Raw genomic sequence first — 72,089 nt, 5'->3', positions numbered from 1 at the left:
TCTGCTGGATTTATTCCCTTTTGCTTCCAAGGAGGATGTTGCAGGCTGGATACATTGAGATGAGGATTTCTGCCAAATGTGACTCAGGAAAAGAATTTAGGTTTGATGGTCTCAGCCTAGTCCTTAGTGGGATATTTGTCCACATCATAAAACCACCGGACATGGTATGGAAATGCAATTGACATTAAACCAAATGATATAATCCTGCCTAATGATATTATAATGATTCCCAAGTGAACTAAACATGATTGGGCAACTGTTTCAAAGTGTGACTGAAATAGTTTTTATAGAGTAAAGGGTTGTGTTTGCCAGCCAGTGGCCAGACACACAGAATAGGCTTAATAAGTTAGCCAATTTCCACCCCGTAAACCTATGGCCGTTTCTCTGTTAGACATCTTTTTTTAATTACTGCTTTTACTTCTTGAAGAATTCAAAGGAGTTTTTGGAAACAAGGTTTATTTTGAAATAAATCCCTCCTATCTCCAATTACCTGTTTTCTGTTTGTAGTAAAATCCTCTGATGAGTAGAAAAGGGATTGCATTTCTGTAAATGTACAGTTTATGAACTGGTTGGTTGCTAAATGCAATTGGCCTTTGACCTCATGCCTCATTGCACTCAAGGTGTCTGGATAAATCACCCACCATTCATCCAGTCATGCGTTGTTATTTTTACTAACATCACAAAAGGTACATTTCTGGTAATGTTCTACAATCTGATCTCACTGGCACGTGAACATTACTGACCTTCTGCTTGTTTGAACACCTTCCAAGTGCAACTTTCAGCACTTCCTTTCCTCTGGAGAAACAGAAAAAACAGGCTTGCCTAGAACTGAGGCAGAAATTTCATCCCTGCTTTCAGCTGGCTTGGAAGCTTCAAGCAAGGCTACTCCATCCATGCCAAAGATAAAAATCACCTCCCGTCCTGATGTTACTGGTGCCTTGGTTTTGTTTATAGTTCTGTGTTTTAAAATTCTAGTTTGTCATTCATTAGTTGCTCCTGAAATCACTTCTGGATCTCAAAGGCATCATCATGCCTGATCACTGCATTGTATTAAAAATGGTTTGGGACTGATGCTCCATCAACTTGCATCTTGCATTTTCATCCATAAAAGCACAAAATGGGTGTAAAGTGATCATTCAGGTGGGTGTAAACTACAATTTAGCCCTGTCTTACACTGGTGTAAGTGACTATACACTCTGCAAGGCAATAAAGACAAAGGCTTTTCTTCTTTGTTTGTAAGGTTGTGGTACTGCACTAGCTTTTTATTTGTATTATTAATGTTGCTTTATCTGAGTTGTGCTAGAGACTGAGGTTTACCAAGGACACCACCTGATGGACTAGGTAAACCCTTCTGCTAATGTCAAATCTATGTAACAACTTTAAGTGGTGAAACTCTGAAACCTTATTGCAAGTCCCTATCCCCATTAAGTTCAGTGGGAGGTAGGCCACAGAGATGTATCACATGGTGGGGATTGGTGACGAAGAGAGGCGATGGTAGAGAGAAAACTGAAGGAAAGCATCACCATCAGGTTACTCACATGTGCAAGGTAATACTGTTTTCTGATACACTGTTGTTGCATTGCATTGGGACACATTAGGTCAATTCCTAAGTACCCTAAGGATCACAAGGCATAAGTGTGTCATGATTGCCCCTTCAAAAGGGAGCACAAGAGGCATGCGTGCCTCTACAAAAGTAGAAAACGTATTACCTTTATTGCACAGATTTTCATTAGTGCCCTGAAAGCTTCATGATTTCAGTTCAAATAAGATGCCAAAAGAAGCACTCCCTCTTCTTGTCATTCTGGCAGACAGATATTAGCAACATCCTTGATGTGCAAGCTGGGGTGGCTACAAGCCTGGAATTTTGCCTTTGTTACAAAACACTGAGGCCCTTAGGCAGTGCCAGTGGGTAACTCCCGTTTTCAATTTAAAGGGTTAAAATGTAACTAGGGAATTTTCTGTGGGAGGTATAAAAGCATCCTTCCCCCTGCGAGTGCTCCCTTCAGCCTTGTCTCAGCATATGGCTGTTTATTTCAGGAAATCCAAAAGATAATCCTTATCCAACTCATTTGCCCACGTATCAAAATCCTTAGGATCCATTACGGTAATCTATCAGTTAATTCAGTGTAATAAAATGTTATTTCAGCATTTTATGAACTTTGTATTGGTTCCTCTGGTAGCCTGCGCTTCTAACTGTCTCTCTCTATTCTTCAAGACATCTCTCGCTTTGGTGCTATACCTATTGTATACAGGGACAGTTTAACCCTTTAGTAGGCCCTAGGCAAACAAACGTGTGGGCCCTGGGCTAGTCAAGACACCCCCCCACCCCAACCCCAGCACTGCCGCCTGCAGGGAGCAGCAAAGTCAGGGAAGGGGAGGGGAGGGGCGGCAGATGGGACCATTTATGCCTCCACAGAGGGAAGGACCGGGAGCCCCCACAGCTCGGGGCCCTTGGCATGTGTCTAGTTTGGTTATGCATTAATTCAGCCCTGATTGTATGTATCTATGGCAAAAAGGGGGTCAGCAGTTTCATCATTTTATCTCAGTTCCTTAGCAGTTATAGTTGACCAGGGAGGATTAGTGACCTTGTACAAAGGGATTTATAAAGTTATAAGGTAACATTTTCAAAAGTGCCTAAGTCACTTAACAGCCTGCATCCCACTTACTTTGACTGGGATTTAGGATTTGCAGCCATATCTGTAACTCTGAAATGGTTACATAAACGTTGTGGGAAGTTCTTTGTTAAGCATTTCAGTCTCTATTGATTCCTGGTTGAACATTGTCTCTGCTTGTGCAGACAGGGGTGCAGGATTCAGTACTGGCGAGGCTCCTGGAAGACTGTCAACTTGTAGTGTAGCTAACACCTCCAGTTAACCTAAATGAGGCCACGCAGTGTTCACCACACCCTGACATGTGGTCTGTATTCATCGTTTCATAGTAGCTAGGGTCAGGAGGGACCTGAACAGATCATCTAGCCTGACCCCCTGCCACAGGCAGGAATGAATGCCGGGTTCACAAGACCCCAGACAGGTGATCATCCAACCTCCTCTTGAATTTGCCCAAGGTAGGGGCGAGGACCACTTCTCTGGGAAGTTGGTTCCAGATTTTGGCCACCCTAACTGAAAAAAATTGCCTTCTGATCTCTAACCTAAACCTATTCTCCATCAGCTTATTATCATTGTTCCTCATCACCCCAGGTGGTGCTGGGGAGGAAAGGGCTCTACCTATTTGCTGTTGATCTCCCCTGATGAGTTTGTAGGCAGCCACCAGGTCCCCCCTCAGCCTCCTCTTGCTGAGACTGAACAGGTTCAGGTCCTTCAGTCTCTCCTCGTAGGGCCTGTTCTGCTGCCCTCTAACCAAGCAGGTGGCCCTCCTCTGAACCCTCTCCAGGCTGGCCACATCCCTTTTGAAGTGCAGCGCCCAGCACTGGATGCAGTACTCCAACCGCAGCCTGACCAAAGTCGCATAGAGGGGGAGTATCACCTCTCTGGACCAGCTTGAGATGCACCTTTGGATGCATGACAGGTATGGCTGGCCTTGCTGGCTGCGGTCTGGCATTGGCAGCTCATGTTCATCTTGGAGTCAATAATGACTCTGAGATCCCTTTCCGCCTCTGTGCTTTCAAGAGGGGAACTCCCCAGCCTGTACGTATGCTGTGGATTCCTTCTCCCAAGGTGCAGCACCCTGCATTTGTCTACGTTGAACCCCATCCTATATTCATCTGCCCACTTTTGTAGTCTGTCAAAATCTAGTTGCAGCCTCTCTCACCCTTCAAGTGTGTCTACCTCATCCCACATCTTAGTGTCATCAGCAAACTTGGACAGAGTGCTTTCCACCCCCTTGTCCAAGTCGCTGATGAAGATGTTAAACAGTGCAGGCCCAAGGACTGAGCCCTGGGGTACCCCACTGCTCACATCTCACCAGGTTGAGTACAACCTGTCCACCACTACTCTTTGGGTGTTCCCCATCAGCCAATTTTTTACCCATCCAACTGTGCAGGCATCAATGCCACAGTCACTTAATTTATTGATGAGAATGGGGTGGGAGACAGTGTCAAAGGCCTTCTTAAAGTCTAGAAAGACTACGTCCACGGCGATACCATCATCCAAGGATTTCGTTACTTGGTCATAAAAGGCAATCAGGTTGGTCTGGCAGGACCTGCCTTTGATGAACCCATGCTGATTACCCCTGAGCATGATCTCCCCTGCAGGCCCCCCACAGATGTGCTCCTTGATGATCCTCTCCAAGAGCTTACTGAGCACCGAGGTGAGGCTTACAGGCCTATAATTACTTGGGTCCTTCTTCCTCCCCTTCTTAAAAATAGGGACCACATTAGCCAGTTTCCAATCCCCTGGCACCTGGCCAGATGACCAAGAATGCTCATACAGCCGGGCCAAGGGCTCCGCAATGACCCCTGCCAGCTCCCTCAACACTCTTGGGTGGAGGGCATCTGGACCTGCAGACCTGAAAATGTCTAGCCCTTCCAGAAGATCCCTAACTACATCTGCACTGACTGAAGGCTTGGTAGAGCTATTCCCAAGATTGTCCCTACCTCTGGTAGGTGGGATATCCCGGTCCCTGTTCAGGAAAACAGAGGCAAAGAAACTGTTAAAAATATCAGCTTTCTTGTTTGGCATGGCCACCAGATTACCGTTTGAGTCTTGCAGGGTCCCTACATTGCCTGGTGCCCTCTTCTTGCTCCCAATATACTTGAAATAGGACTTTTTGTTGTCCTTAATCCTGGACGCTAGCCTGAGTTCCACCTCTGCCTTGGCCTTCCTAATAGCCCTCCTATTGGCTGAGCTGGGGCCATGGCCAGATCAACCTATTCATCTGCTTGTTTAAAACACTGTGTAACAAAGCAACCTGCCAAAGGACTGGACTCAGTGCCTTTCAGACCTATATTCTTATGTCTCTGGTTTCAGGCCTGTTTCACCTCATTAAGGGTAGATTTTCCAGCTCTCCTTGAAAAATTCACACCCAGTTTTCATTCCAAGCATAGAAACTTAAACACAACATCATAATAGACATGTGGAGCCTACAAAAACCCATGTCCTAATACATATGCAGAGAGCTAGACTGTGTGAAGTGAGTGGCTACATGCTCCTGTATGTGTATGCACAAATGGAGGTCAACAAAGGGACATTTGACTTTTTAACTCCAAGTGACTTGTGCAAGGCTATATACAGACTCAATGGTGCATTTGGGGACAGTACCTATTTCCTGATCAAATCAAATAATATGGCTGTGGTGGAATTCTGTAGCCTCTATTATATGGATAATCGAAGTAGCACTTTTTGGCGTTAAAATCTATTAAGTCTATGGCTTTTTGTTAGCGAGCCCAAGAAAATGTCTTTTTTGTTGGCCATGAGTGAAGTTATTTCTCTTTGATGAGTATATGCAGTGGTTTGAGCTTTTTACCAGAGATTGCAGAACCAGTTAGTTCCTTGCAAGGCAACTTAAAAATAATACATACACCAAGGCTCCTGGAACTCATTTAAATGCTGGTGCGATTCACATGACTCTTTAAACAGAGTACTTCCCCAGAATAGAGAACAGTAAAGATCACCCTGCCCAAAGAGATCTGACTTATCTGGGAAATTAAACTAGACTAACAATGAACAAAATTCACATTGATTTTAAGTAACAGTATCCACAGAGTAGAGATTTTCAGAATAAGCTGTGCCAAGTTTTTTTTTTCTGGTCAGGGATCTTGCAATATGCTCAAATACTTTGGTAATGTGTATGGCATTAAAAACCAAATGGATAGATGGATTTATCCTCCCTGAAAAGGAAATTCATCTTTGCTCAGTTCCCTTGTAAAATGACTATATGCTATTTATGCAATTAAGTGATACAAAGGTCATGTTTGAGCACTACATGCAGAAGTGAATTTTACCTTGAGAATATCCATGTATTGTTCAGATTGTCATAAATATACAGAGCAGTAGTTAGCATATGGGGAAAGTTTCCAGCTGATTTCAGCATGCTTTAGATCAGGCTTTCCATCAGGGCCAAATCCTGAAGTCCCTACACATTCCCACTGAATACAATGATACCTTTCACCAGAGATCTCTGTATAGCTGAAAAGAAACATCCAGGTTGTTAATTTTCTGAATATCAAAACTCTATCACGTTATCCCCATATCCTATCATATGTTATCCCTAGTCAGTCCTTTCATAACTTCATGACTTCATTCCCTTCATAATTTTATTACGGGCCAAATATGGAGACACTTACTCAATCTTATTGGTTTTCATGACTACTGAATGAGATGGGACTTCAGGATTGGCCCTAAAAGCACAAGTTCCGTTTACTTTTGTGAAAGGGTGAGTGTGGCTCAGGAGCACTCCATAGCCCCAAATATGGATGAAAGTATGTTGGTTATACAAGTATACATCACAACATAGAAATGTCTGCCCCTCTAGTGCCCTAAGCTACAGGCTGCCCCTTGGATTTCACCTCTACCTTATGAGTTACTGAGGTTGGACAAGACGAAGAATGAGAGTAACTAATTACCCACATGGAAGCACTCCGCCAAAATGAGGAATCCACACAGTAGATAGAGACTAACTGTATTTGTTCAATATTTACTATATTTTCACCTGCTCTGGAATAGAAACTGGGAGCACTTTGCTAAATGGATTGAAATTGTCTTAACTTTACAGTATGCCTTGTAAGTGCTTCCGTACCATCTCTAGATAGATAGATAGATAGATAGATAGATAGATAGATAGATAGATAGATAGATAGATAGATCAAGGTGAGAGCAAATGCCTGGCAAGCTCTTGAGAAGCAATCCATGAGTTCTTGTAGTAGGTATTTGTCGTGGGCTATAAGGGCAGCATCATCAGCACATTGAAGCTCCCTGATGAGCACCTTTCTAACTTTAGTCTTTGCCTTAAGTCATGACAGACTGAAGAGTTTCCCATCCAATCTTGTGTGAAGGTACACTCCACCTTCCATGTCTTTAAATGCACAGTTCAGGAATACTGAGAAGAAGGTTCAAAAGAATGTAGGGGCAAGAACACATCTTTGCTTCACTCTGCTTTTCATCTTGAAGCTGTCTAAAGTGGACCCATCAAACAGAATAGTTGTTTTCATGTTGTCATGGAAGGAATGTATAAGACTTAGCAGGATTGGTAGGCATCCTATCTTGTCTAGGACTGCAAATAGACCTGATCTGCTAATGGTGTCAAATGCTTTGGTTAGATCCAAGAAGGTGATGTATAATGGTTGGTATTGCTCTCTGCACTTTTCTTGAAGTTGCTGCAGAGAAAGTATCATGTCTATGCTTGATCTTCCAGCCTTGAATCCGCACTGAGATTCAAAACAGTCATGACTCGCCAGCTGTTTTAGGCACATCAAGATGACCCTTGCAAAAGCTTTTCCTGCTGTACTTAGTAGTGAGATACCTCTGTCATTGCTGCAGTCAGCTGCAACATTTTTAGATATCCATGCATTATCTCTTCTTTGACTGGGTTCAAACATTGCATTTTTATATGTGTGCTGTGTGGCAAAGCACATCTGGAATAGCGTGGCTTAGAATGTCTGATTACACCTGCTAATAAAGTATCTTGTGCTATGGAACACAATAATCTGTGTTCTCGATTTTATGTGAACCAGGCAAAATCATTTCTCAGGTGTTCTAGGCCCTGAAACCTGTTCCATTAAAGCCAGTGCACTGATGCTTTGCTCCTGATGCTTTTGAAGTCAATAAAATAGTTCGCACTGATGTCAGCGGCACAAGATGAGAACCTGAGAAATCTAACTGCCGTTACACTCATTTCTTGACTTCTCTGTATGTGGCTGTGGCACGGTGCAGGGTGAGAGATGGGACAACTTTTGTGTTTACTGAACTATAAGTCAATGTGGATAAATGTCTGTCGATTTAATGTTTCTCTTTAACATTATGCGAAGGGAAAATGCCTGAGGCAAATATAGTACTTAGAGCTATGGTATTCCAGTAAATGTGTGGCCAACCAATCAAACACAAAACCAGGGTAGCATTCTGACTAGCAGACTTCCTGAGCTGCTTTTCTTTTCCAAACTGGCCAGAGTTTGATGCAAGTTGTGCTTGTTTATGAAATCAGAATCACTGATGAAGACAAATATATTGGAAAGAGAAACTGGAAGAGTACAGAGATATCATCTGGTCATTCCCCAGAGAGAGTACACCTTCTCTACGACCTTCACACTATATTGATGGTTTCATAATGGACATCCAAGAATACAGAATCAAAGAGAATATCTGAGTATTATTGGTTCTAACCATTCAAGCTTATCCTAGCTTTTAACTTTAAAAGCCTTAGAGAAATGGCTTCTGTTTTGTTTTACATTTCACCCGATAGTGCTTGACATGGTAACCAATTAGCATTTCATGATTGCATGAAATAATAGAGCAAACCCAGGCTATGCTTTCTACATTTCACTGAATAACACATGCTCAGGCTGAATATTCAAAGTGTCACATTGAAGTTTACGCTGCTGGATTTATCATCTTCAAAACAAACTGCACTCGTACCGAAACATAACAAAAGCTTCACGTTGATGTTGATTCAGACCCTTGCCTATCACTTCTTGCTTTTTATTCTTTTTTTTTTCTAATCATTACATTAAAAAATAATATTTTCTGATTTTAAATATTAGATGGAAAATACAGTTCATACCATAAAGACCAGTTTTCTCCAAATTATGGCTCTTCTGAAACTGGGAGCTCAGGTTTTTTCTGTGATGAGAGCCACAGAGAGAAAGAGAAGTTAGTTGGTTTATAGATTAATTTGTCCTACAGTGTTTAATACCACTTTTTGTAGCTATAATCACTATCATCATTCCTTTTACATGCAAGTTATTTTTGCCACCCATCACTTAGTAGGAATCTTATCTTATTTATTGGGCAATGTTAAAAATTCTGCTATTACCGTAATTTGGCAGTTAAATACAAAGCATAGAGACTTATGCCAGACAAAGCAACAGAAGCAACATAAATAAAACAAAGGACTAAAAAGCCTGAATTTGTTTTTCAGTTAACTAATGTCTTTCCCCTTTTATTAATTGCATAGAAACACTCAATAGTGACCACAATCCCCCACCCCCAATCTATGGTGCAAGGTTTACATGAGGAAGTGTCTTTCCCCTGTTGTTTAGCTGCATCGATTTGTCGCTGTCAGCCAGCCTGCAGCATCACTTGTACTCCTAGAGCTCTGGAACCTGTTTACTTCCCATCCACTGCTTGCCCTGCAGCATAGTTGCTAATGTGCCCCAAAAGGCTTTGCTCCTGTCATTCCCAGCAGGAACATGGCTCAAAGGCTTCTGGGTTGTACCAGTATCATTGCAGGTGAGTACACAGTGGAAAATAGAGAGGCTTGAAGGCTCTTCAGACAAAGGTAGGAGGATATTGGAACTCAGGAGTCTGAAAATACAGGACACAAGGGTAACTCTAAATGGGTGCAAAGTGGGTGGTATCATCAATAGAAGAGGCTAATGAATCCAGGCATAGGCTGCCAATTAAGTATTCATTCTTACATATAGTCACAGGCCCAGATTCTGGAACGGCTTACATCTACGTTTAACTTCACGTAATGGAGTTCCATGTGACCTCCTGAACCTACGAGGAAACCCTGAAATCAACAGGAGTCCTTATACTGATTCCTGAAAGTCCATAGCATACATAACTAATTACATTCATAAGTATTTGTAGGCCATTTCTGCATGCCTATTGTCATGGTTTCTTCACAGAAATACACTTAGCAGTATCAAACAATTGTGAACCAGAAATAGGCCTGTAAAAATGAAAGTCCCTTTGCAGACAATTGGGCAGCAGGTAGAAGGGTTAACTCACTGGAATAAATTATTTGCAATGAATAATTCAACTAGCCATAGCCATAACTATATCCCTGTTTAAACATGGTTGTCACTGCACCCTATCAGCTCTTTGTTAAAAATAGCAACAACACAAATACTAGAGTACAGCCAGGCTTATTATTTGCCTACCTATGGTTTATTATAGATGATTACTAAACAGTTTCCATTGGTCAACAACTGTGGAGATATTTCCTTTATATTGAACCTGGCCTATCTCAGTAACAGTCATTGACTGACCTCATTTAAGTTATTTGCAATGAAACAGAAAACCCTAAAACTCTTTATCTGTGGATGTCTTTCAGTGGTGAGGTGCTATAAAATACAAATTATTTTTAAGGCATAGTGCTTAAATTCATCATCATTTGTTTTGCAAAGTAAATGACTTAACCACATAAATGTATTATAGCTCATTGTAGAGTTATAGGGTTAAAATGCAACATATCCCAACTTCATTGACAAATCTGCTACAAGTGTTTGCTAAGAATTTTGGTAAGCTGGTTGGAAATGGCAGAATTTCTTAGACACACTGATATTCCATTAACAAGGGATACAGTTGGGATGTGGGATGGTGCTTGCTGAATGTCTTGCCTGCAGAAAGTACACACAGGAGCAATGCTGGCAGCCTGTGTATATTGATACCCTGGGAAAATGTGGCTGTCTGCTATAACACTCAGTAACTTTTAATTTGATTCAGTTACGCTATTGGGCTATAAAGAAATTTTACTTGGACTTACCCATGTACTCTCTAACTCAAGATACTCAAGAAAAGAAAATGCCAACTACGTGCAGAGACAGATACTCAGGACCATTTCTGCAGGATTCCTGAAAGGCTGTCAAATAATATCTAAAGAGGAACAGCATGTACTTGCATTTAGGACACAGTTCACTGTGTTCTCTGTGGTCAGAATAAGGGTAGGTTCTACTTTTGATTCTGTTACTGACTTACCATGTTCCTTGGTCAAGTCACTTAACTTCCCTGTACCTCAGTTTAACTATCTATTAAAGGAATATAATGCTTACTTACCAGGAATGTTATAGCAATTTAATTGCTATATGGATTTAATTGTTTATCTATGAAGGGAGTGGGCAGCCTACGTGACCATACAACTGGTACTTGGATATGAATGAATCTTTTCAAACCAATTTTTGAATCATTACAAGAACAGCTCTGTGTACTAGAAATGGAAATATTAACAAGGGCCTGATTCTGCTTCCCTCTTTCCTAGCTCATGTTTAGTACCTTACTCTGCAGTTAACCCCACTGAAATACTGAATGGTAACAGTAAAGGTTGACAGATTTGAACCCCAAGTGACTACTGCTGCTGATGATAATGAAAAATAATAACACTATTAGAAGAGGTCATTCCAAACAAGCAAATTATATATGGTAACCCCTCCTCCTTCACCTCACTTATATAGGGCAAGTCTCTTCTTCCAGTAAAGAACATCAAACCCATATCTGTTTCTCTACCTTCTTTTCTGCATTAGACTTCCACTGTTAAACTCAGGTCTCTTTCATCAAGGCAAGGATGGGTAAATCCTCTGCCTCTTACAGGTAAAACTGTAAATGTATCCTTTGCAGTCCCTGTCTTTTAGTAAAACTCCCTGTTGCAGTAAGCAGGATTTTTCAGATTAATTAAAGCCCAGTTTCTTTATTAATACTTTACAGTTCCCCATGACATGGGGTGAAGTGAAAGAGTTTCGAACCCTTTTGAGGTATTCACCAGGAAGAACTGCAAAACTGCAGAAGGTGCAGGGTTCCTTGCAGTATCGATCGCTTAGCTTTGCAGAGGGAACATTTCCAATTTTTTTTTCAAATAATTAAAGTATAATATTTTACAGCCTGATAAAATTTACAGGGACCCTTGGCACGTAATTATAGTGCTTCTTTAAAAGAGACCCCATAAAAGATGCATGATTAGAAAGTTAAGGATCTGGATAGAATTACAACGATGTGACAAATAATTTACAAGCGATAAACCATCCTGGGGAGAAAAAAAAGAAACATTAAAATAACTGGTGATGAAGCCTCACAATTAAAATAATAAATCCCTCCCCCATCCCCCCCTTGTGTTAGTGTTAGTTTTTTTGTTACTACCAGTTTTTGTGCTTTGGTATAGAAAGAGAGTCTCTTATGCTAGGAATGGTCTAGCTTAATGTTAATGCATTTAGGCATTTCTTTTCATCAGAGGTTCCTCTGAGTTTGGTGCAGTAGCCTTCATTTTATTACATGCTTAAAATAAATATTCTGTATAAGCGTTCTGCAGTACTAATGATCCTTAAGATTGTGGAACACTAGCTTGGAGGATTTTATCTGCCTCCAGATGTTGGCTGAACTTATTCGTTACAGAGTGCCTTTATTAGGCTTTGACTGCAAAAAACAAACCTGCCCTCACGCACACAAAATTAGTGGTAGATCCCAGATCAAACCATCCTCAGATTTAGAAAAAGTTTAGGCTCCAGTGTGGAGCTGACCTTTGATCTGGGCCTATATTTAATTAAAATGAAGGCCAAATGAAGTGGAATAAATAATACTAATGAATATAAAGAAAGAAAATGGGATTGTCCTAACCATACCATGTAGTATGATAAAGATAATACAGCTTATATACATTTAATGTCTGTCTAACACTATCTAATATAGGTATATTGGTACAGGGTGTAGACTGTGAACCCTGTTGCCAGGATGCCCAAAGTCGGCATCTAGCCACCAGTTTACCATGAAGATACATAATCTGTTCATAGCGCCAAAGTGCTGAGCTGAGACTCCAAAAAAGGAATGTGTGGGCATCATACCAAATTATGCCTTCATGTAGAAAAATAAAATTAAATAGATGACTACATCATGGGGGCAGAAGGCACATCTACACAAGAGGCTAACTGCACAGTAGCTTAATAATACTGTGTAGTAGTGCATCACAGCACAGACAGTGCTAATATGCTACTGTACAGTATTATTAGGCTACTGTGCAGTAGTGTCACTAAAAAGACATTCGCTGACACTACAGCACAGTAACTCTGGCTACTGTGCTTTTATTTAGTACCTGATTATACAAGTAGTAAATTACATGCACAGTAACCACTGAACATTAATGAACGTGTAAAATATGCACACAAAAGCACCTTGGCATATCTGAAGGACAAGATCCTAGCCACAGTACATGGGGCTATATCCTTGTAATACATTAGGGTATACATTTCCAACCCTGGAGCAGTTCTAAAGACCTTTATGTCAGCCTCAAATAGAACTGCTGCCTACCTCCTGCCCTCCAATACTTGGGATGTGGTAAAAAGGAGGCATGGTGCAGTAAGGCCAGAGCCAACATTTTTCAGGTTTAAAATAAAGTATAGTTTCAATGAATTCATAAGCATATCTCAGCATATGTGAAAAGGTGTCTAATTATCCTCTTATTCACCTTGGTGTAAATTGGAGTTAGCTCTTTTAAAGTTGTTGTAATGCGTTTGGTGGGAAGTATGAGGAGATACAGACCTAGGAGCTTATGTTCCTTAGGAATTCTACTCTTTCATTCACTTTCATTTTATGATTCATTAATCTGATTCTTCTCCTGACTTTTATATCTTATGGGAAAGGCATCTCTCTGTGCTGTGAAACCCCTGACAAGCTCCATTTTTTGTTTTTGTTATCCAGTGTTGGCAAGTGCGCAGAGAATATTTGCAAACCAGTTCAACCCCCCTTGCTTTCCCATCCATTTGACAATTCCTCTTTAAACCTATTAATGGGTTTTAATTTACTTGCATATAACAATACATTAATAAGAAATCAGAATAACTTTGATTCTTGCAAATACAAGAATGCTACCTCTTTTCTGGCACTAACAAAACTCTATGGGCTTAGCATGTCCCGAAGATGAACTGTGGGAATGATTTAAAGGCTTTAGTTGTCACTTGCAATATCAATCAGACTTTGCCTTCCCTATGGTCTGGGTGTAGTACAGTAGATGAATACAATCAGGGACAGAGATGCTACAGGAAAGTACAAAGATTTTCCAAAGAAACACCTTTCTGCTTCCTTCCTTCTAGCCCTAGGATTCAGTGTTGTAACCCTGCTGCCATATTCTTACGGTTTGTTAAGTGGAAAATGCACATGTGTTCAAACAGCTGTATTGTTAGAGGCTCAATCCTAAATGCAGTGAAACATCTGTAGGACAAGGGAGAGGTGTCAACTGAAGTGTATAAACCTCAAGCTAATGATATGGTGCTGTGTTGACAAAGCCTTCTGTTGAAGTGAAAATTTTCCTCTGAGGAGGAGGGTAGGCTATTCAGTGTTTTCTGCACTTTTAAAGGCACATGTTCACCAAGGCATATTGTTTCACCACTGTTTTGCATCTTGACATTTGGACAAGATAGTCACATAGGCTAAATTACTATGGGCACACTGACTTCAAGATCTGGCCTTTTTTGTTGTGTTTTGTAACGCTTCCCTCCTCTGAAAAGGTTTTAAACAGCATCCCTTTATATTTGGTGAGTTGCCCTTTCTTCACAAGAGTATAAGGACGGAGGAATCATTATCATCATCTCATTTGACTTCCTGCACAACAGAGGTAAGAGAAACCAATACAGCAATTAAGACACCACACTCAAAATTTCTGATTGAAAGGAGCCATAAGTTCATTGCTGTTCAGGATTGGATCCAGGGTGTGATGAAATGGCATGGTCACAGCCCCCCTTCTACAGTGGAGGTTGTGCTAGCAGCTCCAGTTCCATCTCCCCCGCCCCCCTGCGCCCAAGAGGCCTGGGTTCCCTGCAGAGTCCAAGGGGTGGCTGAAGCCATGAGCTGGCATGGGGCACCTGAAGGGGTCAATTAGGAAGCAAGTGAGAACGTGATTTAAAACAAACAACATCTCTGGACCCAGAGGCCAGAGTCATACCTAAGTTACACAGCCACTTGTGTTTTCAGCATGCATACATTTATTAAGCTCTTTTTCTATTTAACAAACATTTTTTTGTCCTTGATTTTTTTTCATTAGCAGGACATTCTTGCAGAACTAAGAAGAGATGGAATTGTTAACTGTTCATTCACAGAACAGTTAACAGAAAAAGTGGAAACGGGGAGAGATCACCAAAGATGAATATACCTCCTCTGCTCATGCTTGTAGGGAGGCAGTTAGACGGGCCAAAGCTACCATGGAGCTGAGGATGGCAACCCAAGTAAAAGACAACAAGAAATTGTTTTTTAGATATATAGGAAGTAAAAGGAAGACCCAGGGAGGAATAGGACCCCTGCTAAATGGGCAGAAACAATTGGTGACAGACAGGGGGGACAAGGCTGAACTCCTCAACGAGTTCTTTGCCTCAGTGTTCCTAAGCGAGGGACACGACAAGTCTCTCACTGGGGTTGTAGAGAGGCAGCAGCAAGGTGCCAGACTTCCATACGTAGACCCTGAGATGGTGCAGAGTCACTTGGAAGAACTGGATGCCTTTAAGTCGGCAGGCCCGGATGAGCTCCATCCGAGGGTGCTGAAGGCACTGGCCGACATCATTGCAGAGCCACTGGTGGGAATATTCGAACGCTTGTGGCGCACAGGCCAAGTCCCGGAGGACTGGAAAAGGGCCAACGTGGTCCCCATTTTCAAAAAGGGGAGGAAGGAGGACCTGGGCAACTATAGGCCGGTCAGTCTCACCTTCATCCTTGGCAAAGTCTTTGAAAAAATTATCAAGGCTCACATTTGTGTGAGCCCAGCAGGACAAATTATGCTGAGGGCAAACCAGCACGGGTTTGTGGCAGGCAGATCATGCCTGACCAATCTGGTCTCTTTTTATGACCAGGTTACAAAATGTCTGGACACAGGAGGAGGGGTGGATGTCATATACTTAGACTTCAGGAAGGCCTTCGATACAGTATCCCACCCCATACTGGTGAACAAGTTAAGAGGCTGTGACTTGGATGACTACACAGTCCGGTGGGTGGCGAATTGGCTGGAGGGTCACACCCAGAGAGTCGTGGTAGAAGGGTCGGTTTCGACCTGGAAGGGTGCGGGCAGTGGGGTCCCGCAGGGCTTGGTCCTTGGACCGATACTCTTTAATGTCTTCATCAGTGACTTGGACGAGGGAGTGAAATGTACTCTGTCCAAGTTTGCAGATGACACAAAGCTATGGGGAGAAGTGGACACGCCGGAGGGCAGGGAACAGCTGCAGGCAGACCTGGATAGGTTGCCCAAGTGGGCAGAAAACAACAGGATGCAGTTCAACAAGGAGAAATGCAAAGTGCTGCACCTAGGGAGGAAAAATGTCCAGCACACCTACAGCCTAGGAAATGACCTGCTGGGTGGCACAGAGGTGGAAAGGGATCTTGGAGTCCTAGTGGACTCCAAGTTGAACATGAGTCGGCAGTGTGATGAAGCCATCAGAAAAGCCAATGGCACTTTATCGTGCATCAGCAAATGCATGAAGAACAGAACCAAGGAGGTGATACTTCCCCTCTATCGAGCGCTGGTCAGACCGCAGTTGAAGTACTGCATGCAATTCTGGGCGCCACACTTCAAGAAGGATGCGGATAACCTGGAGAGGGTCCAGAGAAGGGCCACTCATATGGTTAAGGGCCTGCAGACCAAGCCCTATGAGGAGAGACTAGAGAAACTGGACCTTTTCAGCCTCCACAAGAGAAGGTTGAGAGGCGACCTTGTGGCTGCCTATAAGTTCATCATGGGGGCACAGAAGGGAATTGGTGAGTATTTATTCACCAAGGTGCCCCCGGGGGTTACAAGAAACAATGGCCACAAGCTAGCAGAGAGCAGATTACGTTGGACATTAGGAAGAACTTCTTCACAGTTCGAGTGGCCAAAGTCTGGAACGGGCTCCCAAGGGAGGTGGTGCTCTCCCCTACCCTGGGGGTCTTCAAGAGGAGGTTAGATGAGTATCTAGCTGGGGTCATCTAGACCCAGCACTCTTTCCTGCTTTCCCTGCTTATGCAGGGGGTCGGACTCGATGATCTATTGAGGTCCCTTCCGACCCTAACATCTATAACATCTATAAGAAGAAAATGCATGAAAGTATAATTAAATCATTAGCTCAGTAGCTCCCAAATTAGGAGGTGCAGCCCCAGCTAGCATGGTAGCACTTACAAATGGGGTTGCAAGCCCCAACAAACTCTATTGGAAGGGTCAGGTTCATACTGCAAGTCAGGTGCTGAGCCCGGACGTGGGGTCAAACTGGAAAATGCTGCATTATCTTTTGACCTATGGAAAGCTGGCTTTGAACTAGAGATTTTCCCCAAGGAAATACCAAATCTAAGTCCAGATTTCAGCTTTTCTGCATTGTGACTGTTACAATCCACAAGTTTGAGTCAGTCCATTATGTAGCTAGGATCCAAGCACCAAGTTCAGATCCAGACTGGGCATTTTCCCAGAGTCTGAGAAAGTTTAGAACCAGGGTTTTGGCATAGCACCATCTCTAATTCAAACCAAATTCTGGTCTGGATTCCAAATGGAAATTAATCAGAAGGTCTAATCTTAGTATCTCATGTGATGTCCACACTGCAAAATTACCAGTTTGGAATAGAACCAGAATTCTTACTGAGAAGTGAACCAGTATGCCCTTGCTTATGGAAGATTTTATTTAGTGCATGCTGATATTAGGACTAGCTCTAGAAGAAGCAAAATTTACCCAGGGCCAGGGTAAAATCCATCCCTATGCAAAGGGTCTCCAACTTTATACCATGTACATCCCAATGAAGCCCTCAAAGTAGGACTAAACTAAGTGAAACTCAGACATGCACAGGTATTGGTTTGGCCCTGTACAAATGATGGACTTAAAGAAATTAAAAAGGGCACTAAATCCTGAAAGTGTTTAAATGAGGATGCTTTGTGAAGCATTACCATACTCTTCCTTTAAAAGGTTCATATTGCGCTTGTCACTGCATTTCATTGTTCTAACTGTGTTTCACCTACTGATCGAGTCCTGATTTCGTTCCACTGGGACACTGGTGTCTGAAGCTGTCCTTCCTAGAGAAGTGCATGTATTCCAGTTCATTGGGAGCACTGAATTAATGCATTAAGACTGCATTAATGTAAAAAACCAAGGACAAAAATTTCCTCTCAGCATAGCAGGCCTCAGCTCCATTATTGTGTACTCCCTACTTTCACTGAGCTACTGTTGAAGTTATCAGATTTGACATCATTGAGAGGAATGTTTGTTTGTCCTTTTATTAATAATATCCTTCATGACTGAGCATCTTTATAGACCTATGTGGCACTCACATATTCATCTCCCAAATTTTATGTAAAATGTGGAATGTTTCCACAATAGCTGTTCCTAAGACTATGTCCACACCTGGGAGATCTCTTCTCGACATTACACTATTATGCAACTTGGTATCTTATCTCAGTTCTCACTCAGACTTTCCACAACTTGTGATTTAATTCACAGACTTAGCAATGTTTACTTCCTCTTTGTTAAATGCCAGTGTGGTACTCATAGGGTGCAGACAGAAGTATAGCTCCCTGCTGTAACTGAGAACACTTTGAGAAGTTCACTGTTGGTTCCAGGGAGGAGGGCAATCTAGCTGCTGGCTGGGACCCTGCAGCTGGTTTCCCCAAGCAATGCCCCCTCCTCTCTCCCAACCTGTCCCTGTTTCAGAATGAGAGGGAGGAAAGAGAGGAGAGGAAGCTTATTCTAGGGGTTTCCCAGCCAGTGCTGGATGGTACGGTGGGTAAGTTGGACACCCCCCACAACCACCACCTCAGGGGGAGGATGGGGAGGGCTCCAATAGACTCACCGCATCCTCCAGTGGAGGCTGAAAAAAACCCAAACTGAACTGCCTCCACTCCCCCCTTCCCCCCCTCCCCCCCCCCCCCCCCCCGATTCTGAAACCAGCTTGAGGCTGGCAGGCAGTACAGACAGGAGTTACAGAAGACCTGCAATGATGGGTCAGATTTTACACAATTGGCCATTTTTGAAGTATTCTGCAGCTGTGCACTTGTGTTTAGGCACAGCTGTAAGCTGCTTCCTGTAGCCAGATCAGGCAAATATTGTCACTTCTGTCTGCGCTCATATTGCTGAATCAGGATTGAAACCCTAGCATTCCACTGACTGTGCAAACACATGGGAAGATAAAGTCACCAATCCAAATAGCTTTCAATCTCATTTCCCTAACTCTTGCACTCTATACATTGATGATAATAGAAGTAGGACATCTCACTCACCAGAACCCCATGGGTGTACACTGTCCTTGTCAAGTGGGCAGGAAGCAAGGAAAACAAAGACGTGAGGCATAGATCCCCCATGAAGAGGTTTAGCAGCTGACTAGCACCTCTCCCTTTTAATCATCTGAATGTTGGAGTATTTGGGGAGGCATTTTATTCCTCCTGAAACTCTTCTAGGAGTATCTAGTTGGGGTGTTTCTGTGATTGGTAACATAAGGTCAAATCAGGACTAGCAAGGGTATCTTTACACAAGTCTAGGTAGCCATGCGTTCTGGAATAGGGCACTGGGCTAGGCATGGGAATAGGGAGATATAGGTTGTACACCATGCTTCCTTTGTTTCTCTTGTCCAGTTAGAGTGGTAACATTTTGGGGGGAGGGACAGCTTCACATTCTGTAATAGTATAGCACCTACCATGGTGAGTACATGACCCCATTAGGGATCTACAGGAAATTAGGGATCGTGATAATGATAAAACTTCTTCATGCTGATTTGCAGATCTAATTTACAATGCAACTCAGCACTTTTTTCAGAACATAAGTTTTCCTGAGCAGAGAGCCTCTGGCAGGTGAGCAGTGGTTTAATGGTTTATGTGATGTGGCCACATGGCAGGCCAGACTGGAATTACCCAGTTCATATGTGGGGCATGAAGCAAACATTGTTGGTTTCAAAATGCTCTGCCTCCTCATGAAAGAGTTAATGAAAAGAAACTCCCCAGGGAGTGGTATCTCTTTTACAATCAGTGTTGCTAGAATAATGCAAGCAAGCTACTTTTGCAATGATGCTGAGGCCATTTAACCACAAACCTCCAGAATTATTATATACAAAAGAAAGGCACTGGGCTGTAAGTGTAGAAGTGTAGGCAAAGATTCTCATTCATAAGAAGCCTATCAAGCCTTGAAGACACCTGAAGAAAGATAGAAGTGAAGCTTCTTTGCAATGATAAGGGATGTTTCTGGCTTCCTGCTTAACAAAGAGTGGCAGTCTGTTGTGGTTTTGATCCACATGATGTCTGGAAGAGGAAACTGAGGACATTTTTCAGGAGAGAGAAAGAAATGCAACATCCCATCAGAGTGAATCATATCACTTAGAAACAGCCTTATTCACAAGCTTTTTCCATTCAGCATAGTTGACGTGAGCATAAAAACAGAAGAAAAAGAATAGGTTCTGTTCAGCCTTCAAGTTGTTTGATCTTCTACACAGTTCTCCACTATACGGAGAGCTCAAGTCAAGACATGACACAGGGTCACATTTAAAAGGGAGTTAGGAAACTAAGGGCGCTTACACAAGTTACATTTTTGCACAATTAGACCACTGAAAGCACTCTACAGCCATGACATAACACATGTGCATAGCTGCAGAGCACTTCTAAAGTGGCCGATCACGCAAAAAATTAACCCGCCTCAAATGGGGTGTTAGATGAAAGCACTCTGCTTTACAGTGCCTTAGGGAACTTGTGTTCCCAAGGATTAATTTTTCATACATTGGGGGCTGGGCTGTGGTAGCTCATGCTGCTCTTTTTCCTTTCTCTGCTTTGTCCAGCCTGAGCTGGAGGGAGTGAGGGGTGGAATGGAGGCCCCTCACCTTGCAGGCCAGGCTCAGCTATCCGGGGTACCTGGGGTGGGGGCGGCTGTAAGGCATGGGGCTTTGATACATCCCCCACACCTCCAGCTCAGGTTGGGCAAAGTCCAACCAGCAGCTTCATGCTGCTCACTGCCCTCCCCCACTCCCTTTCTACTGACAGCCCTGGAGCTGGGGGGAGGAGGGACTGAGGAGAGGGGTGGTGCAGACAGAGGACCAGTGCAGGCAGGCTTGATCACCCTCAACCCAACAGGCAAATGTCTGTTGGATCATGGGGGTCCTCTAACTCATGGTGCTTCATGTAAAGTACCATGAGTTGGAGCAGAGGCCTGAACTTCTGTCTGCACCCTAAATCCTGTTTCCAAGGTGACTTGGGCACTTTGGGGCAGATTATCAAAGATACTTAGGTACCTACAAAGGCAAAGAGGCACCTGGAGTGATTCGCAAAAGTTAGGTGCATATGCCTGAATCCCATTGAAATAAACACAGGAACTAAGAGAATAAAGCATACACCATGCAGGATGGTCAGACACATACTCTGCCCATGTAGATAGACTGCCACCTAATATTTTTGCATAGTACGAGAACTCTGTGGGCATATCTACGTGAGACGTTTACTGTGGAATTACCTAATTAGCTCCACAGTAAACATCTCGACATCTATATGTGCTATTAGGATAGAGTGAACTAATTAACTCAGCCTCAAGTTAGTACTTGTAAACACACAGGGCATTTTTACATGTGCAAGTGCTGCAGCACCAGCTGCTTTGAAAAGCACCCAGCACTGCAACGCTTGCAGTTGTATAAACAGTGAAATGTGTGTCAGCACGCAGAAAATGGTGGCAGCCGGCTTTTGAACTTAAACACCTTGGAGGTGCTTTAGTTTAAAAAGGCACAGCCACCATTTTCTGCATGCTGACGCGTATTTCGCCACTTGAACAGCTGAATGCAGTGTAGTGCAGTGCAGTGTGCATCAGCTTGCATGCATATTAACTGAGTCTGCTCAGAAGCAGTGGATCTCTGGCACATCACTGAATGAAAAAGTATGTATATCAATGCCTTAGTACTATCCTGCAGCAGAGTTTTTGCTCTCCAGCAATGCACATGTAGATGCCAATGGGGTTGGCTGGGGCACAAGGGTGCTTCAGTTCAAGGGCTATCTGCTGGCTAGCCTCGCATTGAAGCATTCCTGCGCCACATCCAGACACTCCACACCATCTTGAACCAGGTCAGAGCAGCCCTACCAGCCGGGGCTGCTTCATTCTGGCTCAACATATTGTGATCACAGGTGAACATGTAAACAGAGTGCCCAGGAGCAATAAACAACGCTGCAATCTGCACTGGAGTTTATTGCTGCACATTAATATGCCTGCGTAGATATGCACTGTATGACCTTTCAGCTTTGCACCTAGGAACTCACTGGGTGCATCTACATGAGACGCTCCACCAATTAGCTCTACCATAGGACAGTACTGCCCAACACACATACTATTCTATGGCAGAGTTATTTATTCCACCGCAATGCACTTGTAGACAGTGACTGAGCCTGGCTGAGGCATGAGAGTGCAACAGTGCAGGGCTGCCTGTCAGCTAGCCCTGCATTGTAGCACCCTCATGCTCCAGCCACCCCTTCTGCAGCACATTAAGCTAGGCTGGGGCAGCCGCAGGCTGGCAGGCTGATCTCCCTGATCCCCTGCAATCCAGGGCTGCACTGCCCCAGTCTCAATGTGCTGCAGTCCCAGGTGCACATGTAAATGCTGTGCCCAGAAGTAGACACCACCACTGTGACATAAATAGCAACACTTTTACTTACCAAAGATATGCTGACTAGGGGAATAGAGAAATAAGGACCAAGTATAATTATAGCACTATAGGTTGGCAAGGTTTAAAGAGTCAATATACTCTGCATTATTGCTTATTAATTTTTGGAAAATTAGCAGCATACATCTTCCTTTAAAATGTCTTCTGTGGCCCAAAGAATATACACAGGTAGTCTGGCCATGTCCTAAGGACTTTTAGAGCCAGATGTGTGAAAACATTAAAGAAGTTTTACTTTTGTGCTTGCTTTTGACTGGATATTCAATGTTTTCCACAGCTCCATCAAATTACAAATATTTGTTCCAGGTTTTGAAATTCAAAATAATTCTATTAGTTTAAATTATTCCTATTGTAGGAGATATTTAGAACATATTAGGCACACTTACATGTCCATTAATGGACTGTAATAACAGGTACTGTGCTATAATTGGCTGTATTGCGCATTAGTGCAGATGAATGCTTTTTTTGTGACGTTAATGCACACTAAACTAAGTCTACTGTGTATTAGCGCATTAGCATGGTTTTTGCCAGCCATGCTAATGCTCAGTAGAATTAGTCTTCTGCGTATTAAGCATCTCATGTAGGCGTGCCCATAGTCAGTGAAGTGGGAATAGCACCAACATCAGTTAGCTGGAGGACAGAGTTCATTTAATGATGTATAAATTGCCATAAATGTGGAACCACAATCCTTAACCAGCTTCAAACTAAAGACACAAATATTTTGGCTTCCACAAAATTTTTCTCCCAACCTTGTGTCCCTTGTTTACTAGTCCAACCCCTGGAAGATATAAATTCAACAGAGGCATGTTGAATAAAATCCTGGCTCCAATTAAAGTCAATGAGATTTTTGCTATTGACTTCAATGGGGCCAGGTTTTTATTGCTAGTGTCTGAACAACATGATGCAAGTAAATATGTTATTACTTAGCCTGTAAGTTCTTTAGGGCAGGGATTGTCATTTTCTTCTATTTATCCAGCATATCTTGTTATGAGACCCTAGTCCATGGAGGAGGCTACTACTTATTACTACACTATAACTTAAAAAAAGGAGATAAAAATGAGAAGATCCCTGCTAGGATAAGCTTTTAAAGGAATCTGACTGGATGTGGTGCTGCTAAGTTTCCAAGAAGAATCTGCATGGTTTTTCTTTTCTGTTAAATTAAAAACCCAGTTGTGGTCTTATGAAAAACAAATGTAGAATTGCCATTGACTCCAAAATGGTCAGGATCAGGCCCCACGAAGGAAAAATACAGTTGTAGAAGAATGCCATTGGAGCCATTAGCCTGATAGGGTAACTGGACTCTAGCTAATGAAGAGAGAGTGTATCACATGCCAGTCTGTCCTTTAGTTCAGTTTCAATGGTTCATTTAGCTATTTTGACTAAAATATATAAAAAATAATCTACAAAACCAGTGGGAGTTCCAGCATTGGCATCAAACCAGGCTTGAAATGCCAGCTGCTGCCAAGTTGCTCTTTTTATGGTTTATTATGCTCAGTTATACATGGGTGGGCCAGAGGTGGGGGCAGACTCCCCCGCCCCCTATCTTCTTTAATTTGTTTTATATTTGTTATTATTATATAACTTTGTTTTGGGTTTCCAAAGCTGCTGGCACTGGATTCAGCAGCAGCTTTACTTTCTTTCCAAAGAAAAACTACACTTTTTTTATTTTAAACATCCCTCTCCTTCCTAAGGTGGACTATAGCTTTACAAGCTGTAGTTGTTCTAAATGACTTGAACTGGAAACCTGGGCCTGAATAATTCTGAAATTTGAGGAAATGTGAATCTATATCTGACTTCATAGCCCATTTTTGCAGATTCTTTGTTTCCTGAGCTTTTTGCATATCTGCAGCAGCCATCTTTTGGGTTCAGGTCTCCGGTGTGCTAGACAACAGCAGCACCATCCAAGAGCAGGGCTCTCTTGTGCTGGGCATGGTACAAACATATAGTGTAATGGTCCTGTATCTGGCGAAGTTACAGTCTCAATGGCCAAGAGCTGGGAGAGGAAACAAAAGGGATAATGGGGTGCAGTGACTTTCCCAAGGTCAAAGAGCAGGTTGGCTCCACTAGGAGTAGGATCCATGTATTCTGGTTTGCAGATCAGGCTCCTATGTCCACCGTCTTCCGGCTAAACTGCTGTTTTCTGTCACTAGCAGTCAGAACGTGCTGGGAAAACTGAGCCTTCCTACACAGAGTAGCAGACTCCACCCTGAGTTACACCAGGGCTAAGTACAGCCAGTCAAAAAGCCCAAGGCTGAATTGATTCAACCTCTGCAGGTCACTCTAAGCTGTGTAGATTCAACTGATAAGCAAGTTAACAGACATTCAGTTTTGATTCCAGAAATGCAGCTATATGCCTGCAGTAGACCAGGCCAGAAGCTAGGGAGCACTAGAGCACACCCACCTTGCAAGTGGGGTTGTGGGGGAGGTGCATAGTATCCTGGGATGCTGGTGGACTGTAAATTAACTTGAATCTGGAGGGGATCTGGGACAGAAGTTCAGTAAACCACTTTAACCTAAATCAGTTAAGTCTAATACTATATCCATCCAGGTTTATCTTAAAGTGATTTCGGCCATTTTGAAAGTGGTTCATGTGCATTGAATTTCTGTTGTGTGATGGATTTAAACCAGTTTCTGCTCACTTTTATGAATGTATGTGTCACTTCTGTCCCAAGCTCAAATCACTGGAGTTTCATGGGCAGAAAGGAGGTCAGAACTTGGTTCAGTTTTTTGTTGTTGTTTTGTTTTTGTTTTTGTTTTTTGTATATTGCCTTCTCTTGTATTCTTAATGTCTAACATCTACCATGTGTGATCTTTTTATTCTGTAATATGTTCTGGATGCCCTTTGCTTTTAAGGCCTTTTGTCTATGAATTCTTGGATCTATGTTTTGTATGATTCGCTTGTTTCTGTGAATGGGAAGAAACCCAAATTAAGATTACTTCATTTAAGAAAATAAAGCATGCTGAGGGGATATGTAATCATGTGGGCAAAGAGCTACAATTGGCAAATGATTAAGAGCTTAAAGTCAGTGTGTGGCATGGTGCATAGCCCTACAACATAATACCTACTGCCTTGCAGATAAAGTACAAAAGTTCAGGGCCTGTCCTCTTGCTAACTCAAGAGATTCTCATCTATGCCTGCTTAGCACAGAGTGCGGAGGGAAGGGGAGAGCAGAAGCCAGGCAGATGCCTGCAGAGACTGCCGAGCTCCAGTAAGGCAGCAGAGAAGAGGGGCCAGCCCTGCTGTAGAGCAGAGAGCTCTGCCCAGCCCAGAGAGCATGTCAGGATGCTGGGGGGCTCTGATTTAATTTAAACTAGCAAGGGGTCTGGGACAGACATTGCATAAACCGGTTTGAGCCAAATCAGTAAAATCTGATACTACATTCAACCAGATTTATCTCAAAGCAGTTTCATCCATTTTCAAACTGGTTTATGTGTACTGAACATCTGTTCTGTTACAGGTTTAAACCAGCTTCTGATCACTTAAACTGGTTTATGTGTAATGTCTGTCCCTAGCCATAGGCAACACACAAAATATAGCTTCAGTTACTTCTGTCTTCCACACAAGCTCTTAGAGAATGTAGACCTAAGAGGGAAAAACTAGAAATAACTATGGGCTTGATAATCAGCAGACTTTACCAGGACCACACTGATTTGCAAAAATTGAGGATCTGGCTAGTCTCTCAAGAAGGCCATCAACCAGTGGGTGGGAAAGAGAAATAAAGAAGCTGCAGCATCAGGCAGTCAACAGCAGCTACTGAAGGGGAACGATACAACTCCCTGACCTTCCCCCTGAGAGTAGCACTGAATACGGGCAAATCATTAGGAGAAGATTTTAGAGATACTAGCTGCAAAAGAAAGGAGTTGGTCTGCCTGTCTTGTCCAACCCTGACAGTCTGTGGTGTGCACAGCTCCTGGGACTTATATTTTTGTTTCAGGTATTTGTGTTTACATTTTTTTCACAAGATCTTTCAGTCACTCAGGGAGCTATTTGTGGGGCTGAAATAACATAAGATCCAATCTTCTCACGGTTCTTCAGTTCCTTGGGAGTGGAAACAATGTTAAAAGACCAGAGCTCGCACACTATTTCAGCCCCACAAATTGTACCCTGGGGTGGGGAGAGGAAACCCATGAAAAACATAATCATAAATACAAATAATGAGATATTCAGGCTTATTTGGGTCCCTGTGGAGTCTGAATGCACAGCCCTCCTATCAAAGCTAAGGATCACAGTCTGTGTCTACTTACACTGTTGGTTGTGTAAGAAGCAGTGCATGACTGTCCCATGTGACCCAGACAAGCTTGATTCAGCCTCTGCTTCTCCCTTGCTTCATGGTGGAACAGGTGCAAATTATTAGCCCCTTCCCTGTCCTAGCTGCTGCTACAGCAAATGGAGACAAGTGAGATTCCACCCATCCCCGCTCCATGCCATCACTTCCTTGCCCAATAGCTCACAAAGGGAAGCAAAGGCCTCCTGCTTAATGTAAAAGACCATTAAGGACAACTGTGATGAGAGCAGGGAGTGTACATGTGTATAATTGCACCTATTATTTTAAAACACACAACTGCTTTCCACTTTTACTTTGAAAGCTCTTTTTCCACACTAAAAGATCCTTCTCCTCATATACCTACATCTCCTAGATTCATTATCATGGTATGCATTCAAAAGCACATCTAAAGATACTGCTGCTGCCTGAATTCATGGAGGAGCAGAAAGGATCCAACAAAAGGACCACTGAGAGCAGTAATGGAACTGAAAAATTTAAGAGAGATCTGGGACATGCAGAACCATAAGAGAGGATGTCTCATACCCCGTGACTGAGGGGCCCCTTGTCTGAAAACGTTGGCATACAAAAAGAGATTCCCTTTCCTCTTCCCTTTAAAATAAATTAACCTTTCCTTGCCATGTATTATTCCTTCAAAGTGACAAACTGGAGAACAAATAGCAGTCTGTAACTGTGTAGTGAGTGGGATGTTGGGGTTTCCTTTAAATTTCCCCTACTGTTGATAGGTGCTGCCTCTGCTGTGTTAAGTGTGCTGAACAAGAAAGGGTTACAGAGGACCTTAAAAAAAAAATGACACCAGATAATTAATACATTTCCAAATTAGATATCAAACTTTAAGGGCCATATCCCTCGATGCACCAAAAACTAGATCAGGAGGAAGGAGGCATAAGTGACTTTCTTCTGTATTTCTGTTCCTCTAATTTGCACGTGTATATAACAGGTCCCAAGGAACTGTTAAAGTAATCTGGATTGCTGGACATTGTATGCCTGTTCCTTCCCATTCTGTACTTCCCCACCCATCCCGGGATGCCCCTACACCAGAAACATCTGGCCTAGGGATAGCAAAGCCAGTTTAACACTAGGTGAAGACTATTAGAGAAGTTGAGGTTGCCTTAAGGAAGTTTTATGTTGTTTTGCAGCACTGACACAAAGAGGATCATAGGACACGTCCAGACAAGCCCGCACGTGCCTCTTGCCACATCTTGAAGGAGTGTGAGCCATGGCAAAAGGCATACTGTGAACTAAAGAACATTCCCTGTGCTGCATAGTTGCAGCGTGGGCTCAAAATTTGATACCTGGATATCCAGGTATCAATATAAAACATGGGGAAAAAAGCGGGGACAGGACATGGTCCCCGACTGTGCCTTGAGGTAACCCGGGAGACAGTCCTCTAGAGAGACACTCTGGTTTCTGGCCACAGCATCTCTATGGTGCTCCTGCTGTCCCAGCACCCAAGGCACAAACCCTTAGTGTGCTGGGGCAAGCAGAAATGCAGCAAGGATTGGGACTCAGGCACTGTCACAAGTAAGCAGAGATGTGGGGGTGGGGGCATGTGAGGAGTAGTGGGCTGATGTTGGGGGTGTGTAGGGAGTGGGGGGGGATGTGCAGTCTGTGGGTGGGTGTGTGGAGGGGCTCGAGTTGGGGCTGCCATATGCCTGTCCCCACACCAGCCCCTCACAGCACCAACAGCAGCAGCCGGTATGGCTGTGGCCCAGCTGCAGGCACAGCCAGTGGCAATGTAGCACTGTATGACCCGGGCTCTGTGCATGCTGAACAGATCTGGCCCAGCCTACTAGTGCAAGGCTTTGGACAGAACCAGGAAAGCTGTGTGCTGTTGGACCGGGCCAGGTCCATTCAGCATGTACAGAGCCTGGGTCACATAGTGCTGCGTTGCTGCCAGCTGTGCCTGCAGCTGAGCCACAGCTATTCTGGCTGCTGCTGCCAGCACCACAGAAGACAGACCAGAGGGGGTGGGGGGAGGCATGTTGCAACCCCTGCTTGAGCCCCTCCACAAAGCATACAGCAGGACCTGACCCAATCCGGCCCCACATGGCCAGTAGTGCACCTTTGCACAAGACTGGGAGGCGCGGCTCCTATGCAAAGGTGCACTAGGTGTGTGGTCCAGGTCGAGCTGGGTCGGGCGTGCTTTCCATGAGGCTCAGGTGGAGATGCACAGCCAAAGCACTGTGCCTACAATGTGCCATGGCACGTTGCCGCCTGAGCCTCACGGAAACATGCCGGGCAGGCCCGACCTGACCTGACCTGGCCTAGGCCACACAGCTAGCGTGCCTTTGCACAGAAGCCGTATATCCTGGAGCCGTGCTTCCCAGTCCTGTGCAAAGGTACACTAGCGGGCCATGCTGGGCTGGGTCCTGCCACGTGCTTTCTCCCCACACACACCTCGGGTCCGGCAGCACTGCTGCCAGAGGCACGACCCAGCCCAACACTACAAGCATTCCCCATGAGCATTGTGGGGCCCTGGGTAACAGCCCAAATGGCTCAGGGCTGCCTGAAGTCACATGACCCTGTGCCGCACTACACAGAGCTGGACCCACGATGAGTGGCATAGGTGGCACCAGGTCTGAGGCAGTCAGGGTCACGCTGTGACATTGAGGACTCTGGCCGCAGCAGGCCCTGAGCACCCAATGGCGGCTGCTGCAGGAGTGAGCCATGGGCCCTGAAGAGAGGGGCTTGGGGCCTGCGGGAGGGTCAGTCCATGTGCTGTGTGGTGGGGCTGCATCCTGTGGGGGAGCAGGGGAACCACCCCTCATGAGCAGCCCTCCCACACAGTCCCCACCACTCCACACCTCCCCACATCCCTCCACAGCCACCCACACAGCCACCCACATCCCCCTACACTCCTGCCCACCCTGCTCCTGCAAACCCCATATCCCCCATCACACACCCAGCATGCCCAGCTGCCAAATTGAGACCTGCTGGCAGGAGCTGTGGCTGCAGGGGCAACTGTCCCCACATCCTAGCTAGTGAAGGGGACAAAACAAACATCAAAACGTATAAATATTTAGAATTAATTTTATTAGATTTCATAGACATTAGGGCTGGAAGGGACCTCAGAAAATCATTGAGTCCAGTCCCCTGCCCCAGGGGCAGGAAGTCAGCAGAGGTCATAGGATTCCAGCAAAATAAGCATCCAAATTTCTCTTGAAGGTGTTCAAAGCAGGTGCTTGAACCACCTCTGGCAGCAGGCTATTCCAAACCTTGGGGGCTTGGACAGTAAAGAAGTTCTTCCTTATGTCCAGCCTCAAATGGTCCTGAAGGAGTTTATGACCATTCGACCTTGTCATCCCCTGAGGTGCTCTGGTGAACAGATGTTCCCCCAGATACTGGTGAGCACCCCTGATAAACTTATAGGTGGTCACCAGATCACCCCTGAGCCTGTGCTTTTCCAGGCTGAAGAGTCCCATAGCTCTCAGCCTCTCATCATAAGGTCTGTTTTCCTGACCTCTGATCATACACGTGGCTCTCCTCTGCACTCTCTCAAGCTTATTTTTTAATTTTGGAGCCCAAAACTGGACGCAGTACTCCAGCTGTGGCCTCACCAAGGCCGAGTACAATGGGAGAATAACTTCCTGGGATTTGCTTGAGAAGCATCTATGGATGCAAGCCAGCGTTTTGCTTGCTTTATGGGCTGCAGCATCACATTGAAGGCTCACATTCATCTTGTGGTCAATCATGACCCCCAAGTCCTTTTCGTCTGTAGTGCTAACCAGTGTAGCACTGCCAAGCCTATAAGCATGCTGTGGGTTTTTCTTCCCAAGGTGGAGAACCTTGCATTTTTCGGTGTTAAACACCATCAGGTTCTCATCTACCCATTTCCCGAGCCTGTCAAGGTCAGCCTGGATCGCCCTCCTATCCTCAGGTGTGGACGCTTTACCCCAAAGTTTGGTGTCATCAGTGAACTTGGCCAGTCCGCTTCTGATACCAATGTCCACATCATTAATGAAGATGTTGAATAGTGTTGGCCCAAGGACAGAGCCTTGAGGGACCCCACTAGTCACAGGGCACCATGATGATTGACTTCCATCAACCATCACCCTCTGGGTCCAACCACAGAGCCAATTCTCCAGCCAGTGGATCATGGTGAAGCTGAGGCTGCAGTTGGCCAGTTTTGCCAAGAGGTGATCATGGGATACCAGATCAAGGACTTTTTTTAAAGTCAAGATATATGACATCAATCTCCTCTCCCTTGTCCAGGTGATAGATCACCTGGTTGTAAAAGGAGATAAGATTGGTCAAGCAAGACCTACCCGCAACAAACCCATGCTGGCTATCCCTCAGGATGCTGCCATTGGCCAGTCTGTTAAGAATGGCCTCTTTGATAATCTTTTCTAAGACTTTCCCCGGGATAGAGGTCAGGCTGATGGGCCTGTAGTTTGCCAGATCCACTTTCCTCCCCTTCACCACATTGGCCTTCTTCCAGTCTTCGGGCACTACATCAGACCACCAGGAGTTCTCAAAGATCCGTGCCAGGGGCTGGGCTATGATGCTTGTCAGCTCCTTGAGTACCCTGGGGTGTAAGCTATCAGGGCTGGCTGACTTGAAGGTGTTCAGCCTCTCTAGGTGTTCCTTCACAAGGTCAGTATTGACGGAGGGTAAGGAATCATCCTCACCCAGGTGTTCCTGTCCCATAATGGGCAGGGGCGTCCCTTGGTGAAAAAACGATGCAAAGTACCCATTTAGCAAGTTGTTTTTTTCCTGGGCATTGGTTGTCAGTTGTGCCATCTGGTTTAGCAGGGGTCCGACGTTGCCCTTGCTTTTCCTCCGGCTCCCCACATATCTAAAAAAGGACTTTTTATTGTCCTTGATACTTGTAGCTAGTTGGAGTTCAGTCACAGCCTTGGCTTTCCTGGTCCACTCCCTGCAGGTCTGGACCAGTGCAGAATACTCCTCCCTGGAGGTGGATCCCATCCTCCATCCTTTGTAGGTTTTCTTTTTAGACACAGGAGGTCCGCTAGTTTCCTGCAGAGCCAAGGAGGCTGCTGTGCCCTTTTGCTGCCTTTCCTCCAAGACAGAATAGACTTAACTTGTACATCCAGGATCACTCCCTTGAGGAGCAACCACTCTTCCTGAACTCCCCTCCCCATTGGGTCGTGGTCCCTTAGGGCCTCACCTACAAGCCTCCTGAGCTTGTCAAAGTCAGCTTTCCTGAAGTCAAGGACTTTTGTATTGCTGATTGACTTGCCCACTTTATGGTGGATGGTGAAGGTGATCAGCTCATGATCACTGTCACCCAGCTTCCCTTCAATCATTAGGTCACTGATTAGATCATCCCCCATAGCCAGTACCAGGTAAAGCAGCACTTCACCTCTTGTCGGCTCATCGACTTCTTGCGTCAAGTAGAGCTCATCCATGCATGAGAGAGAGCTTTGCAGCTGCTTTGATTTGGCTGAGTGCTCTACCCACGAGATGTCAGGGTAGTTGAAGTCTCCCATGACAACCATGCACCGGGAGCACACAGCTTCAGCCAATTCCCTGGTGAGCTCCTGGTCACGCTCTTGATCCTGGGTAGGAGGTCTGTAATAGACTCCCACCATTGTGTCCCCTGTGCTGTGTTCCCCACGGATTTTAACCGTATCATTATGATGATAGAGACACTGGTAGGCTTCCAAATTGCTTTAAAATTGTAAATATATCAATAAAACATTGCCTAACTGATCTCTCTCTCTCTCTCTCTCTCTCTCCATATATATAGAGGTCTTTTGTTTTAATTGTGGAAGAACATGGATTTGGGGGTATTTTAAAGAGTGAATTTGGGATTTTTTTTTATCAGAGATTTTGCAGTTTTTCAATAGGGAACAACACAATTCCTGCTAACGAGGCAAGTGGCAGGCCCAGGCAGAGATGCCTGCTCAGGGCTGGCACCCAGAACCCATCTGGAGGTGGCTGACCTCCTGGCCACTTGGGGCCAGGAGGACGTGCTTTGACAGTTCAAAGCAGGCCACCACACTGAGTACATCTTCTGGGCGATAGCTGATCAGATGGCAGGGCGGTGGCACACATGGCAGTAGTGGGCACTGCTGTGGCCTCTGCTGTGGCCCCATCTGGGTCTGTCAGGAATACAGCCTTTGGGCCACATGCTGTCGCAGATGGCAGTAGGTCATAGCCAGGGAGCAGCCCCCAGTGCCAGACTGCTGTAGTAGGTAGAGGGTGGAGGGAACTCTCAGTTAGGGCTGCTACAGCAGTTCAACTGGCACAAGGCAGTAGTACTGCACAAGGCATTAGTGCCATAGGCAGATCCTGCCTGACTAACTTGGTTTCTTTTTACGACTGGGTCACAAAATGCTTGGATGAAGGAATAGAGGTAGATGTTATTTACATATATTTTAAAAAGGCCTTTGACACAGTTTTGCATTTAATTCTTATAAATAAGCTAAACAGTTGTAATGTAGATTATTACACAGTCCAGTGCATGGAAAAATGGCTTATGGGATGCACCCAGAGAGTGGTGGTGGATTGGGTCGGTTTCTACCTGGAGAAATGTGAGCAGTGGAGTCCCCCAAGGCTCTGTCCTGGGACCGGTACTGTTCAATATCTTCATCAGTAACTTGGATGAGGGAGTAGAAAGCACTCTGTTCAAGTTTGCAGATGACACCAAACTATGGGGTGAGGTAAACAAACTAGAGGGCAGGGAGCAAATCCAGGCGGATTTGGACAGGCTGGAGAAGTGGGCAGAACAGAATAGGATGCAGTTTAACAAAGATAAGTGCCATGTGTTGCACCTAGGAAGGAAGAATCATCAACACACCTATAGCCTGGGAGGTACCATTCTAAGTAGCACAACTGCAGAAAGGGATCTCGGAGTTGTAGTCAACTGCAAAATGAACATGAGTCGCCAATGTGATGAAATAATAAGTAAAGCTAATGGCACTTTTACTTGCATAAGTAGGTGCATCACAAACAGGTCTAGGGAGATGATACTTCCTCTTTATGTGGCATTGGTCAGGCCACAGCTAGAGTACTGCTTCCAGTTTTGGGTGCCACACTTCAAGGGGGATGTAGATAACCTGGAAAGGGTTCAGAGGAGGGCCACCCATCTGGTTAAAGGCCTACAAGAAAAACCCTATAAGGACTGATTGAGGGACCTGAATCTCTTCAACCACCGCAAGAGAAGGCTAAGAGGTGATCTTGTGGCTGTCTACAAACTCATCAAGGGGAGACAGCAGGAAATAATGGATACAATGTTTACCAGGGTGCCCATCAGGGTAACTAGAAACAATGGCTACAAACTGAAGGAGAGCAAATTTAGATTGGACATCAGGAAAAAAATTCTTTACAGTGAGCGTTGCCAAAATATGGAGTACGCTTTCATGGGAGGTTGTGTTGTCCCCTTCCTTGGAGGTATTTAAGAGGAGATTGGATAAACACTCTTTCTTGCCCAGTGCAGGGGGTCGAACTCAATGATCTAATAGGTCCCTTCCGACCCTAAAATCTATGAAATATATGAAATCTATGAAGGGGTAGTGTCCCCAGATACCAATTGGTTGGGACCCAGAAGTTCCTGTCTATTTGTTTCATTCAATTACCGTAGGCCCTAGGGTCTACCCGGTTAACTAGTGGACCCTACTGTACAGGGGCTAGTGGATGAATGAAACTACTAAATTCTTGGGACAACAAAGGCAAAAAACACGGCAGGAGTGATGTGAGGGTCAAAGGGTCAAAACGTGAAAATGAGTGCTCCTGAGGGGGACACTGAGTAGAGCCCCCTGAGCCATGCCCACTGGCCCTCAAAGGGATCCAAGGAGTTGTTGGGCACTGCTCAGTGGTGCTCCACTCAGAGGTTCATGCAGAACAGTGAGAGGAAAGTGGCCCCGCAGTCCCTGGGCACCTTCCTGGCCAGAGCCTCCTTCCTGGTCAAGTACAGGGCCCACTTGACCAGGGCCAGGAGGAGGTTGACCAGGAGGTCCTGGGACTTGGTGGGGCCACAGATGGGGTGCCAAAAAATAAAAAGGTGGGGGGTGAAGTTCATCCAGAAGCTCAGGAGGAGGTTCAGGAGGTGGAATTGGAGGGGCTTCAGCCTGACGCACTTGAGCATCATGTACGCTAGTGTCTCCCTCTGCCTGCAAAAAGGGCAGGAGACTGGGGTGTCAATAAAGTTTGCCACATACATGCCAGTGGTGGAGCCACCAGCTGAGGACCCCAGGGGCTCACGCGATGAGAGTGGAGTACAGACTCAGCCACTGGGCCCAGGTACACCCTTGCCGAGCAGGTCCCGACATTTGGTGTCTGGGTGGAAAGCAAGGGTGGCATGGTGAATCGTGTGGTGCATGAGTGTGTAGAGGTGGTGGCAATGGACAATGGAGAAGCAGACCAGTTTGGTGTCCCCCAGCTGGCTCAGGTAATGGAGTGGGGAGCGCCACGGTACTGGGCGAGGCACCAGCCCTACAACAAACTCTGGCAGGCTGGAGGACACAGGGGGGCTGGGGACTGCCAGTGCACAGAATGATTGACAAAGGCAAGGGCGTCAGGAGGTAGGGCAGATTTCACCTCCTGGACTAGGCAGCAGGTCGCATGCATTATCGGTAAACCCATGCATCAGGCCAGCACAGCAGAGTCCACCCACGCCTGCCTATCCTAGTCCAGGAGGTCTCCAATATGGGTGACATCACCCAGGGCCAGCCTTTGTTGCAACTGGGATGCCTGCACCATTTGTCACCTCTAGCTGGGGTTCCAGAAGAGAAGCTCAACAAGCAGGTTGGTGCACAGGGCGAGCATTGCAGGGGACCTGGAGGTGGAGACCAGGGGAGGGCTCCACTTCAGAGGGCTCCAGCTGTGCCTGGGCCTTCTGCTTGGCTTTGCACCTAGGCTAGCCCCAGCAGCCTTACCTGAAGTCCTAAGAGCCTCTGGGGGCTGCAGCCACGGCAATCTGGCATCATGAAGCCTAGCTGGGAGCCAAACCATGGTTCCAACTGGCCAGGCTCCAGTTTTTGGCGGCACATGCTGCCACTGGATACACCACCCTGCTTTTTTAAGGCATGGTTTTTTTGATCTCAGGATCTCCCAGAGTCAATCCCCCTCCCCCTCCCAGCCCCCTGCACTGCAAATTAGCAGCATGGGGAATGCCTGTATATGTGGCAGCACCACATACCACATGTCCATGCTTGTCTGGATGTGCCCATAGGGTGTGTTGTGGATGAGTGTCTGCCCCTAAATTTTGAATTAAACCCCCCACCAAAATTAATCCTGCACTTGTTCAAAGGTGACAGGAGAAAAGAAGAATAAACACATGAAAAAATACTAGTTTTTGAAGTGGAAAAAGAATGAAAGCTGAAAGAGTGAGAAAAAAGGGAATATGTTACCATGCAAAAAACAGCAACAAAGTTGAGGGAATTTAAGATGTTCGTTTGGTTATTTTTAAATTCTGTTAGAAAAAACAACTGCAAAATTTAAAAAATAAAAAACCACCAAGAAGGAAGGATAGGTTACTGGGGGGGGGGAAGGGGAACAAGGAGACAGAATGGCAGGTGAAAAAGAAAAGCATTAGGTGATGACTAAATGTGCAACTGAAAACCTAAGTAAGCTTTAGCCAGGACAGAATTTAGTTTTATGTAACACCTTTCAACAACAAAGCAATATGAAGTTCTTCAGAAAAAGAAATTAATCATTAGTCATATAGTGAGTTTTGATCTCATTTTTTCAAACTTCCAAACTCAGGGGGTGCCTCCACACATGCAGAGGTGTGTGCTTGCAGTAGCCCAAATTTGTGCTGGATATTTGTGCCTCAGCACACATGCCTGAATACACACTTTGGTGTTCCAGGCAGAAGCAATGGAGCTCATACAGGACCTGAGCATGAAAGTCCTGGTCCTCCTGGCCATGCACCTGCTCCATCTGGAGTACCTCCACCTGCATGCTGTCTTGCTGGGTATGTTGCTCCCGGAGCAGGGGGCACATCCAGATGATCCCTGGAGTGTGCAACAGTGGCCAGGCAGCCCCCGGGTGCTGGGCAGCAGCCTCCCATGGCCAATGGGCTGTCTGTAGAGAAAGCAAACAGAGAGCCATCTTCAGCTACAGCAACATGGCATGGGGGGGCTGCAAACAGGGTAAGCAGTTTGAAGGCAGTTCTCAAGTCAGTTCACAGGTCAGTTTGCCCTCTTCCCCCACATTTTTGAGGGGACAGCCTTGCAGCTTGGTGTGAGGAAGCAGGGAAAAATAAATCTTTTGGGGCCAAGAACCGTAAACAGGCAAGCTTCCAAATGCATTCACTAGGGAAGTTGTGCTTGGAAGAAAGGCAGTAAGAGAGAAAAGGTAGATTAAGAGACCCAGAGAAATGCCTGGAGGACATCATAATACCAGAGCCACTGCCACTGCCTCTCCTTCCACCTGTGAGGTTTCTGTCCAGACAGGACCACTCACCATCAAGGCTTCCACCTAGGTCCAGGTTTAGCATTGTGGGGACTGCAGCTTGCAGGTTCTTTCCAGTGATGGCCAGGTCAGGCGGTACCTGCAGTACAAGGTGGTACTTGCAGTACAAGCGGTGCCTCCTAGTGGTGTCTCTCAGGGAACAGGCAAGAGAGCCACAGGAGGAGGTGATGATGCCCCAAAGCATCCTCTGCCATGAGTTCATCGATTCGATGCTGGAAGAGACCTCCAGGACTGTGGAGGAAGAACTACCAGAGGCAGTGCTAGAAAAGAAAGAAGACATGAACTCCCAGGAGGGTGGAAGCTAGAGGCTTGTGACCTCTGGCAGCAAGCATAAACCTTCACCTCCAACTGCAGCAGTTTGTCTGGAGAACAGATATGCAGTCATAGTAACAGAGAGGGCGGAGCATGTTCCATTGGTGGAGGAGGAAAGGCCAGGCCTCACCAAGGTGGGAAGGATTGAGACAACCACCATCAAGAAGAAGTGATGGGTGGTGGTGGTTGGAGACTCCCTTCTATGGGGGACAGAGGGAACCATCTGCCAACTTGACCTGGTGTCCTCGAAAGTCTGCTGCTTACCCAGAGCCCAGATCCAAGATGTCACAGAGGGATTACCGAGACTCATCCAGCCCTCTGACTACTACCCCATGCTGCTCATCCATGTGGGCACCGATGATACTGCCAGGGGAGACCCTGAGCAGATCTAAAATGACTACAGGGCTGTGGGTGCAAGGGTGAAGGGGCTTGGGACTCAGGTTGTGTTCTTTTCAATTCTTCTAGTCAAGAGAAAGGGCATGGGCAGGAACAGGTGCATCCTGCAGACCAATACATGGCTGTGCAGGTGGTATCAACCATGCAGGCTTCTTCAACTATGGGATATTATTCCAAGAAGAAGGCTTGCTGGGAAGCAATGGGATCCACCTGATGAAGAGAGGGAAGAGCATCTTGGCAGACAGGCTCACTAACCTAGTGAGGAGGGCTTTAAATTAAGTTTACTAGGTGATGGGGACCAAAGCCCTGAGATAAGTAGGGAAGCAGGACACCTGGAGAAAGAGCAAGCAGGAGGGGGCAACAGGGGAGGTGTTCATATACTTCCTGAGAAATCAGGGCAATCAACTAGTTACCTCAGGTGCCTGTACACAAATGCCCAGAGCCTGGGAAACAAGCAGGAAGAATCGGAAGTCCTTGTACAGTCACAGAACTATGATGTGATTGGAATAACAGAGACTTGGTGGGAGCTTGCATGACTGGAGCACTGTCATGGATGGGTACAAACTGTTCAGGAAAGGCAGGCAGGGGAAAAGAGGAGGAGTTACACAGTAAGAACCCTGGACTTCAGAAAAGTGGACTTAAAGTCACTCAGGGATCTCATGGGCAGGATCCCCTGGGAAGCCAGTCTAAGAGGGAGAGCAGTCCAGGAGAGCTGGCTGTACTTTAAAGAAGCCTTACTGAGCGTTCAGGAACAAACCATGCCAATGCACAGGAAGACTAACAGGTATGGTAGAAGACCAGCTTGGCTCTTCAGTAAACTAAATCACAAAAAAAGGAGCTTATGAGAAATGGAAACTTGAACAAATAACTAGGGAGGAATATAAGAGCATTGCTCAGGGATGCAGGGATGAAGTCAGGAAAACTAAAGCACAAGTATGTCAGTAGTAAGAGGAGGATCAGGGAAAGTGATCCCTTTCTGAATGGGGTCCCTTACTGAATGGGGGAAGCAACCTTGTGACAGAGGATACAGAAAAGGCTGTAGTTCTCAATGCCTTTTTCACCTCACTCTTCACAGGCAAGGTCTGCTCCCAGACTGCTGCACAGAGCATCACAATTTGAGGGGGAGGTGAACAGCCAGTAGTGGTGAAGGAAGAGTTTAGGGACTATTTAGAAAATCTGGACATATACAAGTCCATGAAGCCAGATGGGATGCAGTCAAAGATGCTGAGGGAGTTGGCTGATGGGATTTCAGAGCCACTGGCTAGCAACTTTGAAAACTCATGGCAACCAGAGGTCCCAGATGACTGGAAAAGGGCAAACAGTGCCAACATTTAAAAAAGGGAAAAAGGAGGATTTAGAGATGTACAGACCAGTCAACCTCACCTCAGTCCCTGGAAAAATCATGGAGTAGATCCTCAAGGAATCCATTTCTAAGCACCTGGAGGAGAAGACGGTGATTGGGAACAGTCATCATTGATTCATCAAGAGCATAGGGAGACCAGTGGATGTGATGTACCTTGATTTTAGCAAGGCTTGTGATACGGTCTCATACAACTTTCTCTCAGGCAAGCTACGGAAGTATGGGCTGGATGAATGGACTGTAAGGTGGATAGAAAACTGGCGGAGCATTGGGCTCAGAGGATAATAATCAATGGTTTCAAGTCTAGTTGGCAGCCAGTATCAAATGGAATGACCCAGGGGTCAGTCCTGAGGCTAGTTTTGTTCAATGTCTTCATCAGTGACCTGGAAAATGGCATAGAGCACACCCTCAGCAAGTTTGCCAATGACACAAAACTAAGGAGAGTAGTAGATATGCTGGAGGGAAGGGCTAGGATTCAGAGTGGCCTAGACAAATTGGAGGATTGGGCCAAAAGGAATCTCATGAGGTTCAACAAGGACAAGTGCAAAGTCCTGCACTTAGGACAGAACAATTCCATGCACTGGTACAAGCTGGGGACTGACTGACTAGGCAGCAGCTCTGCAGAAAAGGACCTGGGGGTTACAGTGGACAATAAAATGAGTATGACCTAACAGTGTGCCCTTGTTGCAAAGAAAGCTAATGGCATACTGGGCTGCATTAGTAGGAGTGTTGCCAGCCGTTCAAGGGAAGTGATTATTCCCCTCTATTCAGCATGGGCGAGGCCACATCTGGAGTACTGTGTTCAGTTTTGGGCCCCCACTACAGAAAGGATGTGAACAAGTTGGAAAGCAACAAAAATGTGAGGGGGCTGGGGGACATGACTTATGAGAAGAGACTGAGGGAACTGGATTTATTTAGTCTAGAGAAGAGAAGACGAGGGGGATTTAAGAACAGCCTTCAACTACCTGAAGAGGGGTTTGAAAGAGGATGGAGCTAGACTGTTCTCAGTGGTGGCAGATGACAGAACAAGAAGAAACAGTCTCAAGTTGCAGCAAGGGAAGTTCAGGTTAGATATTTGGAAGAATATTCTCACTAGGAGGGTAATAAAGCACTGGAACAGGTTACAGACAGGTGGTGGAATCTCCATCCTTGGAGGTTTTTAAGATGCAGCTAGACAAAGCTTTGGCTGGGATGATCTAGTTGGGGATGGTCCTGCTTTGAGCAGCGGGTTGGACTAGATGACCTCCTGATGTCCCTTCTAACCCTAACTTTCTATGATTCCCGGGCACAGGGCCAAGCAGATGGTCCCCAAGCCAAAGCAATGTGGGCCCAGCACCCTGACAAGGACTGCATCCATCCTGGGGTCTGCCCATCCCCTCCCGCTGTGTGTCCAGACAGCCTGTCCAAAGGGCCCCCCACCAGCACCCATCGTCTCCATGGGGCACCACCTGGAGAGATCCTCCCAGGAATGCAGCCAGACCAGCCTGTAGCATCCAGTACCTCCCTCTACTAAGATAGATGCAGCCATGAGTGACTGGTTTCTCCTGAATCTGGGGGGGCACCCGCAGAAGTTGATGCCGATGGCGGCACTGTCAGGGGGGTCACCAGCCCTGCTGACAGCATCGGTGTCAGTCATTGGGGGGCACCGGCCCTGTCGGGGGGGGCATGTACATCCCCTACCAGTCGCCTATGGATGCAGCATTGCATGACCCCCAGGCCCTCAGCCACTGGCTCCAGCAAGTGCAAAGCTGAGGTCTGATGGGCATGTGACCCTGGCAATGCCACCACCTCTCCCCTGCCCTCACGGCCAGGACCAATTTCATCCAGCTGTGAGTGCTGGCAAGTGGGGGGAGGCTGCCCTGCCCCTACTGGGAAAGGGGCCCTTGCACAGCAAAGGAGTGGTGATCGGGAGAGGAGGGAGGGAGGTGGCGGAGATGGACTTAGGGCTGGTGTAGGGTCCAAGGAGAAGCAGCCCAGGGGAGAAGGGAGGGATAAGAGTATGGCAGAGAGAGGCTTCCAGTTCCCTGTGCCCTGCAGGGGACTTACCAGGCCTCGGTGACAGGTGGCTGGCTCGGCTGGGAGACCACAGTTCCAAGGCCCTGAGTTTGGGGGTGGATCTGGAGCTGGACCAGGCCTCTGATGGGCCTCAAATTCATCATAAGGTGTAGCATGGAAAAGGTAACTAGTAGGGTGGAAGTGCTAGACTTTAGGAAGGCTGACTTTAGCGAGCTCAGGCATCTAGTCAATGACGCACTGAAGGGTAAGAGATTTGGCAAGATGGGAGCCCAGGAAGGGTGCCTGTGCCTTAAGGAAGCGATCCTTTGGGCACAGAGGGAGACAATCCTGATGCAGGGGAAAAGGGGCCAAGAGGCTTCCTTGGCTAACCAGAGAAATCCAGAGCAGCCAAAGGGCAAAAAGGAGGGCATATAAGCAGTGGAAATGGAGAAATTACTAAAGAGGCGTATGCCTCCTCAGGTCGCAGTTGTAGGGAGGCAGAAAGGCCAAAGCTACCATGGAGCTGAGGGTGGCATCCCAAGTTAAGGATAACAAAAAATTGTTTTTCAGATATATAGGGAGTAAAAGAAAGGCCCAGGGCAGTATAGGACCACTACTGAATGGGCAAAAGCAATTGGTGACAGACAGGGTAGACAAGGCTGAACTCCTCAATGAGTTCTTTGCCTCACTGTTCCTAGACAAGGGGCAAGACAAGTCTCACAATGAGATCACAGAGAGACAACAGCAGGGCACCAGACCACCAAGCGTTGACCCTGAGATAGTGCAAAGTCACTTGGAAGGACTGGATGTGTTTAAGTCAGTAGGCCTGAATGAGCTCCATCCGAGGGTGCTGAAGGCACTGGCTGATGTCATTGCAGAGCCACTGGTGGGAATATTTGAGCACTTGTGGCACATGGGCCAGGTCCCAGAGGACTAGAAAAGGGCCAATGTGGTCCCTATTTTCAAGAAGGGGAGGAAGGAGGATCCAAGCAACTACAGGCCAGTCAGTCTCACATCCATCCTTGGCAAAGTCTTTGAAAAGATTATTAAGGCTCATATATGTGAGAGCCCAGCAGGAAAAATTATGCTGAGGGGAAACTAGCACGGGTTTGTAGCAGGTAGATCATGCCTGACTTATCTAGTCTCTTTTTATGACCAGGTTACAAAACACCTGGACGCAGGAGTAGGGGTAGATATCATTTACTTAGACTTCATGAAGGCCTTCGATACGGTATCCCACCCCATACTGGTGAACAAGTTAAGAGGCTGTGACTTGGATGACTACACAGTCCAGTGGGTGGTGAATTGGCTAGAGGGTCGCACCCAGAGAGTCGTAGTGGATGGGTCAGTATCGACCTGGAAGGGTGTGGTCAGTGGGGTCCTGCAGGGCTCGGTCCTTGGACTGATATTCTTCAATGTCTTCATCAGCGACTTGGACGAGGGAGTGAAGTGTACTCTGTCCAAGTTTGCGGACGATACAAAACTGTGGGGAGAAGTGGACACACCGGAGGGCAGGGAACAACTACAGGCAGACCTGGACAAGTTGGACAAATGGGAAGAAAACAATAGAATGCAATTCAACAAGGAGAAATGCAAAGTGCTGCACCTAGGGAGGAAAAATGTCCAGCACACCTACTGCCTATGAAATGACCTGCTCAGCAGCACGGAAGTGGAAAGGGATCTCGGAGTCCTAGTGGACTTCAAGATGAACATGAGTCATCAGTGTGACGAAGTCATCAGCAAAGCAAACTGCACTTTATCGTGCATCAGCAGATGCATGACGAACAGAACCAAGGAGGTGATACTTCTCCTCTATCAGACGCTGGTCAGACCGCAGTTGGAGTACTGCGTGCAGTTTTGGGCGCCACACTTTAAGAGCGATGTGGATAACCTGGAGAGGGTCCAGAGAAGGGCCATTCATATGGTTAAGGGCTTGCAAGCCAAGCCCTATGATGAGAGCCTAGGGCACCTGGACCTCTTCACCCTCCGCAAGAGAAGGTTGAGAGGTGACTTTGTGGCTGCCTATAAATTTGTCGTGGGGGCAGAGAAGGGAATTGGAGAGGCTCTATTCATCATGGCGCCCCTGGGGGTTACAAGAAATAATGGCCATAAGCTAGCAGAGAGCAGATTTAGACTAGACATTAGGAAGAACTTCTTCATAGTTAGAGTGGCCGAAATCTGGAACGGGCTCCCAAGGGGGGTGGTGCTCTCCCCCACCCTGGGGGTCTTCAAGAGGAGGTTAGCTAGTCATCTGGCTGGGGTCATCTGAACCCAGCACTCTTTCCTGCCTGTGCAGGGGATCGGACTCAATGATCTATTGAGGTCCCTTCCAACTCTAACATCTATGAATCTGTGAATGAGGCCTGGCACCGAGGCTACCAGGGTATGGCTTTCACTGACCCAGCTGTTACCCTGAGCTGCACCTCGGGCTCCTTCCCACTCCCATTCCTGTCCTCCAGAAGGTCAGGGACTTGTTGCTCCAGGCTCACCTTGGGCCTGGCTGTGGCACCAGGTCTGGCCTGAGACATCCATCCCTTGCTATGGTAGCTCCTGGCATGGCTGGGCAGCAGTGGTGCATTAGGCCTGAAGGAGGGCTCTGCCTCTGGGAACTCCAGCCAGGTTATTGAGCTGGTTGCACTCTTTGCCTGGTGGCAAGGAGTGGGACTCTGTGACCATGGGCCCCAGGATACAGGTTTGAGGTGCCACAAACCACACGTGTGCACTTGTCTAGATGTGCCCAGGGAGTCTACTCTGATACCTAAAGTGTCTGAATAGTGTCATGTCAAACACTAAGAGGTAAAGTGGAGTTTCAGTTTTCGTTGTCTCCAGTAAGTGTTTCAATGACATCTTTCAAGTTCAGGTCCTTGGGTCCTAAAGAGCTCTTTCTGACATCTTCATAGAGCATAATAACAATATCAAATAGGGCTGATAACTTAGCTGTCTGGGACCAATTACAATACATCAGCAACAGGTCACCTAGAGCTGTGGACACTAACACGATTTAAATAACAAAGGACATTTGCAAGGAAACTGTGATAATCACTTACTAATGTCAGGTTTAAATATAGATATAAATAACCTCCAGAGCCAAACAGAAAGTACCTTGACTCAGTCCTTCTTTGTTAGGAGGAAAACTCTTAATCTCTCTTTCACACTATCAAAATACCTAAACGTAATAACTGATGTAGAACTAAGTTGTTTCTGTAAAATTGATGAGAGATAACAATATGACATCCTTCCCATGCTTTAGCACCATAGTTATTATATTAATAATTTACTATACAGTAAGGACAGACAGAGGTGATAGTGTCACTGAATTCTACATCAAAATATAGACTAGAATCTGTTCTTACTGTATATCCTAATTAGTAGTCAGTTCTGTAGCCTGTACTTGAATAAACAGCAAAATCCACAGATGTTGATCAGGTTAAACAAATTTTTAAGAAATAAGAGAGAAAAAAAAAATAAAGACATTTTCAAAAGTGGCTTTTGATTTTTAGTGCTTACTATCTGTATTTATTTCCAGTATCAGGAGCCTGCTTTTGAAAGTATTCACTTGACATTTAAATGCTTGTGAACCATTCCTGGAATTGATGTTTTTTTTTCCCACCAACATGGAAACCCATGCATATTTCCCTCATTTGATAAAATTCCTGATGTTGAAGTGACTCTCACCAGGAACAGGTGGTTTTTATAGGCCACTCCATTCAGAGCATCACTCTCTAATTTTTCAATTACAATGACAATTAGTACACCTTCTGTTTGAATGGTAGGCATCTGTCAACTAAGTTGTGGACTGAAACCAACAGCTCACTTCATGTAGGCGACTAAACAGGAATCATTTAATAACAAATGTCTTTTGGTCACTAAAATGAAGGTTTGAGTAGCTATTATGTTATTCTTGCCAGTCATCCCATTCTCAATTATTTTCAGCATTCACAAAATTCCACCCTCTAACTTTAAAAAAGATTAATAGTAAAAAAGTCCTATTCTTATGCAGTACGCTAACTGATAATCCTCAGAACTTTACCAGAAGCTACAATAATTCAAGGATGGTGTGTTTCCCCAGCAATTTCCATTGATAATTATCTGATTAATGATTTATTAAGAATATTTAAAAATCATGTGATCTAGATAAACCTAGACCAGGACAGGAAGATCCTCATTTGGGAAGTGTATTAAATACTAAATTAAGATGCCATAATCACAGAGAAGAAAATAATCTGTTTATTTTAAATTATACCTGCATGTTTGCAAGGAAACTGCTCATCTCTTCCTGATACCACATTATGCATGTAAATAGGAATAGCCACCAGAAACAAGAACCCACCTTCATTAAATTCCTCATTTGTCAGATGAGAACTCTCATGACCCTATTCACACTATCAAAAGAGCTAAGTTTAATAACTGCAACTGAACTTAGTCGTTTCCAAATCATAAATGGAAGAAAACAGTGTAACACCACACTTATTTATCAAATAAGTTAAGGTTTCAATTGTCAAACCCACTCGAAAGAGTAAATCACTCAACTCCAAGAGGACATGAGCTCCTAAATGCCTCAGACACTTCTGAAAATCCCAGCTTGAATACAGCAATTGTCTCTTTGCATAAAATGTAAGTTGGCAATACATGTTTTGCAGCCCAAAGAAAATACACTCTGGCTACTGCCCCCAAAATAGAAATGCTTTGCTGTAGACTCTTCTGAGTATTTCACGCATATTACTAATGATTTGTTGCTGCGAAATACCATTTCAGATATGTGTATCAAAAGCAAGAGGTCACTGCGGTCAGAAAGCAGCCTTAGTTACCACCACACCCAGCCGAAGTGTTCTTCCTTCTCCTCTGCTGACAGTCAAAGCTGACTCCCCGCACGTGATTCTCCCCACCCCCTCCCCACCACAGGTTTCTGGTGTTGCACAACCGAGAGGACACATTGCATGGGCAACACTTGTCATTTTGTGTGCTTGGAGACCCAGCGCAGAATAAACATTTCCCCTTTTTCCCTATCTTCTCTCCCCACCCTACACATGTGCTTGCACACGCACGCACCCCAGGGGCATCTCCATTGGCAACCTTCGGGTGCCTTGTTTCTTCCTAAGAGCTACAGGACAACAAGTAAGAGACATTTTGCTAAAATTAGAAAACTAAAGTTTGCCTTTCCAGGCTGATTGGGAGCAGCAAAGTATGGCTTGATTTCTTTTTAGGTACTTGAATGCTAAAAGGACATGTATTTATATTAAAAAATTGGTGACAAGCAAATGACTTTAGAAAATTGTCTAAAAGCAACGGATATCAACAGAATGTGTCTACCACTCTCTGGAAGCACTGCCAGCCCACATCTCTCTGCTAACTCTTAATGGGTCCATTAACTACTCCTAAATAATGATGGAAACCATATGGGTGCACAGGTGGTCTCTCAATAAATACCAAATGAATTCAGTATGATCACCATTAACACAATTAATACCCAGCCAATCTACAATGATGAAACTATTAAAATTAAGCGCTACTATATTTCCTCAGTCCCGTGGCAATTTTACAATGGAAACAAACAAAAGGCTAGAATTAACTTTTTTATTACAGTTATTTGATTTTATTTACTTACAAGCAGTTTTTAGGCTTTTGTATAGTCTGAAGTGTCTTTTCTTTGTTCTCTGGCTGTGTTACTGGCACATGGTGAAGAAATTTGACAGCAATAAGGAATGATTTGGGGAAAGAAAAACTAAAAATAGCTAAACAAATGTTTATCGGTTGTTTATTTTAAGGGGGAAATTACATTTCCAGTGAATTTGGGTGTTGAAGAGAAGTGTTTCCTTCTTCCTGCAGAAGGTTATAAGCATCAGCAATCAATATGCGATTGCCACAGCTGCTCTTTTTATCATCTTTACCATAAGTTCATCACTTTTCCCTAATGGCACTATTAGGATGGCTAGGATTTTATTTTTCATCAGGACTGTTCCAACATATTCATAGCCCCTTCAATTGTCAATGAAAGAGGAGCATATTAGTAAGTAAACTTTTTGCACTGAAAGGCCCAAAGTAGGCCCAGTCTGGGATTATGCCCTGAAGACAGTATTTTGGCTTGGACTTTCATAAACAGCACAAACTGAGTTTTATTTTAGCAAAACCAAATCCACAGCTAGAGTGAGTTCAGATTAGGTTTTCATATTTTTCCAGTGCTCCCATTAAAATCAGTAGCAAAACTCCCATGACTTCACCAAGAACAGGTTCAAAGTGTACATGGTTGGAATGGGCCTGGCTTTGGTCAGTCTCTGTAATGGACTGGATAGGGGTACTTTGGACATTTTAATAGTTTGTCAGGTTGGAATCAGAGTCCATTTTCTGTAAAACGAACAAAGTTTGGAGCAGGGAAAGGAAGCAGGAGATAAAGATTCTGATTTTTGTTCATCTCTAAGCAAAATTGGTCATGGTTTGAACAAATGGCTAAGAGAATCCTTTCTGGTTCCAAGAACAGCAAGGAAGGGATGTGATATTGGTGCATTTCACCCACTAGGCTTGTATTAGAAAATTGATGTCTCATTGGTTTTGTTCACAATCAGAGGCTTGCTTGAAACCAAGCTAAACAAAACAAAAGGCTTTTTGCTATACTAGTATACCCTATATTCTAAAGAGCACACAGACCCTCATGCATTACTGAAGTGACATGGGACCAACAACACTCTAACACCATGGAACATATGGGGCAGGTGCCTGTCTCCTACAGCTACAGAAACCCCACGGACTCTGGAGTTCCACTGTGAACTCTTGGCTGTCCTATACTTAGTGGCAAAATTCCTATCAACTTCATTTGGGCTAGGATTTCAGTCCTACATTGTTTCCTTATTAATACTCCATTCTAGCTGCTCGCTTACTACTCAAACTGGGCTGATCTCGGAAAATCAGAAGGCTCTTTTGGCACATATTTTGCCCTCTATTACACTTGTATTTAATATGTTAATCAGTCTTTTTCCCCTCAAACAGCTTACCCCTAGTACTACTTACAGTTATAGGCTAGGCGCGATGACAGATCATACTTGAAATAGTTTGCATGAGATTTGAGTAAATTATGTACTTCTTCAACTTCCCTAAAATACAGTTCTATGGAATGTATTACACATGACAGTAGCCATTTCACAACTCCTTGATGGGTTGTCTACACATAGCGTTATTCCTGATCAGCTCCATGTGTGGACCATCTTATTCTTATTTAGCTTCATCTGCTTTCAGGGTGAGTTATGTTAAACAGGAATGAAGTCCTGTTGTTCCAGAATCAGTATCATGTAGGGTGCTATTCACTTGAAATTCATACCTTATTGGATTCACCATAAACTTGTAGAGAAGCTTTTTAAAAGCAAAATACTTATTGACAAGAGGAATTTGTCTGTACAGAAAAAAGACAAAATATCCTAAGTAGTGATTACTAAAGTTAAAAGCCTGAGGTTTCTGAAGATATTTGGATTAGCCATTCAAGTTTGTCTATATATCCAGTAGGGTTGGAGTGTTATAACAGGAATGGTGTCCAGGAAGCATACAAAAGACAATAATTTATTCTGATACCTTTTATTGGACCAAATTACCTTCCTACGTCTTCCTTAGATGATCTGACGAGGGGCATTTCATGCCTGAGATCTTGTCCAACAGCCCTTGCAGCTATACCACAGTAAAAAATTCCACAAAAATCTTTATATCTATATATCCAAACATGACTGTATTTGAATATCTTATGTCTACCAGAACAGACTTTGTCTTGTGATGTTTCATATTCTCTGAATCAAGTCAAAATTAAAACATTACAAGACCAAACAACTTTTTGCCTTGCCTCCACTTCTGGTCCTGTATGGGACCATCTTTACTTCTTCTCATTATGCTCTCATGTTCAGCCCTGGTTCAGAAGTCTGTGTATTTCACTCTTAGGTACAGGCCTTTTACCTCTGCATCGCTAACCATATTACGTATTGCTCAGAACTGACTCATAAATTGCTTCCTTTCCACTTCCTTCCTTTGTATTGTGTAAGGGGAGCAGCCCTGTGGCATGTCTGTAAGTGGGGATTCCAATTTTATACCCTCAGCTGTAGCTCTCCATCAGTGTTGAACCTGTGTTAAATATTTTGTACTGTCTGTGAATGCAGCAATATGTGTATTTTTGGGGGGATTATAGAGGAGACAAAAAATCAACCAGATTTTTACCTTTAACAAATAACTCCTTCTAAACAACTTTACTGAGAAATCAAACTTTTATTACTAAAATTTTTTACCTGTGTTTGCATCTGTCTCAGAGATCCAAAATGCAGGTGAGCAGAGCAGTACTTGCATATAGAGGGAGACAAGCCAGAGGGTGGGTGTAGTAATTTGTCGGGTGCCAAAATAAAGTATGGACAAAGAAACAGGCCTGAAAAGTGTTGCAGCTAGGCAAAGGTTCAGACTTTTGGTATGAAGTTGAAACATAGCTACAATCTGTATCTGATGCAACTGAAATCTCCTAGTGGTGGAATATTCTGAACAGTGGAAATGGTATGAATTCAGTTGTCCTCATAAGCTTTCTGCCCTCAGTTCAAAATAATTTCTTCTTCTCTCAACACATCATTAATAATTTCCCCCTCTACACATCATTAATGTGGCAGAGCCACCCAACTGCTTGATGCTTGCCAGGTCCTCATCCTAGGTGTGCAGGTGTGCTGCACATGTGAGGAGGTGGTCATGGTCAGCAGTTTGTGGTGCATCACTACACTCTCATATTGGACTGTCCTTTAAGCCAGTCTTATAGATTGTGGCATTAAAGCATCCAGCTCCAGAAAAAAATCTGTTTAGTTTAATCCATAAGTTGTGGGGGAGTTCAAACCCAGGTGGATAGGGTGTAGGGTTGCTTATTAAGTGCTTGAGACAAAAATCAGTCTCATCTCATTTTTTGTGGTGTTGTTCAAGTGCCCATAAGGCACCGCTCCTACGTCCATACTGTTGTAACAGTACCCACGCCTCCCATCTAAATGAGTTTCTCGACTTTCATCGCTTATGTACTGGTTGCTTCAAGACTCATGAAGCAGGTGCTGCTGGTTTTGCTGGGTTTGCTGAGCAAGGCCAAGAGTTGCCTTCTGTCTTCTTAGTTGGGGAGTTAGTGTCACTGCTTGTATTGGCAGCATGTCAACAGGAGTACGTTACACCCCCTCATTGCTGAGTTCAAGGCAACGTCAGCTTTGCTGGCATGACTACTGCACCCCCATGCTTAACAGCAATATTCAGCAGGTGCATATAGTAGTGCAAGTGTTGACATCCTTAGAGTGGTGAAATTGGCTTCCTAGGTTGTTCCTGCCAGTCATCTTATGGCACCAATGCAAGAGTTGACCTCAGTAGGTGTTCGCTGTAGATAAGGCTCTTATCCAGAGTTACTCCCAGGTATACTGAGTGATCTGTGAAGGGAAGTTCATTACCATTCAGGTCAATCTTAATCCTTTATGTGTCATAGCATTACAGAGGTGGAAGAGTGATGCAGTGGTTTTTGTTTGAGCTTGAGTCTCCAGTGGTGCAGGTAAGAAGCTACTGTATTCATATCCTGAGACAAGGCAGTGTCTATTTTTGGAGCACACTTGTCAAAGGTGGACAGGGCCACATCATCTGCATAGGTGTACTTTTTAGCTGTGGTGAATGGAATGTCAGATATATAGATATTAAAAAGGGTGGGTGTTAGCACAGATCCTTGTGGTACCCCATTACACAGATGCTTGTATCTGCTTTTATTTCCTCCACTAGTGGAGAGGTATATTTGATATTATGTTAGTGATAAAGGCCACCTTACTCCTAGCTGGGATCCTCTTGAGTAATTTATACTCTACTCCTTTCAGTCAGACAGTATCATATGCAGCTGTTAGATCTACCAGCACAGTACCTGCTTTTTCCCTCCTTTGAAAAGCATCATCAAGGTCTTGACTAAGCCTTACTACCTCGTCATTGGTGCTTCTATTTTTGCAGAACCCTGCCTGTTTTTGTGATAACTGGGGATCAATTATGTCAGTTATCCTATTTAGGATCAGTCTTTCCAGCAGTTTGTAGACAACTGATAGTAAAGGTATTGGTCTGTAGCAAGCAGGATTGTCAGCATTCTTGCCTGGTTTGGATAGTGCAATCACGTTGAGCACATCTCCAGAATTTAGTTATTTTGTTTCTTCACATACATGATGACAGAAACTCCATCAACCAGTCTCTTAGGTACAGCCCCATATTCATCAGGAATTGTGGGTAGATATTATCCAATCCTGCAGCTTTATGGGGTTTGATAGAGGCTATGGCAATTTTAATTTCAAGTTCTGTGAATGAACCAGTGGGATGCAGGTCCACATTGGACTGGCATTTCAGTTCAGTTGTTTGCAATCATCTCACAACAATTTCTTAATTTGTATTATGGGATTTGAACCTCTTTCCGTGTCCCTAAATGCTCACAGGATCCGTCAGTTGTACATTTAAGGTTCTTGTTTGAAACAACTCTGGCTAGGATTGGAGGGGAAGGAGGATTCTATCATACAAAGAGAGGTGGCTGAAACATGGTCTGGCATGAAGTCTCTAGTATGCACTTGTACTTTGATTGTAGGGGAAAAGCTCATACACTCATGTTCATTAACACGTCACAGGTAATCTCCACCCCTCAATACATATTCCAGGAATTCAGAATCCTGTCAGTAACAAAGCTCCTCTAACATATCACATTTCTTTCCACTACATGTGATTTTTATGTATGATGTTGTGATGTTGGGATTTGGGGGCAAATAGTAGGAAAAAGGAATGTATAGTTCTTAAGTAGTATGTTGTCTGCATATCATAAAGTGTGGTGTTACCCTTGTGCCCTAGCATGGCTAGAGGCCCCTTCAAATTAGGTGCTGTACAAATACAAAGAAAATAGCAGTCCTAGTTCTAAAGTTCTCTCATACTCTAATTCAAATCTCCCAGCATACATATCGTATGTAAAGAATGGACCCAGTAGTAAGAATATAGGACTGCAAGAGACCTTTTGGGCCATTGAGTCCAGCTCCTTTTAAATCTCAAACAACCATGTCATATAATCCCTTTCATAAACCAATCCAGGTGCATCTTAAAAGTAGCTGGGAGTTTTGATCCTGCTACTCCAATTGGAAGGCTGTCCCAGAATCTCATGGCTCTAAGGGTTAGAAATCCTTAATCATCTAATTTCCTACCAGATGTTATTTATGGTCAGCTGATGACCATTTCTTCTTGTACCAACATTATTGTTTAGCTTAAGTAGTTCTTTACTCAGGATGGGGTGTTGAAGCCACCTGGGATACATATTTAAATGAGTAGGTTGCACGAGAGTCTTTGCTGTGGCAGCTACACTGCCATCAATATCCCTGCCAGAATTATTGCTAGCTCAGGTATGACCACCTGTGCTGCAATCACACCTCTGATTTCAGTGCTGACCTGCCTGTTGCCAGACTCTTTTAAGATTCGTGCTATGTGCATTCTTCTGTTGTACTTTTATCAGTCTAACTCTCCTCTGACTCTGAGCTATTTTACAGCAGTGCAGTGCTACAGGCTAGTTGCTCCTGGCTTATATCATCATGAAATGACAGGAGAATCAAACCAGTTCAATACTTCTAAAAACTTTGAGCAAATCCTGAGACCTTTAGTCAGTTTTCACTGTCCTTGCTAACTAAAAGTTCCACTGAGGCCCAAAGAAATTTTGTGTAAAGACTGAATTCGAACTGAGTAAGAACCTAAGGACTTGGGCCACTCCACATTGGCTGAATTTTTAAAAAAGAAATATTGTACAGCCCTGATCCCCACAAGTCCTTTCTTGGGTGAAAGCAAAATATTTTTCTCCCACCTTAATACTTTTCTACAAGGTTTTCAATGTTATCAAGTGCTGAAAACAACCGCAAATAATCGGGAAAGAGAAGTAGTTATTTCCCTCTGAAAGATATCATTGGCCCATAAATGGTTAATTTCTCAGGAAGCTCTGTTGCAATGAGGGGCTTCAGGAGAGTCAAAGATCTGTTGAGAAGGGGGAAGCAGGGGGTATCCTCTATTGGATAAAAATAATTGAGTTGAGCAAGCAAATGGCACCAGTCTGTTGTGGTTTGCCTTCACGTGACACCTTCAAGAGGAAATAGGGAACATTACTTAGGAGAGGTAGGGCTGTGCAATGCCCCCTTTGAGTGATTCATATAACTTCATGATGAGCTTCATTTTCGCAATTTTTCCATTCAATAGACTTGACATTAGCAGAGAGGAAGGAAAAAACCCACAGGCTGTCCTTCCTTCACATTTAGTCCTGTGCAGTTTTTCCTCTAGACAAAGTGTTCCGCTCAGGAAAAGGAGGCCTTGGTACTATTGCACATAGCTATGCTGATGTTGTTAGTCTATGCTCCTACAGAGACTTTTTTGCCTCAAATCCCTACCATTACACACACACAACAACAACAACAACAACAACGTTCAATCACATGCACTTTGAACCTGGGCTTGCTTACTGGGAGTATGGGTGAAAGCCTTAGTTCAGCATCAGCCCAGGCTAGAACTCGCCCACTGTGCACTGAGGACAGACTCTCATCCTGACAGTCCTCAAATGTCTTCCCAAAAGACAAGCAGCTGCTTCTACACTCAGCATTGACTAGGAAGAAATTATGGGAACACATAAATATATTAGGACCTTACAGTGGAGATCCTTGTACTAGGTCTTGGCCAACCCAGTGCTCAGACCCAGGTGCTCGTTACCTGGGTTAGCAGCGTGGTGTAGATAAATATATACTGTTATTTTCCAGAGCAAGTTTTAAAAATCTGATTTGTGGTGTGCTGTAGATATTGAACTGCTATGCCTGTATGTATGTGCTAACATGTGTTTATATGTACGTGAGGGAATGTGACACGACAGAAAATGAAGGATGGGTAGAGAAGACAGAGGATCCAAAGCATAAGGCTGTCTTCTAGGCAAAGATGTGCCATTGGCTCCCTATTGCACAGTGAACATTGGATGTCTTAGGGATGTAACTATCATTTGCACAGAAACTGGCTCATCTCCAGTAGAACTAAGCCTTCCAGCTCCAGTGCCCTTATAATCTCTCAAAGTAGGCATTCTCTTGTTCCAGCTGGCCAAACTCTTCTTTTGGGTGTATCAGGGTTGGTCCAGAGGAACTCCACTGAACAATGGAGCAATCAATGTAGCACAATATTATTACAGACTTAGAACCATTGCTCATTGACAAACCCAAACATTTAAAAATCACTAAATTGTGATCCCAAAATAATGATATTAGCTTAAAAATCATAAGATTAAAAATAACACATGTTGAGCTCTTTTATTCACCTGTTATTTTTTAAGCCTACAGAGTTGGTATTTTTAAGCTTTTCTCTGCAGCCATAAAAACTAGAAACTTACTTTCAAAATGAAACCTAGTACTGTCCGTGTAACTCCAGTAGTTTGGGATTTTAAAAAAAATCAGATATTGCAAGAGGTGGCAAGGCACTGTGTAATCTTAAGTAACACTCCTTCCTCACATGGACTTCAAAGGACTTAAATAAATAGGTGCTGTCCCGCATGCAGAAACTACTGCAGAATCAGGCCCAAAGTAGTGTAGCTGGTATATAGTGTATGATATAAAAAAGCCTGATATAAACCAAAACATCCTCAGATAGTGAAAGCAATGTTTCCCTTACTCCTAAAAATTGAACCTTGTTTCCTATATGGCATGCTTATCAATCTCTATCTATAATGAGTCTACCAGCCCTTGCCAGCTGTATTTCAACAGTTGTACTTACCCTTTCCATCTAAGGAGAGATGAAACCCTTCTACCCTTTTCTCTCTTTTTTTCCACAAAGAAATTTGCCAGGTCTGCATCTTTCTTCCCAGAACTGCTTCCTCTTTTAATGTTAAAAGCATATGCTGCCATAAAGTTTAGTCTCGTGCTGAGATGTTAACTCTTTTTCAATATTGGTTTTCATATGGTTATATGAAGCAGTGAGTGAAGCTCAAGGAGAACAACGTGACTTAGTGGCATGGAATCTGGGTCCCTGGGGACAAGGACAGTTTTTGCTTAGAGGTGAAACCAGACACAGCTTTGCAAAACTTTTCCATATAGCCTGGTATAAACTCACATTGAAGGAAGAATAACTATAAATATTCCATCTGATGAGAGTGGCCCTGTTCACTCTGCATTCATTAAGTCTATGCTGGCATTTCAATTCTGAATAGTTGGTTTGCAGGGATGTACAAAGAATAATCATTCAGGTGGAAGACTTGAGTAGCTACTGTTCCTGTGGTTGAAAATTGCACATTTAGCCAGTATATTAATATATGAGTTTAAAACATTAATTACTTAATGGGCACATCTACATGAGACACTACTGCACAGTCATTACTGCACATTTATTTAGTACTTGTATTAGCAAGTTACTGTGTAGTAGCAGCAGCAAACAGCTTTTAGATGACACTACTGCACAGTAGCCTAATAATACTGCACAGTAGCATATTAGCACTGTCCATGCTGTGATGCATTACTGTGCACTGCAGTATTTTCTAGTTACTGCACAGTCAATGTCCTGTGTAGATGTACCCAGTAACTACATATGTGAAGAGAGAAAGCAGCATCCAGGCCCTCAGATTATACACCATATCTCTAGACCTTTTACACAATAGAATCAGAGTTTTGCTACTTCACCATGGTGGTACAATAGCCAGCATAGCTGTGCTCTTATGTCCCTGCAGCCCTTTCCAAGATTGCTTTCCAAGTCCCCTGCCCCTGACTGGGGAGCCAGGGTCAGGAGCTCCCTGCTGCCAGGGCAGGGAGACATTGCAGTTCACCTCAGCAGCAGGCAGCCTCCTAGGGTCAGGGAGCAATGTCCCTGCCTCCATAAGGAGACAGCTGTCTCCTGGCCCTGTGCTGCCTGCCTGCCCCTGGGCTAGCACCCAGGGGGTGCCTAGATTTCCCCCTGGCTGCTGCAGAAGACGGGTATGCTTTATCAAAACTTTTTTTTTTTTTTTGGAGACTGGAAAATCCCAATGCATCAGACTGAAGAATATTGCTGAAAGCTTGTTGATTTAAATCAAATCTGAGAAGAAAAAATTCCAAATTACCAAGAAATAAAATCAGGTATTTCATTTTGTTATATTTTAGTGTTTGATTTTGCTTGGACTTTTCCCAGTTTTTCCATTTCATTCTGATCTTGAATTTTATTCCAGATTTCCAGTTTCATTTCAGTGTCAGCATTTTTTCTGAAGTACTCCTATGTTCGCTTTGTCCTTTCTTCTCTCAAGTGATGCACTATAATTTGAAATCTAAATGGTCAGTGAAGGACTACTCATTCTTGACAAAATCCTCCCCCCCAAAAAAAATATTTCAATGAAACACAAACCATTTTGAAGGGAGTGAAATTTGTTCAACCTGGATACTCGAAATTTGTTAGACAGTCTTAACGTCAAATGCTGCATTTCAATGTTTTCTAACAGATATGTGTTGAAATTGTTTAAATTAAATGTTATAGTATTTCTAAAACATGGTTTCTTTAGCAATACAATGTCACAATTTTTGAGACCATGTATTATTTATCTTAGCATAGGATTAACAATATTCCAGAATTAGAGTTTTTTGCAGGATGGAAATCCCATTTTCAGAGCAGTTCCAAATGTGGGCATATCATCCATACCATTTGGCCCATTTCCACATCTGTATACTAAGCGTAATGATTCTCTTCCTCACATCAGTACAGTATTGTGAGTCTTAGCGTGTGCATGTTTTTAAAGAAGTTTTAAAGATGGTATGGGAATGCAAAGTGGGTTTGCTATAGCATCATAACAAAATTCTTTTGGAAGATAAAAATATTTTTAAACACAGAAGTAATATAGGACACATTTGAGCATGGAATGGATTATTTGAAGGTGCTGTCTTGCCATTTTCAGAATCTGGAAAATATGAAACAAGTATATTCTATCAAAGTCTTATTTAAATGTTCACAGGTTCTTTTCTGTGTTTCCTTTGCTGTCATCTCTGATTATGAAAGATTTTAAAGCATGTCTATAAAACATTGGCTAGGTACAGACACTCAAAAAGCCCAAGGTGGAATCAGTCTAAGTTATGAGGTTTTCTGTAAGCAGCGTTGTTTAGATCAGTAGTGAACAGAACACAGACTTGCCCTTTGGTTGCAGGGGGGAGGGGAGGAAGTGCAAATCTTAGACCAGGTTTCACCATTTTTAAACCAGTTTATGTGTGTCTAACTTCTGTTATGTTATGGGCCTAGACCAGTGTTGTGTGCCGAAGTTATGTTCTATTATGGGTATAGACTGGCTTCCAATCATTTAACATCTGTAAAAGTGTAATATCTGCACCTGGCCTTTCTCTTTTCCAATTTGTTAGTGTGTCTTCACTTTTACTTACACCAAAATTTCTTTAACATTTCATGCATTATTTACATCAAGATTTCATACCATTTCATAGCAGTGTATAGAAATCTGATCATGTCACATGCAAAAATGCCTTGATACTGATACACATACTTGCCCGACAAGCAATTGTAATAGCTGTGTATAGAAACTGGAAGGGAACACAACATATACACATTTTGGATGTGCCACTGTATACTTTAAGAGGTACATTTTTCAGTCAGGCATCTTCCTTCATCTTTCATCAGGTACGGTTTTTACGTGGGCATTTCCTCTTACAGAATGAATTACAAGAGCAGAATTCTATGGGCTCTAGATGTTCAAGTTGAGCCCCAGTCAAGTCATGACAGGCTAAAGTCTTCAGTTTTTTGCCTACAGTTTAAATATCAGGCAGCCACACACTCTGAAATTCTGGCCCTGCACTGAGACATCATAACAGGTGGTCATAGCAGATGTGCAAAGTAGAGTTTGAAAGAGGGTTTTTTTTTATATTGAAATTGTCAATAATCTGCAACAACAGGAAATAATTGTGCAAAGAAAGTCCATTGGCCGAAACTCAGCAATTTTATGTGCATAAGCAATCCTACTGAAATCAGTAAGACAATGTACATAAACAACATGAAGGATGATCTGTGACAGCTTAATAGTATTTATTAATACATATTGAACCAGATCTTCAGCTAGTAGAAATTTGCATACAGCTATGCTGATTTCCACCAGCTGACAATGTAACCCATATAAGTATCGTGAGCTTATTAATACATGTTTTATTAAGAGTTCCCATATGAAGGAAAAAACAACACATGATGTCAGAGCTCTTTAAGAGGGAAATAAATATCTATTTGTATATGAAAATTCCTTTTTTCATGCAAAAAACCTACTGCAATCAGTGTGGTTGCTTATGATTTTGTTTTGCCTACTGCTTTTAAAATGCCCATCTGCTGTGCACATGTAAAAATACCAGTTGCTCACCTTCTCAGAGAGACAGTTGCACAATCAGTAGCATTTTCAATTGTTAGCCCTTAAAAGGCAAAAGTATTTTGCAACTAAGTGCAATTTGAGATAGCAGCTGACCTCTGGGTGCATTTTCAACTTTTAAAATGTGCAGATGCATTGAAGGTAATTAGTCACTTAACTGGTCTTCCATTCTTCAGCTGAGGGATTTGCACAGGTAAATCATTCAGATTATTTATTTTCAGGTACGATGGGTTATTTTCTGATTTGTTATCAGCCTATAAGAACGCCAAAAATGGGAAGTAAGTTGTTCTGGTATAGTAAAGATCATTTCCCTTTTACTAGTGGCAGTGGGACAGCACAGAGCACATTTGGCAGTTCTATAGCTAGAGCTGCTCTTTAAGAAAATAGTAGAAATTACCCCCAGCAACTGGCATTCCCCTGTTTTGCAGCACAGTGATGGCTTCAAAGGAAATACAATGGCATAATGTAATAGATTCTTATCCCAAATGCTGGTACAGTTGCAGTCATTGCATGTGCAATTGGTTGGACAGATAAATGGTTGGTCCTTTTTACATGTAATTATGTTAGGAACATCTAAAGTGTTTGTCACTGGTTGTTAGTGCAACATTTTAATTGTATATGCAATTATGAAGAGCTGAGTATTAATGCAGAAAAAAATTAATGACAAACTAAATGAAGGAAATGTGTTCAGGATAATTTCAAAATCAAATCAATCCTTGCATGGTACTCTGATTTTAATGGCACAAAACCAGTACAAAATAGCAGAAAATCAGGCCCTTGGCATGAAAATGAATGCATGTTTGCTCCTGTACAGCAGTGAAAATTGGGGCTTTCTTTTTGTGTTAAAGAAGAGCAGACATAAGCACACAGCTTTCAGTAAGGAAATATGTATGAAGCAGTGATAGATTAGTGCAAACAACTGAGACAGAATGAGATTTTGTATGGGATCCCAAATTGTAAACATGGGACCCTATTTTCAACAGACACTACTGAGGAAAATCTTCCAGTAAGTTCACTGGGAGGCCCTGTTGCATTTACCAGAGCCAAACTGTTCATTGTGGACTTCAAACCATGAAAAACTTTGTAAACACCAGCTCACAATCTTTGTATTATAGAAGTTAGAGAAAGCTTTAACAGATCACCCAACACATTTCTCTCGCAGGGCAGAATTGTTTGGCCTTACAGTTATTCTGCTATAGGAGAAGTAGGAAAGAAACTTAGGCCTCTTACAAGATAAGGGAATTCTTTACTGGCCACTTATAACCAGAATCTGACCCCTTATACATGATGACCACCAAAAAATGGGTTGGTTGAAGATAAACCACTAGATTATTGAGACAACCAAAGAGTCCCCAAGGATCTACTTTAGGGAGAAATAAAGGATTATTTGGCCGCATCCACACATGAAGAGACGCGCTCTTGTGGTGGCACAAATAGTAATGGTACAAATTTGCCCCAGTAATTTGTACCTCAGGACATACACTTGACTGAACATAAGCTTTGTCTGTAGAACAAATTGTGCCACTTTGGGCAAACTGCCCTTGCCCAGCTCCTCCTGGATCTCCAGCCAGGGAGAGCTGGAGGCTGAAGCCAGCACCCGTGCTGGCCCTAGCAGTATAAACCGGTGGCCTGGTGAGTAGTTCAGGGCTCCTTGCCCTCAGGAGCCTTTCAGACACAGGCAGTTGGTGTCTGGGGATACTAGTCCCTTGTGCCAGCTGGACTGCTGCAGCAGCCCTGACCTAGCGTGGCCCCGGCATCCTGTACCCACTGCAGCAGTCTGGCAGCAGGAACTGCTGCCTTGCTGAGACTCGCTATCATCTGTTACAGCATCCGCCCCCTCAAACCCGAGGCTTAATGGTGGCATCCAGCCATACGTATATCACGACACATCCAGCAACAGAGCCAACCAGCTAGGAATATTGTTGCAAGTGAAGACTGCTCCCTCCAATGGTGGGAGCCAGAGTGCATGAGACCATTAGCACCAATCTGCTGGCTCCACCCCCCTGAGTAGGGCACTGGCCTCCTCACCACCTGCACCAGGCTGCCCGCCCAGGGGCCTCCATCCCCGCCCACTGCCAGGACTGCAACAGCATAGGTAGTATGGTTGTTGTGAAAACAAAAGAAACTTGATTCCTCCTCCTTCTACCCAAAATGTCCTCAACACCAGCAAACCAACGTGCCCACATTACCCCACATGAAACCCTCCAAAACCCTACCACCATTCACTCAGCCACCCCCCACCTTACACAAACACATTCAAAACCAGAAAAAAATGGAAACTCTTTACACAAGCCCCAGGAAGAAAAGAGAGGGTCCTTAGGGGCAGGGGAAAGACCAGGGGAGGAGGCACAGGGAGGAGGAAATCAGGGTTTGGTGGCTAGCTCTGGCTCTTTAAGAAAAGAAAAAGCAGAGAAAAGCCCTGGGACTCACTGCTCCTGCAGCCGCCTTTGGGCTTTGGGGGTTCGTGCAGAGCCCCCCATGTGGTGTGGGGCAGTGGGGATCACCCTCCCACCAGCAGGAGCGGTGAGTTCAGGGCTTTTTTTTTTCTTAAAAGGCCAGAGTTGGCCCAGGTAGGGCACCCATGGGGAGGTTGGGGGAGCAAGGGGGGCTCGGGGGCTCATGCAGAGCCCCCCATGCACTGTGGGGCAGTGGGGGGCAGTGGGGATCACCCCCCACCTGGCAGCACCCACTGAGCCAGGGCTTTTTTTTCCCCCAAGTGCCGGGAGCTGGGGCAGGTGAGGCAGCCATTGTCCAGCTGGGAGAGCAGGCGCTGAGTGAGCCTGGCCTGGCTGATTTGGAGATTCAAATCAGGACAGTGACTCGAATCACCGAATCAAATCACAGTCCCCCAAAGCGGCTGAATCCGAATCCGAAGCGAATACTAGCCACTTTGCGCAGGCCTACTGGGCAGCTACCAGGGGCTGGATGGCAGCCTCTCCCCTGGCAGATGGGCTGTCTGTAGAGAGAGCAAATGGAGGGCCATCTTCAGCTACAGCAACGTGGCATGGGGTGAGAACAGGAACTGACAAGAGTCCCCAGGGGGTAGCCTCAGTCTCAAGTATGGGACAAGACAGACAGCCTCCGAGCCAGAGCAAAGTGGTGCCAGCACCCTGGCAAGGACCATGCATGTTCTTCCCACTGTGTGTCCAGGCAGCCTGCTGCCCAAAGGGGGCTCCCCCCACTTGCCCATGGCCTCCACAGGACCCTGCCTGGAGGGATCCTCCCAAGGACAAGCATCACAGCTGACACAGGCTGTGGCACCCAGCTTCTCCCCCTACCAAAATAGATAAGGCATTCTATGAGCCTCGAGCCCTCAGCCACTGGTTCCAGTGGGTATGGAGCTGAGACCCATTGCGCATGTGGCCCTGGCAGCACCACCGCCTCCCCCTCTGCTCTCATGGCTGGAACCAGCTCCACCCAGCTGGGAGTGCTGGCAAGAGGAGAAAGCTGTCCTGCCCCTGCTTGGAAGGGCCCCCTGCATGGCAGAGGAGTAGGGGTCAGAGAGGAGGGAGGGAGGTGGTAGACATGGGCTTGGGGTGCATGCAGGACACAAGTAGGAGCAGCCCAGGAGGGAAAGGTGGTTGGCTCCATGCCCTGTGTGGGACTTACCAGGCTGTGGTGACAAGCAGTCACCTTGGCCATGAGACTGTGGTTCCTAGGGGGACTCTGGAGCAGTGGCACAGTGGCCCCATCTGCCCAGCTCTAAGGCAGCCTAGCTGGACTCTATGGGGCCAGGACAGACCCTGGATGCCCAGAAGGCTCAGCAGGAAGCAGCTGAGATCCCTACCACATTTTTTATTGCTCCCAGCATGCCATGCAGTGTGCTGGAACAACAGGGGCACAAATGGAGCCTGCACATGGTTGGCAGCTGGAGCAGCAGGGATACAAATGGAGAGACATGTGCCCAGCAGCCAAAGCATCATGATGGAGGACCAGGCCTCCGTTTGTCCCAATACATGCTTTTTTCACATACTCTGCACCACGGGTTTTTTCTGGCGCTTTTTTTTACTATCAGGGATTCCCAGTAGCAAATTTCGACACCACACTGCAAATTAGCAGTGCGGTACACATTTTAATGTTCAGCATGTGGGGTTTGCAGCACCAGAAAGAGGTTTGTGGTGCCACAAGCTGCACATGCCCTCATGTGTAGAGGCACCCAGGTCCAGCTAGGCTGCCTTAGAGCTGTGCAGATGGGGCCACTGTGCCACTGCTCCAGAGGCCTGGCAACTGAGGCCTGGGTGCCTCTTACTGTATTACCATGCTGCATGGGCTTGTGAGGCAGCACCACAAAGAGAAAAATCTGTTACCCTAATATTCCCATTTATAACAGATAGGTTCTCTATGTCTTACTGAATAGGGCACAGGTCCAACCTCTTTCAAAAATGGAGTACATATATTGTGCCACTGTTTGGTTTGGATCTATCAATGACTTAATACAGGGGAATTGGTTTCTGGGCTGGTCAGTGTTGCCATTTTAGTTAATTTTTTGGAATCCATGTGTCAAAGAAATATGAGAAAACAAAACACCAACTCTGAGCAATACTAATGTTTTCCATTCTGTTGGTCTTTGCTTTTGAGATCTGCCCCTGCACATGTTTAGCGCCCCCAAATTTCCAACCTCTAAGCTTTTAGTAATCAGCCCCCCTAAACTCTCAGATTCATGAGATTGACTTAAAAATAAAACATTTTTGTTCTTTTAATGGGACTTCTTTTTTAAAACCTTTGAGAGCCAACCTTTTCTCTGCAACCAAGACAGCCAGAAACTTACTCTTTTAATTAAAGTTCAAATTTTCACTTAATCACATGACTCCAAGATCTGTATAGTTTCTTAAACACCAAATAGCCTGAGTTCATGAGATGTCATGAAAGTTATAGCACTGGCAGGGTAGTCATACACCATAAAAAACTAATGGAGAGAGAAGGGAGTTCAGCAAGACATTTCCTCAGGCACTCCAGAGCTCTGGAAGACAATGAGCTTTTTTCCAAAAACAACACTTATTGTATTCAATGTCAATGTACTTCTGTCCCACTTTGAGATTAGGGCTGTGCTGATGGGCTCTCTGCTTAAAGGTATCGCGCACATTCTGATCCCATTTAAGACACAAGATTGAGCTTTAAAAGTGGTGAAAAACTGTTGGGGCCATTATCAGGAGCTGTTGGAAAATAGAATAACTTTCTATTAGGTGATGTCCATTTCCATAGAGCAGACATTAATCTTAGTCTTCATGTGGCTAGAAGGTGGCATGGCTTTGATTTGTTCACCCCTCACTAGAACAGTGTGAAAAGCAGTGTCAGGCTCCTGATGAACAAGTGGTTAAACTCATTTCCCCCTCAGCCCTTCACCTGACTAGGTGCAAGAGAGAAACTGCAAAATGGCTGCTTGCACAGGTAGAAAAGAAAGGCTAAAAGAAAGGGTAAGGTTTTGCTGTAAAGGTTAAATAGCTGAACTGAGATCCAGGATAGGGCTTTTTCTCGCCTAAAATTGTCTGTTGTTGATTTCAGCTTCTCAGAAAAAATATCTTTAGCTGTAATTAGCTCTGAGCATTGTTTCTTTTGAAACAATCTCCCATCTTGCCCTTATTGCAGCACTAGCTCTGTGAGGTAGCCTAGGCTCTTTGCTAAACCAAACAAAGATAAAAGCAACTCAGTGTGAGGCAGCTCTAGTGCATAAAGTTAGGCATGTGTGTTAGGGCTTGCAGGACCCAGGCCTCAGAGATGAACTGAAAGGTTTTTTATATTCACATAACTTCTTGATAGATAGTTTAGAGGATAAAATCCAAGTGTCTCTCTGCAGCAAGTGTGCAAAGATTATATTTCATGAGAATAGGCCCACAGTCTGTTCTACTCTCAGTGCACACACATAATTCCCATTAATGTTAATGGGAGTTAGTCTCATGCTTCAAGGGAAGAATAGACCCATTAGAGCTGGATAACACTCTTTTTACCCTCTATTATGTAGAGCAATGAGGGTAGATAAATAGAAGCAATGTCATGTCAGTTCCCTGTAGGCTTATCTCCTTTCTGACTTTTCCCCCTGGGATAAATTTGGCTGCAGTATGAGGTTGAAAGATTGTGTCACTGCATTGCATCAACCATAAAGATTTTTTTTAAAGAATATTTCAGTGCCCCGAAAGAAATGGATCAGACCTGTCAAGACGAGGACAGAAGAGAGAAATGGTGAACCAAAATTGCCAAAGTGAAAGACTGATTTCATAGCCAACGATCTGAAAAGACGCAATTTTATTAGGCCAGGGGAGAGAGAGAGAGAGAGAGAGAGAGAGTGTGTGTGTGTGTTGAGTTATGCACAAACTTACTGCAGCTCATGTGCAAAGATATAACATTAAGATGTCCAAAGAGCCAGAACTTCCCACTTCTTTCCTAAGCTCCAGTATTGTTTCACCATGTGACTTTGGACAAGTCATTTCTGTGCCTCTATTGTTCTTTTTGTAAAATGGAGGTTTGTGGCTTTGTGAGGTTTAATTACTGTGCTCCTCGGAGAAAAGAGGCTGAATGTGCCTGAGATGGAGTTATAGGGCAAGTTATGGCAGAACCCTGTGTTCAGGCTTGAGCTAGAAGCTCATAAATTAAGTTCAGACTGGGGGTCAGGATCACAGGGAAGTGCCGTTTAAATGCAGCATAGGTTTTCTGAGTTGGGGGGATAAGCTGTGTGTTACCACACAAAGTTTTGTATCTGATCCACAGAGCACTGGAAATCAGCCCAGTCAGAGCTGGCTGCACTTGGATCTGTTGCAGACTTCCCTCCAGGTGACACTGATTACATTTTAACAGTGGCCCCATGTGGAGTAAAACAGTTAATTAAAGGGGAGGAAATTATAGCCCCATAGACATTGCAAAGAGCATTCAGTCTAGAGAAGGTACCCATATTTAATGATGCACAATTAAAACATTATATTTCTAACTCCCAAGAAATGGTGAGCTTGTAGCGCGACCACTTACTGAGATAAGGTGATAATGAACTCCCTAGGTTCCAAAGGCATCATTTCAAAACTATATAGTGAACTTATTAAATATGATACGGAGGACAAAATGCAATTACATGAATAAATGGGAAAAGACCCTAGATAAAGAAATTCCCCAAGATCACTGGTTCTTTATTAAGTGTGAGGTAGCTTCTTTTTGCATATATGCAACAGTGAAAGAGTATTGTTGTAAATTATTATTTTGGATGATTCCTGACTCCCAACTCCTCAAGAAAAATGGCAACATTTCTATTTTATGATTACTGGAGGAAAGAGGAAGAAACGAGTATTTTTGTCCATATTTGGTGAAACTATCCCCAAGTACAGGAGTATTAGCAAGGATTTTAAACTTTGAAATGTAAATAACAAAAGAGAATTTACTAAGGGTCCATTATAAAAGCATTCTCCATATTTCCTGAAGCTCTTTGCTTCATTTGTCTTCTCTTTGCCATAACATAAAAATGACAGCTAAGGGCCCAGTCCAGTTCCAATCAAAGTTCATGGGAGCTCGGTTTGGCCACTTATTTGTAGACATTGCTGTACCCTGTTTGGTAGCTTTTCCATAGTTAAAATATATCCTGCTCTGCTGAACCAAGAAATGTTATTAGGAGCTCTGCTATTCCAAAATTTTCTCCATTTGATGGTCTACTGTACTGTATGTTCAAAATCACACCCTCAAAAAATCAGTGTCTCTCCTACTGAAGTTACTGCAATTTACACCTATTGAGTTATTTACTGTTCCAGAAGTATATAAAACATTACTACTCACAGGGCAAAAACTGCCAGTTACCAGTTTCTCATTAATTTTTCACTCTTTTGTTTCCATGGATCTTCAGAAACTCCACCTCTGGCACAGATACAAAATACTATTTTTTAATGTGGTTAAGTAGGAAAGATGGTTTTGATCATTTAAAAGCAAAGCAAGAATTATTTCAAGTAAAATTCCAGGGCCTCTTCTGCATTCATTTATCTTTCCATTGTTTCTGTCAGTATAGTCTTTTTACTCTTAGGGATGTAAAAGCAATAACAGAAGCAATAACATGTGATCCAAGGGCCAAAATCTAGATTTAGGAAATTGCATACCACTCAGTCTTAGGGCACCAAGTTGGTTTAAATTAATTTAACAGAAAGTTGAATTAAGTCCACTGATATCAGCAGGAAATCCAAGCTCACATCCATTTATACATCTAGTTACATGCAAAGTTCTGACCAACGGTGTATGGATATGCTGGATATATTGTGAAACATAAAGCTTAAGATATTGTGTCCTTTGGCTTCTTTTTTGTATTCTTGATAAGGGCTTTGAAACAGTCACCAAAAATACTGGCCATAAATGAAATAACTACCAACCCCTACTGGGACAGAAATTAGGGTGCTGAGTGTGTGTTGTGTGGGTATATTCAGGCAATAAAGGGTGCAGACAGAAGTGCAGCTCCATGCTGTAACTGAGAACACTTTTCAGGAAGTGTTCTGAGTTACAACAATCCCCCAGACCAAACAGAAGTTCACTGTTGGTCCCAGGGGGGTGGGGAATCTGACTGCTGGTTGCAAGACTACAGTCAGTTTCCCTTAGCCATGGCCCCTCCTCCTTGCAAGGCTACAAAGTTTTCAGAATGGGAGGGGGGAAAAGGACAAGAGGGAGCTCGTTCTTGGGGCTCCCCAGCTAGTGCTAGAGTGTGGGGTGGGTGAATCTGAGCCCCCCCCCCTCCACACACTTCTGGAGGGCTCCAATACATGCATCCCACCCTCCAGCAGGGGCTGAAAAGCCCCCAAAAGAAACTCCCTCCAATCCCTTCCCCCACTCCCATTCTGAAAACAGTGGCAGGCAGTGCAGACAGAAGCTACAGAAGATGTTCTGTTTTGAAATGTCTTCATCTGAACCCTCATCCAATTTTCACCCAATCAGCCATTTTTTAAGTGGTCTGCAGCTATGCACTTGTTTGGTCATGGCTATAAACCACTTTCTGTGGTCAGATCAAATGAAAATTGTCATCTGCCTCTGCACTCACAGAGATAATCAACAGAGCTTTATATACTGCACACTCAAGTCTCAGGGCTTTGTTACAAGGAGTTCCCATTGATCTGGGATACAAAGGAGGCTATCAGGAGAAAGCCATTAGGGTTACATAGATGTAAGAACAAAATTTGGACTATGTGCACAACAGAGTTTTAATATATGTGCACTTTCTGAAGTCCAATAGTATTTAAACACTGCAACAAAACATTGGATTATGCAACATGATACCCAGTAGTTACACCTGATTCCTGCACTGTCATTTAAGATAATGCTGTGACAGATAAATAGTGTCCCTACACAAGTTGCTTTGTTGTGCAGTAAACAAATCTACTCAGCAATAAAGCATCACTGTGTAACTGTGCGCTGAGCTACTGCACTGTAAAATAGGCTAATGTGCAGTAAATCTACTACCTGTATATACAGATAATAGATTTACTGCACAGTAGTTAATGCATAGTAGTGCACATGTGGATGCTGACAGGGTGCAAATTTGCTCCAGGTCAGCCAGACCAGCAGGAGCCATTCTCCTGCCAGGAGTGGAGTAATGTGGTTAGGAGTCCCCCCAGCCATGGAGCAGGAGCAGCTTTTTAGTAGTCCCTGGCTGGTCTTTAGCCCCCTGACTAGATAGACCCCTGGGGCCTGGGCCAGCTGTTGTGTGCTGGCCCAGGTCCCAGGGGTCTATCTAGTCAGCCCCAGCCCCCAGGCCTCTGCCAGCTGTTCCCGGCCCCCTGAGCACCATATCACTGCACTGCAGGCTTGTGCCAGCTCCAGCAGCTCTGCAGGCCACTGGTCAGACCCTCAGGATCAGTGCCTGAAGCTGCCTGGCCTCTAGGCACCATGCCGCTCTGCTGTCAGTATATGCTTGAACATGATGGTACCAGAGTCCCTGCCAGAGGCAGCGCGGATGATGGCAGCATCCCCAACCCTGGGGAAAGCAGCCCAAGGCCCTGACTGAGCAGCAGAGGAGACTGCCAACCTCACTGTGATTTGGGGCAAGGCCAAGGTCCAAAGATAGCCTGCCTCCTCCACCTTCCCCCAAGGGACCCCTGCCAGCCTGAACCTGTCCCCCCACAGACCCCTGACAACCTGAGCCTGTCTCCCCTGGAGACCCCTGAGCCTGACTCCCAACAAAGAAACCTGCCAGGCTGAGTCTGCCCCCTACCCCGAGACCCCTGGCACCCAGACAGCTGCATCTGGAGCTTGAAGCTCCCCGTAGATGCTGCAGGAGGTCAGAACAGAGCAGCAGCAGGCCTGGATCTGCTTAATCTTATAAGGAGCAAATCTGCTCCCAACAGGTCACATCTACATGAGACACTAAATGCACAGTTGACTAATTCTACTGCACATTAGCGCAGCAGGCAAAAACCATGCTAATGCACAGTAGAATTAGTCTACTGCTCATTAGCATCACAAAAAAGCATGCACCAGCACTAATGCTCAGTAGCACTGATTACGGTGCATTAAGCTAGTACCTGTTATTACAGGTACTAAACTTGCATGTCAAGACACACCCTGTAAGTGCCATTTTACCCTCCACATTACAGAATTGATACTGATGATATCTGAATGCACAGGGGAAATGGACATGACCAATTCCACAGGCCCTGGAGACACTCTACAATGAGTTCACAGTTTGGGATGAGGTGACATTTTACAGTGGCTTCTTCCCTTATAGTTAATATATCTGCACAGTAAGGTTACAGTGTGCAAGCTCCCAGCTACGTGATGAATTCCTCTGCTATAACGCATGACTTTTCCATAACATGCAACATTCCTGTCTCCTTTAAACAGCCTTATAGAGAAGGAGTCATGAGGTTTGGATGTAATTGGCATATGGATGTAGCTTAGGTTTTTTAATATGCAGTTTTTATAAGGCCGCTTTTATGTTTGCCTTGCTCTTTGATCTCCACTTGAAAAACGTTTTTCATGGAGTTTGTTTTAAAACACACATAATCACTTACCACAACTAAGAACCAGCAAATGGTTCTGGAAAAGAAGAAAAGAGAGAAAACCGAAGAAAATCCATGAGTTGATGGAGAAACCCTGAAAGATGTTTTAGAAGCAGCTTGTAATGGTGCATTTGCAGGACTCTTCATCATATTAATTCTCCTGTTGCATCTGTGTTCTCAGATACAGCAATAATGACAAGGAAGCCTGTACTAGATTTTTAAAAAGGGAATTTTTAATAGAACTTGGTCCATTACATTGTATTCAGGAGTGTGATATTATGATATGGTATACAATAAGGGGAAATATAGTCACTAATTACAAATACAATCTGAAAATAAAATTTTACATTTAAGCACAACCATACGTATGAGTTGTGGAATTGAACTAATAATGGCTACTCACATTCTGCTGGTGGGGCCAATAGACCAAACTAAAACCGTTCTCAGGGAATTGAACAAATAAAAGTAGCCACTGGTCTAGCAGGGCAAAATCAGTCTAACAAATCTCTATAGGAGAATTAGGAACAGACTTGTGGCCTGGTGAGTGAACAAGGTATAAACTGCGGTATTTTGGTGAAATTAAGTTGATTAGCAGTGACCAAATGCAATGCAATTTATGGTCTTGGAACTCTTCAGTGAAATGCACCTTTGGGGTCAAGGTGTTTTTTATTATCTGGTTGGTCACCTAGAACATTAGTCTGGGTGCAGGAGTATTTCCTGTATAGCTTTTTAACACAATAGGTCTGGGAAGGTCTCCAAACAATGGAAGCTTTTTGGCCTCTAATGCTACCTTCCCTGACCTCAGTAAAAACAAACAGAAACTAAGAACATTTTAAAAATGTTAAAAGTCAATTCTTTCTGTCACTATCATTAAACTACTGTAATGTAGACTGGTTAATGATGGTGCTTCATGAGATAAGACATTAATCTCCACTTGTAATGCAAGAGCCATACAACTTGCTTCTGCCTTAATCTCTCATAAATTATGGGCTCTTCTGTGATTCATAAAACAAATAAATCACACCTCTAAGGCTATCATCTATTTATTACTGCTTTTTAAATGTTCAAGATTATAAAAAAAAAAAACAGTCTCTCTCTTGCCAAGTATTGCCAGGTACTAAGTTACATCTGAAAACGAAGCCCCAGATCCAGCAGGAAGTTTTACATTGCTTTAATCTCTGGTCCGAAGTGCTGACAGCCCCGTTGAGGCTGATGAGGGTTTGTGTGTCTGTCTGTGAAAAAGTCCACACAGCAGTGAACCCTGCATGGACCTATGCAGGGTTGATGAATGAATGAACCAACAGTTCAAATTGTCACCTGCCAGGAGACTATCATCCCCACAGGCCAGATGAGCAGCATGGGGTCAGTCTGCAGGTGAGATCCAGTGGACTGGCCCAAACCTGCATGCCATATGCAGCTGTACACTGGCCCCACATGCCCAGATCCAGTCATAGATTGACCCCATACACTGGCTCAATTGCATGCCAGCACAATCTAGTGCATAAACCATTCTTTCTGGCCTGCAGAGTTCCCCATGGGTTCAGAAATTTGGTAGTAGGGGAGTGGCAGTCAATTTTGCCACCAGTCTCTGTCACCAAGTTTATGGTCCCATGGACCCCTCCGTGGGCTACATGACATGGCTCCACAGGTTGGATCTGACTTGCAGGCTGGAGGATGAGCATCATTGCTTTAGAGTCTTTCAGGAGAAAGCTCCCTCTGGCCCCTTTCTTGAAGCAGTTGCACATTGCATGGACTGGTTATAAAATCTTTGGGTAGGAGAGAAATGTCCTGCCTCTTGCTGTCTCCCTGTTAGGTAGGTTTATGAGGGTCTAGAAAAAACCCAGAAACTGTCTGTAAAAGTTTCAAGGATTGGATGGTGTGACACAATGGGCACGTCCACACATGCATGTGATCTGAGATCAGTTTATTTGTGAGTAAACTACTTAGGAGTAAATGCTCCTGGGCAGGCATCTACACATGCAGGGAAGCAGGAGCAGATTTGCTGCTAATGATGGCAAACTGCTCCTGCTTCCTGGGGCCCTGCAGTGGTGGGCCCCTGCTACCACCAGGAGCTCTAGGTCCCCCTGGGTGCTAGCCCAAGGGCTAGCAGGAAGCACCAGGCCAGGAGACAGCTGTTTTCTGGTTGAGGCAGGGGGCTGGGACCTACCACATCCCTGCAGCTCTTTCCAAGCCCCATGCCTTGATCACCTGATTGGGGCAGGCGCTAGGACCTGCTTCTGACCAGGACTGTTCTCAACCCCCACCCCGCACATTGGGTGGAGGCTGGGGAGCCTGTTCCCCACTCAGGTCCATAAGCGTGAAGCTGAGTGGGGAACAGACTCTAAGACCAGGGAGCTGGCACTGGAAGATAAGGATCTCCCTGTGCAACCCATGATCACAAAGCTGGGGCTGGGAGATCCTTATCTCCCAGCCCCCGCTCCCTGATTGCAATCTTGGAGCAGGGTGCTGCCATGGCAGGGGGACATAGTCACTGCCCAGGCTCTGATGGCAGAGCCCACCCTGGCAGCAGGCAGCTCCTGAGGGCAGGGAACTGTCTCCTACCCCCTGAACAGTCTCCTACTCACTGCAATCAGTGAGGTTTACTGTGTAGTAAGCATGTGCACATGCTTACTTTGC

The sequence above is a fragment of the Alligator mississippiensis genome, chromosome 9 (assembly GCF_030867095.1).
Source record: "Alligator mississippiensis isolate rAllMis1 chromosome 9, rAllMis1, whole genome shotgun sequence".
NCBI classification, from domain to species: domain Eukaryota; kingdom Metazoa; phylum Chordata; order Crocodylia; family Alligatoridae; genus Alligator; species Alligator mississippiensis.
This window is presented reverse-complemented; position numbering follows the sequence as displayed.